Source organism: Callithrix jacchus, chromosome 1 (genome assembly GCF_049354715.1).
Source record: "Callithrix jacchus isolate 240 chromosome 1, calJac240_pri, whole genome shotgun sequence".
Taxonomy (NCBI): domain Eukaryota; kingdom Metazoa; phylum Chordata; class Mammalia; order Primates; family Cebidae; genus Callithrix; species Callithrix jacchus.
Window position 1 is genome coordinate 51,846,845 of NC_133502.1, and position 72,089 is coordinate 51,918,933.

Sequence of the window (72,089 nt, forward strand, 5' to 3'; positions counted from 1 at the left end):
GAACAGTATGACAGAGATGGTGAGAAGATTAAGATTCTATTTTCATTTTGAAGGTCAAGCCAACAGATTTACCAACAAAGTAGAGAGTGTAGAATAGAATCAGAAAAGTCTGTTTATCTAAGCTTTTTTTGCTCAAATAACTGAGAAGATATACTTGGAATTTTCTATTTTGGGATGTCAAGCAAAATAACAAACACAGAGAGGCTGTCTAAAAGAAAATGACGTTTATTTGGGAATACGACACTGCAATGGAATACGTGTGCCATAGTAAACTATGAGCATATTCAGGGAAGTAAAGGAAGACAAAGTGTTTTTAAAGGTAAAATGAAGATAATTGATAATTGTTTAGAGATAATTAAGCTGGACAGGTAGTTGCTTGGCACGTCTTTGCAGAAGTAATTTTCGTGTAAGGGTATGATGAAATTTGTGCAAGTTTGCGGTATTTGCTGAGTCTTGTGATACTTTCTGCTATCACAATATGTATGCATACGAAGCCTATACTTTTAGCCTTCCCTGACTCTGTCAATCTGGTTTTTTTTCTAACACAAATGACTCTGTGTTAATTCTGACTACTTTCACATTTCCCACTTTTGATCAAGATCTTTCTCTGAAAGCATAACTGATTCATCACTCTGTAGTTAGTTCTTCATGACTCTTGGTGCCAGGATGGACCTATCACAGGTTGCTTACCTGGTCCTGTTGGAGACAGTGAATGGTAGCTAGGAGTCAGTATTAAGACCGTTTTAGCCACAATTGACAAACAAGGGAGGTGTGAAAAAAATGGCTGTCAGAAAAATCTGACCAGAGTTTATTATTTTGTTTGATTTTTTTTCTGTTGTAGCCGTTTGTTATAATCTCAATGTGCTGGATCAATATTAGTTTGTCAGGAGTTACACTTCTGCAAAAAATTAACAAGTAACAGATGTAAAGTTTAAAAACAGAAAATATGAAGTAAAACTGATAGTAGTATGACAATCCTAATTTACACAATAGTTTTGAGCCATAAACCTAGACTTAAAAGCAACCAATTAAAAAAAAGAGAGGCATTAAGAGAAATAACCGTCTCAGTATAATATGGAGTCTCATTCTGACATTTTGGCAATAGCTGCTTTCAGCATGGAAATACCAACTTCTCATTCAGGGTTGAAGTTTGAATGTCCCTGGTGCTCTGCTAAAGGCTTGAGCAGTTTGGTGAATTTTTTGTGTAGCCCACACATCAAACATGAGACTTCTTTCCTAAAACGTATCTTGTTTCAACTTACAGATCTTGAGAAACAAAGAAGTTCCCATTTTTAGTAATTTTATAAAAGAAAATTGGGTTGCAGGAATCTAGAATAATTCATTATGTACTCTAGTCTATAGGTAAATAACAAGACATCAAAAACAATGCACAGAGCTTACTCTATATACAATCAGGCATATCATAGTTTCTCTTTTGAAAACTTACATTGATCACATAGAAATCTCATATTTAAAAACATCTGGGTGCTAGAAGGGCAAACCAAGTCTTTATAGTCTCAAGGTTCCTGGGCCTCTTGGAAAGTGCCAACTTTTACTCACTATAAGGCTGAGAGCCCTTGAAACCAGGCATTGTGTTCACAGTATCAAATATTATATTTCAGTCCAAGTTTTGGTAGCATAATCAATGTTTCCAATTGCATCCTGCTATAAAGAGAGAGTTAATTTTAGTGAACTTATACAAATAGCCACATTGCCAAATTAAAAAAAGAATACTCATAAATAATTTCTGCATTTTGTAGAAATCAAGCAGGAGGAAAAAACAATTATTTTTACCTTTGTTTACAAAATTATACTTTACCAAGTTGCATAAACTACAGGTAGTTGTGATAGAACACTTTCTTCAGTCTGGAAAACCAAACATTTAAGTAAAGAACCAACAATGCTTTAACTAAAACTCATAAAAAACATTAGAATCATCAATTATTTAATCTCTTAAAATGTTTTTCTACTTTACCTTGATTAGCAGTTTTATGAACCCTGTTTTTTCATTAGAATTTTGAAAATATTATTTAGTCAACTGATCTGAAAATTATGAGAAATCTGTATTAAAGAGTGCTCGTTAGCATCCTTTCAATGAAACTGATTGTAAACACCTTTAGAGAAGAACTCAGTGTAATAAGTATAAATGACAAAAACTTAAAATAATTACTGTAAAAAATATGATGAAAGTTTATTATCAGCAACTGACAAGAAAATTAGTTATTCTTGTGGCTACAATGATTGGCAGAGTTATGAGTGAATGAGTGATGACATATTTATCTAAGAGTTTCATATAAATTTGAAATATTTATATCAATATAAAATGTTGGTCAGGCTTGTCTCAACCTCCTGACCTCGTGATCCATGTATCTCAGCCTTCCAAAGTGCTGGGATTACAGGCCACCACACCTGGCCTGATTGGCTTTTATGCAAGATTCCAGTCTTAACAATTCTCCTTTGACTCAACAATCTCAGCTTAGTATTTGTGTTCATGCACAATAAATTCCAGCTGTTGTACCAATTTCATCTCTTAAATTCCCAACACACACCTTCTTTAAAGGAAGTATTCATAATCCATATTCACTTTAACACAATCCATATTCACTTTATGAAATAAACTTTACTCAAACTTTTTCCCGTGCTTTAATAATTTTTCTCTAATTTTGTTTGAATTTCAATACCTATTCATCTTAGAACTGAAAAGCTCCATGTCCGAATAAGATATTCTAAATTTCTTTCCTCTCTGAGCCTAAAATGACTGGACATCTGTGAAACATGTTTTGGCATGCCCAGATATACTTGAATTAATATTGATTTTTGATGTTTCCCATTTGTTTATCAAATAGTTCTCAGAGGCAAATCATGCATTTGTTTTGTGTCCTATTCTACCAGTTGTTACAGAAAAATAACCATGTGTAGCATGGTGGCGCACGCTTGCAGTTCCAGCTATTCAGGATCCTAAAGCATAAGGATCTCTTGAGTCTAGAAGTTCGAGGCTGCAGTGAGCTATAAACATGTCACTGCACTGCAGCCTGCTCAACAGAGTAAAACCCTGTCTCTGAAACAAATAACAGCAACAAAAAAGGAAAATGTTAAATGAATAATTTTTAGTAAAAATTAAATGAAAAAAAATATTGGCCAAATTCAATAATGAAAATAATGTATGGACCTACAAAATGTTTGTTTGTCTTACTCTATGTGTTAACTTATACATAAATATCACTAGAAAGTGATTTCTCAGTTCTTTTTCCTAGTCATCTTTTGTTTTTCTATGTTACTTCAGATTTAGACTCATGTTAAGTGAAGAAACTATGTACTATACAATTTTTGTATCACAGGCAGTAGAGTAAACCATTCTATAGATGTGAGTTCCTCATGAATATTTTATGATGTCTCTTCGATTACTCTCTTCCATCTTATGTTCCCCTAGGGGCCCGAATCAGGTTCCCAATCCAGTAGTTCCTACCAAAGAAAGAAGAACTCATGCTGATTTTGATAACTGCTACATCAGAAAGTGAATGTGCCTTTCTCACTGCTGGAGACATTGTCTGTGACCAAAGGTTTTCTCATTTTGCATGTAGAACTCTCATTAACACTGGGGAACTTATGAATGCTCTTTACCAAGGGTACGTACCCCTTAGTGTTGAAAGATGAACGTTTCTAAAATAAAATCCTTTTACATCTAAATTGCAACACACAGGAGGTCTCACTCCTGAGCTGTGCACAAATAAGGAAGAGGAAGACTCTCATGTGGATAATGAGTATATGCAAAATTCTTTAGTGAATAATCACAGACACTGGCTAAGACAAAAAGCAACTATGCATGCATAATAACGGTCTCAAAAGCTGTGCTGGTTGGAGCATGCTTTGTTGCGGTGTAAAAATAAATTAATCTCAGGATGAAAAGTTATTATGGCACTGGTTTCAAAAACTATAAAATAAACTTAATGTAATTACATTTGATATGAATTTAAGCATGTGGCATAATCACTGAGTTTGAAAAAGATGAATCTGAGAATATGAAATACCTGTAGTGACAATTATTTATTAATGCCTCAGCAAAACATCTATTTAAAAAGTTTGGTATGCCGAAAGTGTTATATGCAAACAATACATTATTCACATTTATGATAGGCAGGAACTGAAAGTTATTCCTTTGCTAAGTAAGACCACACTCATTTTGTATTGGCCAAAACTGGGGCTTGGGACGAAGTACTGATTTAAATAGATAGAAAAGGGGAAGAAAGCTCACTCCTGGACCCTTATCTTGGCTCTTCCTCTCCTTTTTTTTTCTTTCTCAACTTGTTCTCTCCTTTCTGTCTCTGAAATTCTGCTTATCCATGTTCTTATCTTCCTTTTTATGTGTGACTTCTCTCCACTCACCCTCATCTTTTCTCTTCTCAGCAGTGTCCCTCCTTTTTCCTTCATGCTTGCCCACAATAATAACGGAGCTAATTCTTCCACTGGGAGTAAAAATAGCAGGCTGAAAAAGCTGCATACCTTCTTCTCCCCATACCGTTTTCAAGTTAAACTGTGACTAGGAAAAGGAACCCCAGAATTATGCATAATTGATCATTGAATATTATGTGACCCATTGGGCCAGAGAGAGAAACTTGGTAAAAGACATAATGATGTCAAAACAGCATGTACTCAAGCAGAAATCAGGCCAAATATTATCTCTGATATTAACTTATGATTTATAATAAAAATAGATGATGATGTAAGCTTTAATGCACTCTACAGCCTATAGTCTAATATAATATTCTTACTTTTCATCATTTATATTAATTTTGGAATCACTTTTTTGTTGATAGATAATATTTGTATATATATATAGGTGACACTGATATTATCTCATTACTTGCTTAGAATGTGTAATAATTAAGTCAAGGTATTTGGGGTGCATATAATCTTAAGTATTTATCATTTCTATGTGTTGGCCACATTAGAAATTCTCTATTCTAGCTATTTTGAAATATTCAATATATTCTTCTTAATATAGTAACTCTACACTACTATTAAACATAATAACTTATTCTTTCTATCTAACTGTATCCATTAACCAACCTCTTTTTATCCCTCCCAACACACACCCTTCCCACCTCTGCTATCTATCATTCTGCTCTCTATCACCATGATATCAAATTATTTAATTCTCACTTATGACAACATGTAATATTTGTCTTTCTGTGCCTGGCTTGTTTCATTTAACATGATTACCTGTGATTCCATTCCTGTTGTTGAAACAACATGGTGTTAGTCTTTTATGGCTGAATGATATTCCACTGTGTTTATATACCATATTTTCTTTATCCATGTGTCCATTGATGGACACTGAGGTTTATTCTATATCTTGGCTATTGTGAATAATGTTACAATAAACACAGGAATGTATATACATTTTTAATATATTGATTTATTTTGCTATGGGTACATCCTAGATTTGAATCCCTGGATCTTCTGGTAGTTCTGTTTTTAAATTTCTGAGAAATCTCCTTATTATTTTCCATAGAGGCTATACTAATGCACGTTTCCATCAATAATATAAAAGGATTCTATTTTCTCCACATCATCACCAGCACCTGTCATTTTCTTTAAATCATTCTAACTGGGTAAGTAGTATCTTTTTGTAGTTTTGATTTAGTTTCCTGATGATAGTGCTGTTGAGCATTTTTTCATATACCTGTTTTCCACTTGTCTGTTTTCTTTTGAGAAATGTCTACTCAGGTTCTTTTCCCCACTTATTATTATTATTCTTACTACTACTGTTCAGGTGTTTGAGTTTCTTGTATATTCTGGATATTAGTTACTTGTCTGATGAATGGTTTGCAAATATTTTCTTCCATGCAACAGGTTGCCTCTTCACTCAATTTACTCTTCACTTTTTCTTTTTGCTTTGCAGAAGTTTTAAGTTTAATATAGTACCATTTGTCTATTTTTATTTTTGTTGCCAGTGCTGTTGAGGTCTTTCTCATAAAATGCCCAGATCAATGTCCTGAAATGTTTTCCCTGTGTATTCTTCTAGTAGTTTTATAGTTTCTCGTTTTATGCTTTACTCTTTAATCCATCTTGCATTCTTTTTTGCATATGGTGAGAGATAGGAGTCCAATTTCATCCTTGTGTATATGAATATCCAATTTTCCCAGTACCATTTATTGAAGATAAGTGTTCTTCCCCAATTTACCCAGTATCATTTATTGATTCCCCCAATTTATGTTCTGGCATCTTGGTTGAAAGTCATTAAACTGTAAATACATGGATTTCTTCCAAGGATCTCTATTCTGTTCCATTGTTCTATGTGACTGCTTTTAGGTCAGTAGTATGCAGTTTGGGTTTCTATAGCATTGCAATATATTTTGAAGTCAAGGGATGTGATGACTCCGGATTTTGCTAGATGTCATCACATTCCTTGACTTCAAAATATATTGCAATGCTATAAAGGAACGTGATGACTCCAGTTAGCACTGTTTTTGCTATATTCCATAGGTTTTGGTATGTTGTATTTTGATTTTTGTTTTAAGATATTTTCTTCTTTAATATCTTAATTGACCCAGTCATCATTCAGGAGCATTTTGTTTAATTGCTAGTAACTATACAATTTCCAAAGTCCTTGGTACTGATTTCTAGTTTTATACCGTTGAGGTCTGAAAAGACTCTTGTTATGATTTCCATTTTTAAAAATTTGTTGAGGTTTATTTTATGTCCTCTCATATGGTTTATCCTAGAGAGCGTTCCATGTGCTTTGGAGAACAATGTGTATTCTGTAGCAGTTAGATGAAATGTTCTATAAATGTCTATTAGGTCCTTTTATTTAAATGCAGCTTAAAATCAATGTTTGCTTATTAATTTTCTGCCTAGATAACCTGTCTAATGCTAAGAGTGAGATGTTGAAGATCCTATGTATTCTGTCTCTACCTCTAAATCTAATAACATTTGCTTTATATATCTGAGTGCTCTGGTGTTGGGTGAGTATATTCCTAAAATTTCTATATTCTCTGGCTGAATTGATCCCTTTATCATTATATAATGACCTTCTCTCTTTTCACTGTTATTGACTTATGATCTGTTTTATCTAATATAAGTATAGCTATTCCTGTTTGCTTTTCACTTCTGTTTGCATAGAATGTATTTTTCCATACTTTTACTTTCAGTCTATATACATATTTACAGGTGAGATGAATTTATTGCAGGCAGCATATGTTGGATCTTGTTTCTTACACATTCAGCTAGTTTGTATATTTTAAGTGGGAATTTTTATAATTTTACATTCAATGTTATTTTTTTATATATGAAGGCTTTTTCCTGTTATTTTATTATTTGGTTTCTGGTTGTTTTATATTTTTTTCACCCTTCTTATTATCTTTCATTGTTTATCATCATGGTTTGGTGGTTACTGTAGTAGCAACATTTGAGTGCTTCCTCTTTTTTATTTCTGCATTTACGCTACCAGTGAGTGTTATATTTTCATGTGTTTTCATAATGATGGGCAGTTTTCTTTCACTTCCAAGTGTACAAGTTCCTTGACCATTTCTTCTACAATCAGGCTAGTGGTGATCAGTCCCTTTAACTTTTGCTTATCTGGAAAAGATTTTATTTCTTTTTTGTTTATATAAGATAACTTAATTGGATATAGTAGCCTTAGCTAGCAGGTTTTTTTTATTTTTGTTTTTTCTTTCAGCCCTTTGAATATATTATTCTGTTCTCTCCTGACCATTAAAGTTTCTGCTGAGTTTACTGTTTGTCCAATGATGCCTCTCTTATAAATGAACAGTTTCTTACCTCTTGCTTTTTCAGTAATTCTCTATTTCTCTTTAAATTTTGACAATTTGACTATGTCCTATAAAGAAAAAAAATTTGAATTGCGTATGTTGGAATTTTGTGAGCTTTCTGCATTTGAATGTCTAAATCTCTTGCTAGGTATGGGAAGTTTTCAGCTATTTTATATTTTTTTTCTATCACTTTTGTTTACTCTTCCCCTTCTAGGACAGTTAAAATCTGAATATTTGGTTGCATTATGGTGTCACATATGTCATGTAGGCATTATCCATTCTTTCTCATTCTTCTTTATTTTTGTCTATTTTGGTTTCAGAAATGTTGTTTGGGTCTTTTTAATAAATTCTATCTCTTTGGTAAGTTTCTCATTTATGCCCTGACTTGCTTTTCTGATTAATTTGTATTATTTTTCTGGGTTCTTTTGTATCTCACTGAACTTTGTTAATGTCATTACTTTAAATTTTTTTTTCTGGAATTTCATAAATTCCTTTGTCATTAGACTCTATTGTTAGATAAATATTGTATTCCTTTGAAGACATGACATTTCTTTAATACTTTTATGTTGTTTGTGTTCTTAAATTGATTTCTGTGTTTCTAGTGCAAGGGCCTCTCTTCCAGTTTTTTGAATTTGCTTTCATAGGGGAGGACTTTATTCTGAAGGTGTATCTATTATGTTAGTTGGTGTCTTAATCCATTTGTATTCCTATAAAGGAATACCTGAGACTGAGTAATTTATAAAGGAAAGATATTTGTCTCATGGTTTTATAGCTGTACAAGTAGCATGGCACTAGCGTCTGCTTCTGGTCAGTACCTCAGGAATCTTCCAACCATGACCAAAGGCAAGTGGTGGGGGGCATGTGTCACAAGGCACAAAAGGGAGCAAGAGATAGCAAGAGAATGGGTGAGATACTTTTTTGAACATCCAGCTCTTCTGTGAATAGAGTGAAATCTCACTCATCATGCAGGGAGGACACCAAGCTATTCATGAGGCATCTGTCCCCATGAGCCAAAAATCTCCACTAGGCACATATCTAACATTGAGTGTTAAATTTCCATGTGAGATTTAATAAGAACAAATATTCAAGACACATCAGCTGGGTCGGGTACGTTGGCTTTGATTGTGGATGCATGTTATAGTGTAGTCTCTCTGTGATTTCCTCAGCGTTAAACAGTATTATTGGTGCTGTGATTTTCTCAATGGCGTAGGGTACAGTTTTAATGCAGACTATTATAAAAGTTTTACTGGAAATTATTATGCCAGTTGGGCCCCTTGTCAAGCGACAGGGGTTTCAGTGGCAGGCTGCTTGTCACTGGGCCCTTGAGTGGGATACACTGCCACTGGTTTTACCTCATCAGGTGAGCTGATTCTGTGGCCAATTTCTTAGATGCTGGAAGTGGCAGCAATGGGAGAGGTAGATGGATGGGTGCTTGGGACCCTGAGCAAAATGCATGGCATAGGCAATGGCAATAATATGGTGGGACAACCCTCTGGCTGTCAAGTGGTCCATGCTGATTTTGGCGGTGGCTGTGATGGGCTGTGTGGGCCACTCCCCAGGTCTGCAGGTGACATGTGCAGGTAGGTTCCAGCTATTTTGGTAAGGGCAGGTCAAATGGTCCCAACCTCAGATTCTTGATAGGAATGCACCAGTACAAACCATGTAAACCAAGTTGCCTTGGCTGGGCTATCCCCAAGTCCCAGATAGCATGCTTTGGCACTTACGGGAAAAGGGAACAAGAGAGTGCAAGAGAAAGGCTGAGATACTCTTTTGAACATCCAGCTGTTTTCTCTCTCATGGACAGAACTGAGCCAGGTGCACCTGTCCTCAGGTCCCATGTTGGTGGTGCAGGTACTGGCTGTGGTAGACAGGTGCAGGGTTATTCCTAGGCCCTCAGTGTAATGCTCAAGTTGGGGTGACAGTGGCTGTGCTATGGCCCTGCTATTGAGGAGGCATAGCAACGTTTCTTCCAATGGCAGAAACCATAGGTAAGTTACTAAGGAGCATGTACTAAGATCCCAGGTGGTGACTACAGGTGAGGTAACTTATTCCCAGGTCCCTTGTTTATGCACCATGGCACTGTTGCTGCAGGAGTCACTGCAAGTGGCTCGTAATTCAGCCCTGGCAGCAGTAGCCAACAACAATGGTGGCTGCAGATAATTGATGTCAATGGGGCTCCAGGATGTGGAGACACAGAAATTTTTAGTTCCCAGAGTAAAATTAAATATGGTGGGGGCTGATATCTCAAAATGGTGTCTTGTTTTAGCTGCTTAGGATTATGGGAGATATGTGGGACCCAGTGTGAGCTCCTTCTCTGAAGTAATGTCATTGTATGGTTCCCAAGCACCTCCCTGTGTTAGTCTCAGGGCCCAGAAGAGTCAAGGGCTCGCCGATGGCAGAAATTGCAGGAGTTTTCTATGGTAACATAGACCACTGGGGTTCTTTCACTTACTATTTCCCAAATTGGGGAGCCTCTCTCGACTTCTAGGCAATCCTGGCCAGGCAGACTGCCTCACTTCTCTCTCCTTCTCTGCTTTAGGTTTTTTTATAGCACTTCTCAGTTGAATCCCTGTATTCTGTCTTAAATGAGATATTTGAAGTGTAACTATCTACTTGCTATTTTGTTTCTTCTTTATTGAGAAGGTAAGTGCCAGAGGCCTCTCGTCAGCCATCATGAAGTCTCTCCTCCATTTGATTATTAATATGTACTTTTTTTAACTTTTAGTTTTCTAAAGAAGAAGTAGATTGATGATCCTATATAATTTCTCTATAAGAAATAGTCTACCTGTAAACTAAGGTAACTAGTGATAGAAAGCTCTATTCTATAATCTTACTTGATAATTCATCCAAAACAAAGTTCTATTTTAAAAGTTCTTATTAATTATGACTCATTACTATTAGCCAGTGAGGTTAACTTCAGAAGACGGGATGTGCTACTCTTGTCACTGAAGCATAAAAACTTTCTTTCAATAAGTGGTTCCCAAAACTGTCTGCATATTTGAATTATTTGGAGAGAATGTTAAAAATACATGCTTTGGCCTTACCTCAAAATCATGGAGATTGGGGTCTGGACGTATATCTAAATAATGCTGCTGTATTTAAGAACCTCTACTACAGATAATTGGACTAAATTTACGTGTTGAAGTTCCAGGGAGGTAGAGCCATACCATTCAGCTTCCCATAGGTTGGCTGAAAGACAATCATTTAATGTCCATACTCCAAACTCTTAGTGTAAGATGTCAACTGTATACTTAATATTTTGCTAATCTCAGTCTTAACCATCAAAATTACATGAACACCAAGTCTATCTTCATAATCCTCCCAGAAACATATGAGCCTCCATAGTGCATTTGTAGTGTGTTTAAGAAAAGTCTCTCCAAAGTAGATTTAATAATTTCCTCTTATTTCTGTCAGTTTCATCTGTTTGCAAGGCCTGTACTATTCATCAAGGAAGCTCCATTTTTGAAACTTGAAAAAGATGATCATAAAAGAGACTAAGTATTATTATAATGCTTTTGTGTCATGTTCCTTCTAAAGTTACCAGAGTTACCTTCTGGAGCTGCTAACGTTCTTCATAAGCACTAAATACAAATGCTACTGTTCCCACCACCTGCACTGCTGCACCACTCAAAGACATTGTTGGTGCAATTGAATAAATCATTATCTCTTTCTTAAACTTGGATATACAATAGTATCAGTTTACTTTCATTGATTACATACATATTTAAACATGAATAGGTATCAGGCTCTATTAGACGCTGCTCAGTAACCCTGTTTTTGTAGAAGTCAACACTTGTAGCACAGCTCCTACTTTCTGTTAATATCACAGATATAACCTGGCAACATCACTGTCCTGCCCTGAATTCTTCCCACCCAAGGAGAGAGAGCTCCTATTTCCACTTTTGTGACACATTCTATTATTTTGGTACAAAGGCACCATTGGGCTGTTACTGGAGGCTTTTCACAGCTATTTGGTTTGAAAAATCGTTTTTCTGACTATTCTTTTTAACAATTCACTCCACTCATTCCCTAGAGAGTTAGAGGTGAAGAATGAGCATGTTTGTGTGTAAAATGCGTAGGAGACTTCTTATTCTAAATGATACACATCATGATCTGTTAATTATCTTTTATTTTCTTTCTCTTAAGCTTAAGACACCACATATAGAAAACAATTCTTCACTATCTTTTCCACTTTTTTGGGAGTTTCCTTAATTTCTTATGCAGACAGACTCCTAGAGAAATTGTATAGACCATAGAAAAAATGGAAGTGGGCTCATGATATTACACTTACTATGATTTATGCAATTATTCAATTTATCAATTTTACTCTATTTGCAATTTAAAATTTTTTCTATCATTATCAATTTCTAACAATATACATTTGTTTGTTCCTACAAGGAGCTATTTAAAATTGTTTTATAACTATATAACCCATGTCTTAAATATTGATTTTCTTTAGGAAATGATGCTCAAGTTTTTGACTGATTATATTCTATCTGCAGGCTAATCATAAGAATGTATCAGAGAGAGCTGAATTTCTCTGTTCATAGTACAACACACATGAATCTTTAAAAGTAAATGATAACTTATCAGTACATCTTATTCCATATTTTAGAAGGACCATTTGTAATCATTACCAACTCTATATTAGTGTTATCAAATGTGGGGATGCATTATGTATATAATCTCTACATTTCTATGATTAAAATTTATAATAATAAGAAACACTATGGACAGTGTAGTCTTTCATTTTGAAACCCAAGAAATGCAATGTATAAACAGTATAAGGCACTGGGAGAGCACCAGTCTCTCCATTGATACAATTCTTTTCATTTTCTCCTATGGTCTTGCTGATCATGGACTTGTATCAAATATTCTTAACAGCATGAAATAATCAACATCCTGAACTAGAAAAAGAGCAAGATCAGTAGGCAGAAAAATGTTATGTAACCATGAAAATAGTTAAGAAATTTGATGATAATCTCTCTTTTCTTAGAGTTTTATTAAATGCCTGTATATGTATAGCATAATAATGTAGATAACCACTTAAAAAGCCCCACCCTCTACTAAATTTCCTGGATGGGATTTATAATATGTAGTTTCTTAAGTTTAAAATTATAGAAAAATATTACCTTCAGAAAGAACAGAAATTTTAAGTAACCCTTTCACTTCCGCTTACATTTAGGTATCTCAAAAATTTGACTCGAAGATCCTGCCACCTGCAACAACAATTATTAAGTAAAATAATTCAGAAAAAGATAAACACTGCATGATCTCACTTTTATGTAGAATCAGAAGAAGTAGAACTCATAAAGGCAGAGAGTAAAAAAGGTGGTTGTCAGGGGCTGGTGGGGAAGTGTATTGGGAAAATGTTGGTCAACTTTTAGATGTAAGATAAAAAAGTTATGAGACCAACACAGACCATGAGGACCACAGTTGACAATATTGTATGTTTATTTGAAATTTGATAAGGAAAATTTTAAGTATCCTACACAAACACATACACACATATACACACACAAATGGTAACTGTGTATGGTGATAGATGTGTTAATATATACTATATATACAATTTGTATGCAATATATATATATGTATACATAATATAAATATAATTTTTATATAAAATAAATATTTTTAAATAAATTAACCTGATTAAATATACAATGCAAATTATAACAGATGGCGCACTTCTGAAAATTTTCTCCAATTCACTTCAGAGAAGCTCTTTCATTCCAACATCCTAAATTATAATCTTAGCACTCTTTCATATGAGTGCTTTCTGGAGGAATGTTCCACATAGTGATAAATGTAGATCTATTTTTACTTCATAGAGGTCTGCAGATTATCCTTGTCAACTTTTAGTTCTTAATGATTTATTAATTATATACTTCCATTTTAATAATTATTTATTGTTAAAACAGTGTCTATCACAGATAGACAAATTTTTTAAAAAGAAACACTACATGATTTTAAGGTCAAGTGATACTTTTTACCACTTAGAAAATACATGGTGATAAAAAATAGCATTACCCCTTGAGTTTACATAAAAATTTTAGTTAAATTACATTTTACCATTGCTTATGTCAATTTAATAATACTCTTTGCAGATAAAGTAGATTTTTACAATAATGGTCCTGAAAAAATCACCCTTCCTATGCCTACAACCCAGTAAGTTGATGGCTGCTGAGTAGCCATCTTCCTACTCCTAATCATTGAACTGGCCTTGTGACTCACACTGACCAATACAAAGTTACAAAGTGATATTGTGTTAATTTGAGGCCTTATGAGGTCTTACAGTTTCCATTATTGCTTCCTTGCCAAGATTCACCCTAAAGATTTTCTGTTAACTGCATGAGTCTGCCGAGACTGAATACTGGCACAACAAGTCAGGTGAAGTATATATATCATTCACAGACAGGCATCAAGGATAAACAAGCCCTAGGATCTATTGCAAGCTGAACCCTAAGGTTCAGAAAGACTGCCTAGGTTGAATAGAGTCTCGTCTGTGCATGCCCCACAGCACACTGCAGCTCAGGGACCTGAGAGCATTCCACTGCGGGTTTGATACCTTCTAAATAACTTGTCACACTGAGTGCATGTCTGCAGATCACCCTGCTCTGAGAGGAATAAGGACACGGTCCCGGCTGTTTGGGACATCTCCTCTTTATCTCAGGATGTTGCATTCTTGATAAATTCTGAGAACTGCAAGCAGGAGGGAGAACTGCTGAGGAAAACTTCAAAAAAAAAAATCTCTGAGACTTTTTGTATTCATAGAAACAGTAATTTAAACACACCTTAGTTCACCATAAGAATACATTTGGTGAAGAAGCATTCTTTTCTCACTTTTGTCTTTGCTTTTCGTGTTATGATATTTTTGCTTAATTGAATATAAACTCAATTATCTGTTCTTTCAGGGAATATTTTATACAGCTAGAAATAACTACATTTCTAAGAATTATAATCTAACAGTTTGAATTATCTTTCAGTAGAAATTTTTGATGATGGACATTATATTATAGTAGAAATCTCTCTTGCTATGCTCAAGGTAAAATATTAACCAGGCTGGATACCTAACTGGGAGGAAGAAGGATATCAAAAACATTCTCTTTTTTGGAGAAGTTTTCTGGATGATATAAATCAGGAACTCACAAGGAAGTGCCCCCTTCACGTAAAAGATTTGATTACGAGATATGGGGGCCCTGAAAACCAGCATCTGTCTTATAATAATTTCTTTTATTTTCAGAACTGTGTTTTGAGATGCCTTTTTTGTCTGATGCTTTATATATTCCATATTAGGAATGACAACCTTTTTATATATCCCAGATTAGTTATAGAACACTAAAAATAATCAGTGTAAATGAATATGACAAACTGTCACAAGTAGGAAGAAATACTTTTATAATACATTATGGGTTAAGTTCAGGTAAAGTAAATGTAAAACTTTGAGTTTAAGTTTCTTCATTAGCAAAATTTGGAAAGACATAGACATGATCTCATACAATAATATAAATGTAAAATTAAACTAATTATTTAGAAATAAAATCTTAAAAGTAAAATACAGGAATACAAAATATTAAGTTTAGAGTGCATTTTAAAGCTATATTAAAATCTGCCAGGGAAACAAAACTAAACTATGGAGTGCTTTCTCATCTTTGCCCTGGATCATTTTCATATTAAATAAGAAATAACTATGTTTTTAGATGCTATAATAAATATTGGCATGACATATAAGACATAAAGTCAGAGCATTTATTTATAAATATCTTAACAAATATCATTCTTATGTCTAATCTTTTTATTGTAATACACAACAGAACTGTCTCCTTTCTGAATTTTCAGAGCATGTAAATGATGCAATTATCACTTCAGGCAGACACATTTTATTTATTTATTTATTTTTAAAATTTTGTCATGGCAAAAGCAGAATAAAGCCAATGCTTCAGACAGTTTAATACTTAGCCATCTATAAGAAGTGGCACCTTTTGAATAAGCAAGACACCAAAAAGAAAGCCTCTGTAAGAAATGTCAGAATGAAATACAGCAAAACCGAATTTGTACTGAGAATCTTTATCAGAGGCCTAAGTCTTCTCACATGCGGCCTGTTATCCTAGTGTGAAGATCATGGGGGAAATAATTGCTAAAGGGTGCATCCAGCTGAATCTCTATTTTATCTTTGTATTTATGAGAAAGAAGATAAAGGGCAGTGCTCAATCTAGCAAGATCAGAGTTTATGGCTCCTGTTGGATGTTAGTCTTGAACTTGGGTAATACAGGTTGCTTTTTCTAATGAAGTGATAAAATATGAAGATGAACAATTTAAACCTTCTCTAATAAAAAAAAATCAGTGGAATATGAAGGCATCACAATTAATTAGTCTCTTTTTAAACTTTCCTCTTTGATTTACTCTCAGGTTATTATAACATAAAACTCTAGTCTATGTTTAGCAAATGGAAAAAAAGAACATTTAAATCTAATGAAGATTCAAGGTAATTAAAACAATTGAATATAACAGCAGAAACTCAGGGTGTCAAAACACCTTCAATGGAATCATTCAATTCACCTGATTCAGTAAAACCATTTAAAACAAGAGTTTACTCAAAAAATATTAGGTGCTTGACAGACTATGCCATTCTCTGTTTTGGCAGAGGTAATGTCAAACTTAGTATATAATGATAGATAGTAAAAAAATTAGAATGCATACCTATTTTTTTTTTAATGTTTAAAAAAAAACTTATCTTCCATTATACTTTCATGCATAGAAAAAAATAAATATGTTATTTATATTCATGTAGTCATTTACTTATTGCCTTCTCTCATATGGGAATATTCACAGGTAGCTAAATATTATTATTTTAAATTTTCAAAAATTTCTCAAAAATTAGGATATTAGTTATTTTAATAGTAATTATTTGTTATTCTTGATTATTAATGATTACACACCAATACAGTACAGATCAATATTCTAAGTTTCACATGCATTGATAGGCAAATAGTACTCCCCTTGCTAGATAAATTTACCCCATTCCACTTAGTTGAAATGTAAATGTACTTGTTTAAAATGCAACTATTTGAAAGTATTATATAAACAGATTTACATGTGGCTTAATTTACATTGATGGGCTATAATTGATATTAAAGTAAATTCAATAGGTTATTTATATGAATGGTTTGACATTTATATTAACTTTCCTTAAACTATAAGAAATATTTTCTTCTGTGTTAGAGATAAAAAATCTAAAATTTTACCTAAATTTTACTGAAAAATGTAGAGTTTCTCATAGCATGTGAATCCATCAATGACCACAATACTCTAAGGGGATCTTTATAAAGTGCTAACGGTCAACTATATTTTAATCATTGTAGCATAGCATCTTGACAAGGTCAATGAAAATGACTTTCAAAGTATTTAGAATTGATGGCATATGCACTAGTAATTAATTCTGGACAATTTTATATTTTAGGAGAGAACCCTGGATGATAGAAACATTACAGACTTTAGAGAAAAATTTTTAAAAGGAGATTCTCATCCCAGTTGAGCTCTTAGTTAGGAGTGAGTTCTACCGGCTGGTGACCTAACTTCATTGTCTCTGTTTCTTATTTTTAAAATAGCAATAAATGAGCATTACTATACTTGGCTGCTAGTAACGCTTAACACATTGATTCTTATTTAGAATATACGGAATTGGAAATAAAATAGCCATTTACCTATTTCTTTTTGTCTTTTTCTTTTAAATAAATTAGGTTTTCTTAAGTTTTTGTTGTAATTCAAAGGTAAGAGATAAAATAATCAAGCATAAAAACATTCATTATTTTACTTGTATCAATATAGTATCACATTTGTAAAGTTGGTAAAATGAAAGAATTTTAAGTCAGCATAAAGTGTATAACTGTCATTGTTAGCCAAAGTGTCTAAAGAAGAAGGTTAACTTGGAAACTAAGTGTCACTAATAATGTGCCATCAAGTTCGTGTTCATTGTATCATAGATACTTAGAAGTTAAGACTTGAGAAGGAAGCTTAGATACACTCACCACACATATTCTGTCTTCTGCTTAATCTTTTTATGATCTCACTTTCCTGAATTTTCACTCTGTAAATAAAGCAATTGCATATTTTCTTATAACCATGAAGTGTAGGGATGTACTAAAATTGAATAGATATAAACAGGTTTTAGAGACCTTATGAACAGGTGACACACGCTAAAACTACTAAAACTTCTATTTTATCTCTGAATCAGTTTATCTCAGTTTGTAACCTATAAAGTTAATAAGGTGTTTGTTTTACTTATTTTCTTTCTCTTTGTCCTTTTCTTCCTCCATGCATGCTTGTTTACACACAGTCATTTAGATAGAGGATAGTCACTAGTAATTGATTAACTTCATATTCTAACCCCCAGAGGTTGCCTACAAGATTAATGAACTTGTGTTTGTTTTAAAGAAAAATAATTTTAAGTTATGCAGACCTCCATGATGGCATCCAGAAGTCTGATCAGAGGAGGGATGCAAATAGCTCACCTCCCACATACTGGCCTTATTCATAAAAGCTCCTAGTTATGTTCAAAGGCAAGTCAGTTTGAGAATTTGCCTCTCCTACCCTCCCATTTTGGCCAAATCAAATAAAAGCTTTCTTTCTTCCTAAGTGCTGACGTATCACTGTTTGGCTTATTGTGCATTGGGTACTCAAACCTAAATTTGGGGAATTTATAACAATTTCATTCTTCTGCAATCAATTGAAATAATTTTTCTCCTTTGATTTCTGCTCGTTCTTTCACTTACCCACAATGTTTCTACCAGAAATGTTTTAATCAGTAAAGATACAGCTTGAATTTTTATACACAAGTCTCTAGTTTCAAACTCAAATTTACATGTCAAAATAAAAAATGAAAGCAATTAAAAAATCTATGCATGCCTTTCCATCTACACATTTATGGCAAAAGTACAAGATATGGAGAGTACGGCTTGTGTGCTGTGTGTGTACTGTTTATTTCACACATATGTATTCTTTAGAACATGTCAATGTAGAGAAATAAATTCTAAGATTAGTGCTGTTTCTTAAATCATAAAAGAGCTCAAGAACTGTTAATCATAGGAGTAAAAAAAATCCTTATATAGTATTTCATTAGTGACATTTTCAGCCCTAGTGCTTGTGTTAACTATCTTTTCTGGTAAATATCTTTTTAGATAGTTATTTTCAGAATATCTGATTACTATGATAATAAATTTGTGTTAACTAACAAAAAGTTTAAATACTGAATTCATTAAATAAAATCTATTTACTTGTCTAGGAAATTTTCAAAGCAAAACTTCCTCAAATATTAGTGAATATTGTGAAAACAGTTCTGAACATAATGTCTCAGGTGTAAGATAAAACTTTTTAAATGCAAGTGAGAATTTAATGTCTTACATGTAAATAAATTGTATCAGTATTAGAATAGTATTTTGATCTTCAACAGAAATAAATCTGTAATAATCATCATTATGTTGCCAAAATGAGAGAAAATAATACTATCTATTTAATCAAACAATGCTTTGATTACCTTTTCTTCTTAGAAGTTATCATTCTAAGAATTTATACATTATCATTATCTATTACTAGTCATATAAACATAATTGTAGTGGGAATTTTTGAGGGGTCATTTTATAACTTTTCAAAAATCCCCTGAGAATACTTCATTAGAATAAGTGCCACTTATTTTTAGAATCTTGATTTGGGAGCTATTTCAATATAAGTATTTCCAGTTGTTTAAAATGAATAATTTAAAAAAGAACAGCAGTAACACAAGAAATAACAGATTACAAATTTTCAGATTTTTATTTAAGACAGTTTAATGTACACTACAGTCATGCACCATGTAAGGAAGTTTCAGTCAATAATCCACTACTTATAGGATGGTGGTTCCATAAGATTGCAGTGGAGCTGTAAAATTCCTTCCCTCTAGTGATGTTGCCATCATAACTTCATAGAACAACACATTACTGGCATGTTTATGGTGATGCTGGCGTAAATGAACTACTTTCATAAAAGTATAGCACATATAATTATATATAGTCTATAATACTTAATAAACTACCACATTACTGGTTTATGTATTTACTATATTTTTTGAAGTTATTTTATGTACTCCTTGTACTTAAAAAATAAAATAAAACAAGTGTAAAAGAGCCTCAGGCTGTTCCTTTGGGAGAAATTCCAGAAGAAAGTGTTGTTATCATAGGAGATGGCAGCTCTATACATGTTGTCCCAGAAGAACCTTCAGTGGGACAAATGTGGAGGTTGAAGACAGTGACGCTGATGAGCCTGACTTTGTGTAGGCCTAGGCTAACATGTGCTTCTGTCTTCATTTGCAATAAAATGTTTTAAAAGTAAAGACAATCATGATTGAAAAGTAAACAAAACCATTTAAAAATTAGAAACAGAGAAAAGCTTATAGAAAAAGGATATAAAGAAAAAAATATTTTTATAGAAAATGGCAGACTGGAGGCATTGCTAGCATGTCTCTCCCACCTAGAAAGACAAAATAATGTGTAGAGACTCCCACTATAAACTTTTTTTCCAATAAGAAATGCAGGAACTTAGAAAACCTAAATGAAACCACAGACTCTTTGAAAGAAGCTGCAGGTTTCATGCTCTACTGTGAGCCAGCAGGAAAACTGTAAGTTCCCAGAGTATGAGAGGGGGATAAACTGCCTCCAGGATTTACACTTCCAGCAGGGAACCTGGCAACCCAGGCCACGCGGGAAGCCCTTAACCCTACCCAGCACTGGAACTGATTTACGGAGCAGTGGAGAATATAAAAGTATTGCATGCATTCCCAGTCTCCGATGCAGATAGGAGGGAGACCATTTCTGACCCTGCCTCATAGGGGACCTCAGGGAAGTCTGTCAGCTAAATCAGGCAGCAGTTGCAGGTTCAGAGAAGCTCCCAACTGAAATTCCCAATACAATGTCCGGTGGGCATGAACTCCCTTGGCCAGAACCGGGGACTGAGAGGGAAGAGTGCTGCAGCTACGAGTGATAGAGCTGGATGCCCTGGCTTAACAGTTGGTCAGGGAGGGGCATGATCTGAAAGCCAGGATTATGGCCTGGGGCAGTTTTGATTTCCAAGGGCAGACTGCCCAGAATTTAGCTAGCTGTGGCTAGCAGAACATTGCAGGTGTGAGACCTGCCTTGCCAAGTGCATGAGAGCTGGGTGGGGCTTAACATTGTCTGCTACTCCCTGCTCCCTATGTAACTCTTCTGTGCAACAAAGGCAGCCATGCTTCCCCCTAAAACATTATCCCAGCAGCCAGATCGCCATCCCCCAATCCCCACTGGGGCTACTGCTTGCCCCACACATGGAAAGACAGAACATGGACCCATCTGATCCAGCCTCCACCTGGCTTTGCCCCTGAGCCTGCTCTGGTAGCTTACCACAAAAGACAGAAACTTTTGGGAGCTCTATATCCCTGACCATTCCTTGAGAATCCAGAACAATTGCCTAGGTAACATAAGGCAAGCACAAATTCTACTGCTACTATCATAACTGGCACTGTTTTGCAAGTGCCACCAACTCGCACAGTTCATTACAGCATCTCCAGAAAGATTAACGCAGTGCTCAGGAAGGAGAAAATTTGTGCATAACCTCAGCTATCACCATTGTCTGCAACACCCTGGCTAACCAGGAGGTCCTGAGTCTGTCCACATGACCATTTCATTCCTATTACAACCAGCAATGGAGAAATCCAACACACTAAGGCTATTTATAACCCAGGAATCTCACAGAGTCCATGTCTCTACCCTGTCACCCCCATCAGAGCTGGTGTTGGTATCCACTGCTACAAGACTTAAGGATGGGTAGCATCACTAAATCCCTTGCAGACATTCCCAAGTATCAACCTGAAGTGTGGCAGCCCCATTGTATGTCTAGTCCCAGAGTAGCAGCAGCATACACAGTAGTACAGCTCTCAGGGCCTTCTACTCCTAGAGGAAGAAAGAATGCACCACATCAAAGGAACATTCCAGCAGACTAAACAATTCAGATGGCAGGCTTTGAGTCCCAAAATTTCTGCTGGTGGGAAGTTTCTTTTAATAGAGGCCCAGCTGCAGTGCTGGGCTCAGCAGGGAATACCTGCAGCTCTATCCAAATAGCCAGGCAGCCCTGATACTTGTGAGAGGTCTGGGAGAGGTTTGGGAGAAAGCCATAAATGTCTTTCCTTCTTATCCACCATTACAGACAGAGCTGGAACTTCTCTCATAGGACCTCAGCATGAGTGTACCTATAGACAGTCTTTCTGGAACACTTCAGGGTGACTGCATCACCACCAAAGGAGTGGTCTTCAGGCTCAGGCTTGCATGAGGGGTAGGGTAACAATTCCTCTCTACTTGAAGCATCAACACCTACAGGTGAAAAGAGGTGCCTATCTGATCTGAATAGCCAGAATACTGGGCCAAGAGAATGGCTGTGATATGGATTGGCTCTGTGTTCCCATCCATACCTCATCTCAAATTGTAATCTTCACATATTGGGGAAGGAGACTGGTGAGAGGTGATTGAATCATATGGGAGGACTTCCCCCTTGCCGTTCTGACAGTGAGTGAGTTCTCATGAGACCTGGTTATTTGAAAGTGTGTGGCACTTTGCCATTTGCGCTCTCTCTCCCTCTCTCTCTCTGTCTCTGTCTCTCTCTCTCTCTCTCTCTCTCTCTCCTGCTGCCATTGTGAAGAAGGTCTTTGCTTCTCTTCCACCTTCTGCCATGGTTTTAAGTTTCCTAAGACCTTACAGTCATGCTTCCTTTTAAGCCTGTGGAACTGTGAGTCGATGAAACCTTTTTTCTTCATGATCATGAATTACCCATCTCAGGGAGCTCTTTATAGCACTGTGAGGATGGATTAATACAACTAGAAGATGAATCACTTTCTTGCTGGCCTGGCAGGGGAGCTGAGGTGGTTCCCAGTCTTCCCTCTGATAAGACCACAGTGTGTTTTGATGGGAGATCCTTCAGCCACTCTGTGAAGGCTGTGACCTCTGCCTATCATTGCATATTGCATTTACCCACCTGTTTTAGCGACAACTTATTTCTGCCCAGGGACATCTTCCCTACTGGCTGGAAGCCTGAACTATTCAACCCAATAAATAAAGTACTGGGGAAAAGTAAATAACGTGAAAAACACAAGGGAATGACATAGGCTTCAACAGACCTCTGCCATTCTAACTTCATAGGACACAGTAAACTTGCCCATACACTGAGCACCTTGCTACTACAACCAGCATCTGAGAAATCCATCATATATGGGCCTTCTATAACCAAGAAGCTAATACAGAGTCTTCATCCCGAAAGCATCAAAAGCTGAATTAGGCTGCAATAAACTATAAACATTGAAGTCATATCCATAAGGGGAAACAGAAATTTAAAAAAACACAGTGAAATCAAAAATAAATTCAAAAAATAATTTGAAGAATAGGGTACTCAAATGAGAAGGAGCCAGAAAAATAATTTTGTCAATATGACAATATGTATATAACACCTGCAAAAGATTACATTATCTGTCAAGCTATGAATCTATATCATTGTGAAATCTTTGACATATCAGATAAAGAATGCAAAAGGTTGATTATTAAACTATTCAATGAGATAAAAGATAAAGGTGAAAACCAACAAGAAAAAATTTAAAATAATAATTTAGAATATAAATAAAAAATTTCCTAAAGATATATTTAAGAAATCAGAAGTTCTGGAAATGGAAGACACATTTAGGGAATTACAGAAGGCAGTAAAATTTCTAACAATAGACTATGAAGTAAAATAAAGAATTTCAGAGCTCAAAGACAAGGCTTTGGAATTAATGTATTGGGAAGAAAATAAAGAAAAAATATAAAGAAATGAAAAAAATATAAAGAAAAGAAATATCTCCAAGAAATATATAAAATTGTTCCTGAGGTTAAAAAAAAAAGGCAAAAAGTTTGAAAAATTTATTTGGGGGAATAATTAAAGAAAAATTATCTGGCCTTGCTAGCGATTTAGATATTCAGCTACAAAGGCTCAAAGAACTTTTGGGAGATTTATTGCAAAAAAGTCATTGCCAAAGCATATACCTATCAGGTGTCTAAAGTCAACCTGAAGAAAAAAAGTTCTTTTTTTACCAAGGTTTCAGAATTCATATTAATATATAACATTAAAATCATTTTATATAATAGTAATACTATTAAATTGAATTTTTTAAATGGCACTTATAATAGGCAAAAAAAAAAAAATGTTTCCAGATGAATCTGACAAAATATGTGAAAGTTTCACACAGTTAAAATTAGAAAACACTAAGAAAAAATTAGTAATTACCTGAATAAATGCAGAAAGATACTTTTTGGTAATATAATAGAATGATACTTGTTTGTTTGTTTGTTTTTTAATTTTACTTTAAGTTCTGGGATTCACATACAGAAGGTATAGGTTTGTTGCATAGGTATACATGTGCTATAGTGCTTTGCTGCACCCATCAACCCTTAATCTATGTTTAAGCCCCAAATGCATTAGGTATTTGACCTAATGCTATCCCTGCCCTCACCCCATACCCTCCGACAGGCCTGGTGGGTGATGTTCCCCTCTCTGTGTCCATGTGTTCTCACTGTTCAACTCCCACTTATGAGTGAGAACATGAGGTGTTCAGTTTTCTCTTCCTCTGTTAGTTTGCCAAGCATGATAGTTTCCAGCTTCATCCATGTCCTGCAAAAAACATGAACTCAATCTTTTTTTTGGCTGTATGGTATTCCATGGTGTATATGTGCCACATTTTTGTTTTTATCCAGTCTATCACTGATGGGGATTTGGGTTGGTTCCAAGTGTTTGCTATTGCGAATAGTGCTGCAGTAAACATATATTTGGGTATATACCTGCTAATGGGATTGCTGGGTCAAATGGCATTTCTATTTCTAGATCCTTGAGGGATGGCCACACTGTCTTCCACAATGTTTGAACTAATTTACACTCCCATCAACAGTGTAAAGGCATTCCTATTTCTCCACATCCTCTCCAGCATCTGTTGTCTCCTGATTTTTTAATGTTTGCCATTCTAACTCGCATGAGATGGTATCTCATTGTGGATTTGATTTGCATTCCTCTAACGATAATTTGCGTTTCTCTAATAACGCATTTCTCAGTGATGATAAGCTTTGTTCATGTGTTTGTTGGCTGCATAAATGTCTTTTGAGAATTGTCTGTTTATATCCTTTAACCACTTTAGGATAGAGTTTTCTTTCTTGTAAATTCGTTTAAGTCCCTTGTAGATTCTGGATATTAGCGCTTTGTCAGATGGATAATTTGCAGAAATGTTCCCCAATTCTGTAGAAAATTTCTAAGAGCAGTGAGATAAAACATCAGTTAACCTGTAAAGATAAACCTATCAAACTAACAGCAGACTTCTAAGCAAAAACCTTATGAGCCATAAGGGATTGAGGTCCTATCTTTAGCCTCCTTAAAAAAGAATAATTGTCACCCAAGAATTTTGGATCCAGCAAAACCAAGTTTTATAAATGAAAAATAAATAAAGTTATTTTTAGTAGAACAAATGCTGAGGGAATTTGCACTACCAAATCAGCCCTATAATAAATGCTAAAAGGAGTTCCAAACCTGCAAACAAAGCTTGATACGCACCAAAATAAAGCCTCTTAAAAACATAAAACTCACATGGCCTATAAAACGTAATGCAGAAAACAAAGTATTGAGGTAACAATCAACTTGTTGACTGGAATGGTACCTCATATCTCAATATGAATGCTGAACATAAATGGCCTGAATGCTCCACTTAAGACATACAGACTAACAGAATGTATGAAACATCACAAGCCAGATATCTGCTGTCTTTAAGAGACTCACCTAACATGGAAGGATTCATATGAACTCAAAATAAAGGAGTGGAAAAAGATATTCCATGCAAATGGAAACCAAAAGCAATCTGGAGTAGCTATTCTTTTATTAGATTAAACAGACATTAAAACAACAAAAGTAAAAAAAGACAAAGTCATTAGATGATGATTAAAAGGATCAGTCCTATAAGAAGATATTACAATCCTAAATTTACATGCACCTAACACTGGCACTTTCAGATTCATAAAACAATTACTACTACACCTAAGAAATGAGATAGATAGGAACATAGTAATAGTGGGGACCCTCAACACTCCACTGATAGCACTAGGCAGATTGTCAAGACACAAAGTTAACAAATAAACAATGGACTTAAACTACAGTCTGCAACAAATGGACTTGACAGATATTTACAGAAAATTCTGTCCAAGATCTGCAGAACATGTATTCTTCTCATCAGTACATGGAACATACTCCAAGATAGACCATATGATAGGTCATAAAACAAATCTCAATACATTTTAAAAATTAAAATGATATCAAGTGTCTTCCTAGACCACAGTGGGATAAAACTAGAAATCAACTTCCAAAAGAACCCTCAAAATTATAGCAAACACAGAGAAATTAAACAGTGTTGTAATACAAAAGAATAAAAAAGATAAAAAAATAGTTGATAAAGTTAAAAATTTTCAGTAAGCTAAATATAATGTATCATTGAACAAATAAAATTTATTTTAAAAATTTACCCTAATGCCTAATGTTTAAGATTTCAAATGTCCCAGGTCCTCATATTCACTTGCTAATTACTCACTGATCCACCCAGAACAATTTTCAGCCCTATAAACTCAATTTGTTGTAAGTGGTCTATATAGGTACTGTTTTTTTTTTTTTAATTATTATTTATTCTGTATTTTACTGTATCTTTTCTAGATTTCAATATGTTTATATATACAAATATTTATTATTAACATTATTAATAATTATTAATATTATTAGAGTAACATGATGTGCAGGTTTGTAGTCTGGGAGTAATAGGCTGTACCTTATAACGTAGGTGTGTTGTAGGCTATACTATATAGGCTTGTGTAAGTACACTGTGATATCTGTATCACAAACATCATTGCCTTATGATACAGTTTTCAAATTTTCAGAATATATCCCTGTTGTTTAGCAGCACACGACTGTATTTGATTTACTGTCTCGATGTCACTTTCCTTTCCTCATGCGTTACCATCAACAGCCTAATGAAACAGCCTGGGATTGCATAATGACTACTCAGCGCTTTGAGTTTATTTCTTTTTCAGGCACTGTGGTAATTTGATTACTATATTAATAATATGTCTCCTTCACGTATTTTTAAATAGTTACTTGGTCAGGAACTATTTATAAGCTTTGGAAACATTTCATTTATTCTGCAGGATAACTTTAAGAAATGGGTATTAATTCTCATTTTATAAATGAAGACATTAAGTATCAATGTTTAAGTAGCTTGGTAAGTGTTAATTCCAGTAACTAAATAGGCAGAAATAGAATACAACTTTCTCATTGCTATCTACAGCTTCTCCCTGTGTGTGGGTTTATTTCTATTAGCCAGGATACACCTTGGTTTCGGCAATCAGTTATTGACTTTCTTTGAAGAAGGGAGAGCAAAAGGAAAAAGGGAAGAAAAATAAACCATAAGCTTCTTTTACTATCAGACACCACGTTTTTTTCTTCCACATTATCTTCTTTAAAGAGTTGCATGTTTCAGAGTCTATGAGTGCAATTGCTAGAAAGGCCAAGTGGGACTATTTAAAGTGGTGCAGTTCAATACTGACAGTGATGAAATAGAGAGAGCATGGACCCTATAATCTCAAGGAGGGGTGGCAACTCAGTTGAATATTGTTTCAAGCAAATATAGGCAAAGATTGATAAAGTTTCCAATTTTTCAAAAAGACCCATAATCTAAATTTTATACAAAATCTAGCTTTTAATTTCACGAGTTGGAAATTAAAATCAATGACTTAACCATGTTATGATTTCTACTCTTAGTTCTGCCAGATTATTACTTGTTTAACTCTCTGTGATCTGAATTCTGCCTCCAACAAGCCATTTTAAAGGATACTATGAATAACTCACATAGTGTCTTTTTAATACATATTAATTGACATCTTAATTGACCTGCAAGCAGTTTAAAACTATTCATGTGTGTTTATCGAAAGATTCCTTCATGTGGCTATCTTTCTCTACTCTCTCTTTTGTCAATCTCGTTTATTACCATATTTTGCTTATTATCTGTCATGCCAGTAACCGCCAACTCTAAACATTTATCACAGTTTCTTATGCAAGCTTTATAGAAATATTAATATACCTCATATATACATATTCAGTATACATCTTAAGTATAAATTCCCCAAACATATGACTGTCATTCAGGAGACTTTTTTTGAACCTCACTAAATGTCATTAATTTTGTAGCACCCTATTTTTGTTTTACATAACTTTACTGTTTTATTAATTATTTCTTTGGATATTTTCATATATCTCCTACAACAGTATAATTTCTATGGGAAAGATAATTTGATTTTTTTATTTTTACAAAGACATTTTAGTATTTACTATGCTGGACAGCATGCCACATATTTGTCAATAAATAATGTATTGCCTCTCAGCTTCAAATTTATCCTTCAATCAATACTCTGCCAGAATGTGTGGAATTTCTCCTGTATTTACTTCATAGTGAGCACAATATTTAAGCCTTTTCTGCAGAGGGCACTGCAGAGATGTTGTAGAGGAAAGGGCTCTCCTACGGTGCCTGGCTCTTTATAGTGAGTGAGAGGTGTGAGTGAGAGAACATCTGGTAGTGCTATAACTCAGAATCTGAGGTCCCTGACTTCCTGCAGTCTTTTCAGCATGGACAGCACAATTTCCAGGCTTCCTACCGCCACAGGTTTTTGATTCCTTCTGCCTACCTGTGTACCTGGACTCTTGCAACGTGACGACTGTGACCTGCTTGCACCTACAATTTGTCATTAGCTCATTCCTTCTGTATACTTTTACCTAGATCCACTGAAAGAGATTCCATGGTGTGGCACCTATGCCATGGAAAGTTGCTTTTTACCATTGTTGTTGTCTAGCAATTGCCGAATAGCTCTGACCTGAGCAAACCAATGAAACACTGTGCTATTCAGTGGGTTGCAACTTCACCTTTTCCAACTACTTTAGTCTCGTGGAGGAAATGCTCCTTCCAAATATTTTTGTCATTGAATACTCTCTCTCAGCTCTAGGATACCACATAGAGTTTTCTTGTATTTTATAGTTACTTTTTTATCAGTTTACCAGTCTTTTGTATTACATTTTTCCTGTCTAAATCAACTGTGTGGTTTCTGCTCATTATGATATAAACTCAATAAATAATTTTGAGTGAATAACTACACAGTCCAAGTTATTTTAATCACCATATAAAATATCTAGAGTTTCTTCCATATATCTGAACATGCTCACTATGTATCAAAAGACAAAACAAAAATTAAGGGAAGGTGTGGTCAAATTTTATAACTGTTTTTAAGTGTTTATAACACTTTTAAATGTTTGGCATCTAGAATACACATATAATACGAACAAATAAATCAGAAAAAAAAAGAAATAACTCAGTAGAATATTTGACAAAATACTGAAACTAAAGTGTCATAAAAGAGGAAATATTACTTTCTAATACACCTGGAAAAAGCGTGCCTTCCTCAGCCGTCACATAATGCAAACGAAAGTTAAAAACAAAGTACAACAAGGTAACCAAAACTGCCTTGCTTAAGCTTAATGTAAACAAACACGAAATCTTCATCAAAAGACTATCAGCTTCTATACAGTCAGGGATACGCCCAAAATCTGGAACACAGAACTGATTCAGTGAAGAGCCACACTCACCACCATTAAAGATAAGTTTCTATAATTTACATGGGGGTGTCACTGGTGTTCCAATAACTTGATCTTGCTCCTACTGCTGTTGCTACCAGTGAGAATTTTCCAGTGCTTCATTGTATCATTAGATCGTAATTAAAATTCTGGGGAGGAGTTTATCTGATTGGTAGAGCTTAAGTCATTGGGCAGTCCCTAGCTGCAACAGAGACTGAGATAATGATTATCTGTTATCTTCAGCTTTTATAGTAGGTGGCAAGCTCTGTACTGCAACAACAATCACAACATAAAAGGTTTCTCAGTAATGGGATTGCTGGGTCAAATGGAATTTCTATTTCTAAGGCCTTGAGGAATCGCCACACTGTCTTCCACAATGGTTGAACTAATTTACACTCCCACCAACAGTTAAAAGTGTTCCTTTTTCTCCACATCCTCTCCAGCATCTGAAAACGTGGCACATATACACCATGGAATATTATGCAGCAATCAGAAATGATGAGTTTGTGTCGTTTGTAGGGACATGGATGAATCTGGAGAACATCATCCTCAGCAAACTGACACAAGAACAGAAAATGAAACACCACATATTCTCACTCATAGGCGGGTGATGAAAAATGAGAACACATGGACACAGAAAGGGGAGTACTAAACACTGGGGTCTATTGGGGGGAAAAGGGGAGGGCCAGTGGGAGGGGGAGGTGGGGAGGGATAGCCTGGGGAGAAATGCCAAACGTGGGTAAAGGGGAAAAGGAAAGCAAAGCACACTGCCATGTGTGTACCTACGCAACTGTCTTGCATGCTCTGCTCATGTACCCCAAAACCTAAAATCCAATAAAAAACTAAAAAAAAAAAAAAAAAGGTTTCTCAATCATATAAATGTGATTAAGATACTGAGCTGCCAAAATGCATATATGCACATAAAAAGACACTCTCACTACACATATGACCAAACAGATTTATTTCAGTATTCCAAATAATAGTAAAAACTTGAAGAAACCCAAATGTTGGCCAATACAAAAATGCTTCAGTAAATTACACCATAATATTGTCTAGTGACTGATTCTATGTCCAAATTTTTATTATTTGAGAAAATAGTCCCTAAATTTAAATGAAAGATTGTTGGGAATTTCCATTAAGTAAAACTAAATGTATCCTTAATTTCAACGTTTATTTCACAGAATATTAAACGGCACTTGATTTAGCAGGACCCAAATGCATCAATGTGAATAAATCTTAAAAGTATAATGTTGAGTAACAAATCACTATGTTTGGAATAAGTATAATATGATGAAATGTATAAATTAAGAAAAATTATAAAACATTTCTCCATATTGTTCAAGAGAACACATTTAATGATTATGTGAAATATGAATAAGAAAGTTACACAGTGAGATGAGGGAAAATAAAATAGAAATCATTCAGGAGAGAAAAATTTTGACTCTCTCTTTAATACTTAGAAATAATATAAAGCAAGTTTGATTAAATTGTTGAATATGGAAAATACATACATGGATGTCTATTATATTATGCTATTTTTTGTATCTTTGACATAATCAAACTTAAAAACTTTTAGAGTGCTTTCCAAAGTAATGTGCAATTAAATTCTTAGAGAAACACTGTAAAGAAAGTAGTATGTTCTTCATATAGAGTAAACTACTGAGGTTCACTGACATGAAGTAATGTGTACAGTTGTCTCTACTCCAAATGAAGTATTTTTCAAATTCTTAATGTTACAACATAGGATTTTTCTTTTGCATTATCACCATAGAAGATGTTAATAGGAAATATCTACTCATATATTCATAAAATTGTCTTAAAATGTTTTATTACCAAAGAGACAAAAGTTTTCATAGCCTTCATTCTTTGAAAAAGCATCTATAACTTGAAACTCATGATTATGTGTTTCAAGAGATAGCTAAAATATGAAATTTGCCCACAGATTAAGTGGTAGAGATGAGAGTTCAGTGGTAGATAAAGGACAATAATAAATACCTATTTTTATGTTTCTACTTTTTACACATTGCTTTTCTTCATTATAAATCAAACATACATTAAGCATTTTATTAAAAGAAGTGAAACACTAGAATCTATCAACAAAAATTAAGTGAAGAAATATATCAGAACCATTGTAAGTTGAGCATCCTGAATCTGAAAATCTGAAATGGAAAATGCTTCAAAATCTGAAACTTTTTAAGCGCTAATTAAAAAGATGCCAAAAGTAGAGAATTCCACACTTCACTTCATGTGATGGGTTGCAGTCAAAAGGCACAATCCACAGTTTATTCAGCATCTCCAAGGAAAAATGACCATCTTAGCCCACTTCAGCTATGATATATCTTTTCCCTGCCCTCCTACAAAAAGTAGTAAAGTGGCATATGAACAGGCTGGATGTGTGTTCCCACCAGTGTCCTACATGGGGCCAAGACCTACGTGCATTACTTACTCTGCTTTTTCTTGCTTATTCTCTGCTCTTTGGTGTAAAGATATTACCGAAAATGTCAAAGAGGTCTGCGAATACCTCTATGGGTAATGATAATAAGAAAAAGTAAAAGCATTTATGTTTATCTATATAACAGAAAGTCAAGTTGTTAGAGAAACTGGAAAGCAGTGTATGTGTGAAACATCTTACAGAAGAATTTGGTGGTGGAATAAATATATACCCATGGAGAAACACAAGAATAGACTGTTGAAGATCTGTGTTAAAAGTAATGAATAGAAGACATTGAAAAACACAAAAACACTGCATAACACTAAAAATAAATATGTAAGTTGTGTAACCAAAGTGGATATGTTAGCATCCCCGAAGAAACACATATAACCCTGAAGAAACATAAGGATAAACTGTTGAAGTTCTGTGCTGAAAGGGATGAGAAGAAGATAATGAAAAATACAGAAACACTGCATAAACCTAAAAATAAATATGTAAATTGTGTAACCAAAATGTATATGATAGCATCACAGTGGACGCATGACCCTTAATGGTGTGTGGATCATGACAGTAGCAAAGATCTATTACGATGAACTAGAAAATTGAAGAGAGCATGAATATTAAACAGACTGGTTGCAAAAAAATTAAGAAAAGTCATGGCATTTAATTTTTGAAGACTTGTGGTGATAAAGTGTCTGCTGATCATAAGGCAGCAGATAATTTATTTATGAGTGTACCAAGGTTATCATTGATAAAAATCTGATACCAGAACAAGTCTATAATGTTGATGAAACATTCATTACTGTTTGGGTGTTCTTGCTCTAGAAAAACATCGACTAGAGCTGATAAGACATCCCCTATAGGAATTAAGTATGCCAAGGACAGAATAAATGTGCTGGGATGTAATAATGCAACAGGCAATCCTAAGTATAAACTTCCAGTGATAGGAAAGAGCTTGCATCCTCACTCTTTTCAAGGAGAAAATTTCTTACTCCATTATTAAACAAACAAAAAAAGCATGAATCATCAAGGCAATTTCTTTGGCTGGATTCACAAACATTTTGTACCAGCAGCTCGAGCTCACTGCAGTGACTCTGGTCTGGATGATGATTGCAAGATATTGTTATTCCTTAACAACTGTTCTGCTTATTGTCCAGCTGAAAGTCTCATCAAAAATCGTGCTTATGCCAAGTGTTTTCCCCTAAATTTGACTTCATTAATTCTGTCATATCACCAAGGTAGGTTTTCAAAAGGAGTTTAGCATGAAGGATGTCACAGATGTTGTTGCCAATGCTTAGAACAAAGTGACTAAAGACACAGTTGTGCATGCCTAGAACAGCCTCTGGTCTGTAACCACGTCTTGTGATGAGAATAAAAAGGTGGTGACTTTGAAGGATTCCACATATTAAGTGAAAAAAATAATGATGTCTGATCTTTTTACATATGCAAAAAATACCTTCAGAGTCCCTCAGTAAGCTGGAAGAAGTGGAAATTGAGGAAGTTTTTAACAGTGATAATGAAAATGCAGTTTTTCATTCATTGACTGATGATCGAATAGCCAAAGTGGTTCTGAATTGATGTGATCATGAAAATAGTGATCATGAAGATGATGTTTACACTGCAGAAAGAGGGCCCATAACAACATGGTAAAAACATATGATGGGATTACTGAAGGACTAAAGCAGCGTGTATTCGTAACAGAAGCAGAAATAATGTCAGTTCATAAAATCAGAAAGCGACTTCTAAGACAAAGAGTGTTGTTAATGAGATAGATGATTTCTGCAGGAAGCATTTTAAAAAGCCATTTAGCTGAATGTCTGCTCCTCATCCCTAGCGGATCTGCTTCCTGGCTGGCAACTGTTTCTAGTGTTTTTTCTCACCTAAAAAAAAATGGATAAAATACTGTGTACAGTAACCTTTTAATCAAAACACAGCATCTTAGGTGCAGACTGAAGGGCTACTGTTGTTTATTGTTGCTGCTGTTTAACAGCTCTTAAAAGTATTTTGGTGAAGCTACTGTGCTGCTTATTACCTTAAACATATTATTTTTTCACTGTCAATATTATGTCATATTTATTATGGTTAAGTACTTATGTGTGAAGAAATGTAAGAAAATGTTTATCAGTAGTTGTAAAATCAGAGTCAAGAATGATGGTGATGCCAAAAAAATCTCAGATTGTTCACGTGGGTGGCTGAGACAGTAACACTTTCAATTTCTGATGGTTCACTGTATAAGAAATTTATTTTATGAATAAAACTTTTAAAATATGTAAAAATAGCTTCAGACTATCTTGGAAAATTATATATGAAAAATAAATTTTATGTGTAGATTTGTGTCTCAACCTCAAAATGTCTCATTATGTGTATGCAAATATTTCAAAATCCCAAACAACTGAAATTCTTATGTACTTCTGGTCCCAAGCATTTCAGATAAGGAATGGTTAATATATGTGAATAAATAACACTTAAGAGAGAAAATGAAATTAAAAGCTGAAAGAAGAATGAAGAAACTTTACTTCACTAAAGAAAATGTGAATAGCAAAGAAGAAACGTGATGTGTTTCTGTGCTAACCTAGAGTTATGCTAGCATTGCAATGAATTTCAGGAATATTTGATGATAACAACAAGGTATTGCTTCTGCAATACATGGAAAAGGCTATGGAGACACTTTCAGCTTAACTGAACAATGGAAGTGATATGTGTAATATTAGAATTATATAATTGTTCTGAAGATTTGTGTGTGCTTCATGGTTGCCAAAAGGTAAGGGCTGATTACTGTTAATCCTATCAAAAGGAACATACACACTGCATACATACATATCAGATAGAGAAGATTTAAAAGAAAAGTGACATTACGATCAATAGAATCTGTGCTAAATACTAGTTTACATAACGGACGTTGTAACAGACCTTGTATACAATTTGAAATTGTATACAATTTCAAATAATTTTCCTAATATCTATGAAATAGGTCACCATTATTATCCAAATCTTAGAGATAAGGAAACTGAGTTACGGTTTTATTTAGCACTGGAGAAATCATAGACACTAAGTAGTAGAGGTTTATTTGAAGCAATATTATATTTTCTCTAGAGCCCATGAATTTAATAAAATTAGGTTGGAAAAATTAAGAGCTATTGGAAGGTGATGACAGTCCTGGGATTTAATCACGAAATCCTGGGACCTGCAATAATTAATAATAAAGATTAATAAATATTAAGATTTATTAATTTTTCTTCCATATTTATGTGTATTTTCTGAATCTGTTTCCTTATCTTAAACCTGAAAGTGTTAATACTAGTCTTGTAAGAGTTATTCTATCTTTCCCACAATTTTATCATGGGCAGAACAAAAAAACTGATAGCTACATATAAACACATGAAAAGTGAAACAATATTCATTGTTCAAATGTTTTATCACATTTTTTTTTTAAATTTTTTATTGGATTATAGGTTTTGGGGTACATGAGCAGAGCATGCAAGACAGTTGCGTAGGTACACACATGGCAGTGTGCTTTGCTTTTCTTCTCCCCTTCACCCACATTTGGCATTTCTCCCCAGGCTATCCCTCCCCACCTCCCCCTCCCACTGGCCCTCCCCTTTTCCCCCCAATAGACCCCAGTGTTTAGTACTCCCCTTTCTGTGTCCATGTGTTCTCATTTTTCATCACCCACCTATGAGTGAGAATATGCGGTGTTTCATTTTCTGTTCTTGTGTCAGTTTGCTGAGGATGATGTTTGTTTTATCACATTTATGTATACCTCTTGCTTAAACAATAATTTTTTAACAGAAAATAATGAAAGTTAATATAAAAGTTTTTGCTTAATCAATGTCTTATAAGCTTACTTTCTAAATTTGCAGTTGGCCATTTTATTCTCTATTTTATGGAGAATTATTCACTAACCATGCAGTAGCATTGTTAGTACCTTTCCTTTTTAATCACATGAATGGTGTTTTAAAAAGTAAAGATAGAATTTTGTGGATTAAACATCATTCAAATTATGATTTATTGCTTTATTTTACTGATACTGCTAGAAATGTCGTAGGTTTAATTATATAAAGACTGTCCATGTTTTTAAATTTTAACTAAATATTATATTCAGTTTAACTATATAATACCCCAACATATTACCCACAAGCCAAGAATGAACATACTTTACATGGTAGTCAGTAAAAAAACAACTTTTACAAGTAGACTAAGATGCCAGCATGTAATTCCCAAAAGGCTAAAAGGTTAAGGACTTGGTCTTGATTACTGCTGTATCACTAATGGTTGGAAAAATGCCTGGGACTGAGTGAGCACTCAGTGAATATTTATTCTATGAGAGTGAGTGCGTGTGCATGTGTGTGTGTATGCGCACATGTCTGTGTGCGCATACACACACAACTTCTATCCCATTATTTCAGGCAAGATCCACAATAAACAATGTGTACTAAGTCATAAGAAGAAATGGAATTAGAGCTTTATTTTGGAATAAGTACTCACTGATATTAAATGATGTCAAACACATAGAAGATTAACGGAATGTTTAATATTTGAGTAAAAAGAAATCAGAAGAACTGGGAAAAGAATATATCTCCTTAAGTTTTGAAACCCTACAAAAACAGTGCAGCAGCTTACATATATCAAAGTTTGGCTGTTCAGCAACTATTTTCTACTTCTATTTATTTTGTGTGTGTGTGTGTGTGTTTGTGTGTGTGTGTGTGTGTAGTCTTAAATTTGCAGGATAACTTAGGACCATTTAAAATCATTATCAAATTAATGTCACAAACAAATGAGGGAAAATGTCAATATATCTAAATCAAAAAGCAAGGGTTATTTTTGACATTAATAGTAATGAAATGTTAAATTCACTGTTTAAAAATCAAAATAGAAGTGATTGACACGCATTTTTAATAAGAGGAGGCAAATGAACATTTAGGACTTTTCCAACAATTCCACAATTAAAGAATATATAAAAACTAGATATTTAAAATGTGTGCATCATCAGGGTGTTTGACAAATGACTAAAATGTATTGTCTATTTTGATGAACCAAAACAAGAAAGTGTTTCAGGAGTTCATCAATGTCGCGCAGTTGCTGAAAACTTAATTCTAATTTCTGAAAATAATTGTTTGATAAATTATGGGGTCCCTGATAAACAGCTTTAATTAGATTAGCATTAAGAAAGGAAAATTAAAAAGAATATACTCTTTAATTATATCAAGATCTCAGCTTACATTTATATTCAGTGAAAGGAATCTATTAATGAGCGAAACCTATTATTTTTCCCAAAAAATACAATTTAAAAAGTAGATGTCTATCTCTTATGGTCCACAATTTTCCTGGTTTTAATAGTAGGATGTGCTTCTAGTTTTAAACTCCTTTAGTACCTTTGATGGCAGAAATCTTTTTGGCGCCAACATTATCATTTCTTAGGACATTTATCAAAAGCTTAACATATAATTTCAGGCTGAAAATATATCAGTGCAAATGTAATTGCAATATCTGTAGCATCAAAATAGGAATGCCCTAGAGTTCATGATTATCCATGAATGTATCATAATAGGCTGATATGCCTTTCTCAGGAAACAAGTTTTCTTTTGGACATGGTCCTTCTGATTAAATAAGATCTTATCACAAAGAATGACACTAATAGTAGAAATTTCAGGCCTTGAACATTTCATCACTGATACAACCTGGTAAGTATATAACATTATTAAAGGTGAAAAAAGCTTGTAAGTTGCTTAGTAATCAATCCACTAGCATTTATAGCTATCATGTGATTATTACTCTGTATGGTGGTATAGCAGAAGGAAAACCTAAGCTGTCCCTCCGCTCCTGAAGGAGATTTGAATTAAGCATATTTGATATACCATAGCAATTTAATGAACTGAATTATTCAATTGAACACTTTCTGTTGAATATTCTCAAAGGGCATCTTTGGACACTATCAGTGTTATTTTTTAATGCTTCTTCCCAGAAAGCACTAGCCAATCTAATATTTAAATTATCATCTCTACTCACATCATTTCTAAATTATATTTATAAATTTAAAGTTTCTTTAATATTCCAGAAATCTATTTTCATATTTCATTTATTCAAAATACACATTTATTAGTCAACTATTTACATGTACCTCTCTAAGCTCTGTGACAATTTTACCTGTTTTTATAGCTCAGTGTCCTAATTCTTGATTCTTGATCATTGAAATGTTTGATAACATGGACTTCAAGTCAAACAATTATAGACATTTAAATTACTTATAAAGACACATAGACAATTAATTTTCACTTGCCAGTTCTTTTTTTCTAAAAATTTTGTCAGAATTTATTCTTTCTAGATTATTCAGATGGTACTTTTATGAAATTTAACACAAGTTTTTCTATTTTTCATAAATTATTCATCCAAAGTTGTATTTTCTAGCATACTTATCTGATTTTCATCTAGATTTTCAATTACTTAAAATTTTTACTTTATATTCTTTAAACCTGATTGTCATCAAGATAACTTTTATTTAGTAGAGTAAGCACACTCTTTTTCTTTTAAATATATATTCAATTCTGCCTTTCTACCTTTGAATCCATCACAGCAAAAAAAAAAAAAAAAAAAAATGTTTGGCATAACCTTCTTTTATTTTGGCTTCTTTTTTTTTTTTTTTTTTATAAACATTGGCTTGTAGCTTCAAGTTTATTTATTCATCTGTATCATTTACCTTTTCCAAGTATTGTTGTAAAAATGTATACATCTATCTACCTTTTCCTTTACTTCTTATTTTGCTACCAACTTCCTTTTTCTTCTTCTTTCTAATTGCCTTCAATAAGTATATAGGATCCCAGATTTCAGTGTGAAAGTTATTGCGGCTGAAAAAGAAGATGTTAAGAAATAAATACCTGTAAATGCATGTTAGGTAAGGAAATTGTTATCATGTGTAAATATTTCTGAATTATTTTGGTGGAATTTACTTTATTCTTGTTTATGAAACACAGGAATTATTAAGATAAATAGAGCTTTGTTGATTTCCTTCCCCTAGTGAATGGATTCCTCCCGGCAAATTTACAATTTTAGTACTAAAGGATACATTACCAAAAAGAAATAATAATAATAATTTTATTTTCTATTTTATGAACATTATGTGCAGGCAATCACAGTATGATTTTATGCTATCTTTGTCCCAGAATCAATGAAGTGTTAATTTTGTCTAATATGGCTTCTAGGGGCAATAGGGAGTGAGAGAGATTAAAGTGGATTATCTCAGGGGTGGGGCAAATTGAAATTCTGGTGCTTTGATGTGGGAGACAGGTGTAACAGGGCATTAGAAATAGTGCTGGAAATCCTCAACTGAGACCATTAGGAACTGGAATGTGGTTTGCATGAATAAATCCAAATAAATTGCCTACATATATTTTTGCAGAGGCTGAAAATGAACATGTAGCACTTCTGCCTTGAGATTCTAAGCAAAAGCTTCTTGGCTGAATGTGGCTTGTGGGAGAAAAGATCCTTCTAGAGAAGTTACTACTGAACTTTGAAGGGACCATGTGGGGCCAGGAAAGGTGCCATGTTGGCCCAGGAAAGGTGCATGTCAGCCATGACAACAACCGGAAGAAGGTCTTCGCATTTCCCTGAAGTGTATAAACTTCATGATGCTCAAATGCTTTCAAGGGGCAATCATCATAAACAATAAAAAGGTTAACTCTGGAGGGAGTGAGCAGAGCAGGACAGTTTTTTTTTTTTTTCCTCAGGAAAAAAGGGAATACAATATTCCTTTCACCTGGGGATACTTTAAAACTATATCTTGCCCTTGAATTTCAGTCAGCTGTGAACTGAGATTAAATCTTATGTAGAAGATTGGGCTACTTCAGGAAACAGGCGCTGTGATTCTCTAATGAGAAAAAGCAATATTGTGCTATGTGTTCTACAAAGATTATTAAATGCATGAAAGAAATAATATTTACTTAGCACAGTTAATGCAAACATTATGATAGGTGAGGATTGCTATCATACTGTTAAATTTGAAGGACTCCAAAGATTAATGAGCAAGTTGGAATATGTTTAGTTTTCAGGCATCTTGGTTACAGTCTTTTCTTCAGTTCTCAGTCAAGTCTTGGCCCCTGTGCATTTGCACGCGCACGTGCAGACACACACACACACACACACACACACACACACACAAAGAGAATTACTGAATTCTCTTAAACTATTAGGAAATAGTGACTTTTGTTATGGTGTGAGGTGAAACTTCAAGGTGTTTTTAAACACAATATTAATATCAAATTTCTTCAGCATTACTTATTAAAAACATAAGCTATGTATATATATATATATATATATATATATATATATATATAGAGAGAGAGAGAGAGAGAGAGAGAGAAAGAGACAGACAGATGGACAAAGAGAGCGAGAGAGAGAGGGGGATAATGAGCCTATAGAGGCGGGTCTCTTTCTCTACTTGCTTTTGTTCCATTAGTGTATATTCTACTTTAGTTTAATAATACACTCTCTTAATTATTGCAGTATAATAGGAAGTCTTGAAATATGGTAGTGCATAATTTCCATCTCTGCTCTTTTTCAAGATTGATTTGGCTTTTCTAGTTCCTTAGGATTTGCTTGAAAGTTCCACAAAGAATAAAAATATGAACAACCAAATAAGTTTGGTATAAAGAAACCCTTCTATAACATAAAATATTAGGGGATGTAGATAAAACGTTTTCATAATTATAAAGTCAATAATTAAATGTTCATTTGGGAAAAAATAAATTAATTAAGTATTCTACTTGGCTGAAGGAAAGGGGAATGACAGTGTTATAGGATGAAGAACAACAAGTAATTTAGAAAAAATTGAGTAATCACAGTGATTAATGCAAACACTTTAAAGAAAAGTAAACAGGCAAATATTTAGAAAATCTAAACATATTTTTAATAATCCAACTTTAAATAAGAGTATTAATTTGCACAGAGGCTACTTACAATATATGATATATTTCAAAGTATATTAATATAAAATATGTTTAAAAATATTTTTATTTTGGTGAATAAAATGGCAGATACAAAATGTCACAAAGCAAGAGTAATAATAGGGTAACAAAGCAAACAGAGAAGGAAGGTGAAAAATTTATTTCATATATTAGAGAGCTTTGAAGTTATAATACATATTATGAAGATATGAGAATCATCACTTTAAGCTCTAAAAACAAAATGTAAATTCAAACAATACTATCGTAATCATTCTCTTCAGTTTCTTTTAAAAATAAATAAACTGATGGTACATTCTTAAAGTATAAGTGAATTTGCAAGTTCAGAGAAATACAAGATTATGTATTTCTCATTAAATGTATGAACTATTCATCATTTAGAGAAACAAATTCTTAGCCAAACATTATGGAACCATCTGGAATCTAAAGTAAGAGGTTATGATGTGTACAATAGAATGAATAATTTGAATAAAGATATATTTTAAGAAAAAGTTAGGTACTAAGTTTAAACTTTTAAAAATGTATTTAAAGTATTAAAGCTAACTAAATCTGCACAGAAATATGTGTTTGTACAAGCAGTAAAAGGGCATAAATATTCATTAACAAAAAGTGTTGAGGCATCATTCTGTACTTAGATTATGCGTATTCAATTTTACCTGGCTTCTAATTATTCTTTGTTTAACCACTTGTGTCTCAAAGGTTTTCTGATATAAAGGAAAAATGTAGCTTGAAGCCAAAACCAAATGCTCAAATGCATTCAGATTTATACACCTGGATATGCTTTCTCAACTTATAGAGACACTTCTGTGAATTATCACTGCATCAGTGAAATGAAGTGAAAAACTAACATTGCTTTTACCTTAGGCAATCTCTTCAAAAAAACATTAGGACCTGGAAACTGAGATTCTTTAATTCTTCATTTATCATGTTCTCCAAAATCTTAAAATAATTGTATGTCACTTCGCATGTAAACACAACATGTCCACTTTTCCAAATATTCTAAAAGCAAAATTACAAACTATCTTTAAAAACTGTTATGTTAAAATGTGAATCAGAACAGCTCTTAGCATAGTTTTATTTGCTTTCTTAAAAATCTAGTGATATGAAAATTAATTATCCATAGAATATCATCATTATATACAAGAGATAATTTCTCAAATCACTTTTTCTCCAAACCAGTTATAGTCAAATAAAACCATGCTTCATGACTTCATGAGAAAAGTAGGGATATATTCAATGTGTAAGCTTAGAAGCCCTCCACAACTTGTAAGCTAATACTAAGATAAAAATAAACCTACTTTGACCTGTCTCTGTCCTTCTTGTCACTTCTTCAAGAATTTTCTGTAACTTTTCTAATCCTTTTTTGTCTCTCTATCTTATGCGCTCCCAATTCCACACATTTTTGTTTGATTCAGAAATTAGCTTAAGGAATCATGACTTATTTTTCTGCTTATACCTGTGACATAATAGAGATTGCTGATTTTAGCATGTTGGGATTTACCCATTTTCTAGAAGAGCATGGTTTCAAAAAGGTGTAACCATCACTTCTCTTTGAGAACATGGTAAATTAGATACTTTTATTCACAGACTGTGTCAATAATAGTGGAGGAGGATTGTTTTTGAAACCATGGAAAATATTGTTTTAATTCATTAATTCTACTTATATATAAGTGACATTAAAAAGAATGTCACTACATAACTCATTAAATTTTATTTTTAATGAAGATTTCAAGCTGAGTTTGAAAACAATTCATTTTCTCATAAAAGAAACTGAGAAAATGACAGACTTTAAAACATACACATAAATGTATTCATATATATGATTATACCTAGAGTTATGGAATAAATATTTTAACAATATTAAGATAAAGTCATAAAAATTTCCCATAATTAAAATATTATATTTTAATGTAGAATATAATGAGTTTGTTTTGGGAGCACTCATATAATAGGGAAAAATGATTCATTAAAATATAGAAGATGGAAACATTATGGTCAATACCTTATAAATCTCATGGATTTTCAATTGCCTTGCAGAATAAATGAGGAGAATAAAAGTGTTGACACAGCTTGATGAGTTGATATTTTTTGATGGAAGCTATTTGGCAATTTTGCCAAATTTCTAATTTCGGAACTCTCATTTGAATTAAACTGTCTACCAACCTCTTGCTCCTTGCATGAGGAGACATAAAAACTGAATTCAGTTGATGGAAACACACTTTAACTAAACAGCTTTTTAAGTTTATTGTATGAAACTGAAAATAAATTTTTAGTGACTATAAAGACACCCTGCTATTCAAAGGTAAATAATAGCTAAACATATAAGTTTATAACTATAGTCACTAATTCTGTCTTAAAATATTTCCTCTCATAGTATATAATTATTCAATGCTAGCACCAAATGTTTAGAATCTAAAATGTAGTGTTTGTGAACTTAAAATAATAAAAGATGCTATTGATGGTGGCGGGAGGCAGGTATGTTCCTAGGCAGAGGAGGTTCCTGGTTAGACCCAACCGTCAAGTCAAAGAAGGCGTAAAGCCTCGGGGCTGGGCTTCTAGTAGCAAATGGAGTCCGCAACATAGAGTGGCAACTTCCTGATGCTTTTCACCCAGTCGGATGGTGCTTTTTCCATGCCCACCCATGGACCAATTGAGCACCACTTCCTCCTGGCCATGGGTCAGTCAGCATGCACTTCCTTCCTTGTGAAACTAAAAAAGCCCCAGACTCAGCCAGACACACACCTCACAGGCTACCTGACTTTGGTTTGGCTGCCCCCTCTCTGCTGAAAACTGTGCTGTCACTCAACAAAAGCCTCCACCCTGCTCACCCTTCAGTTGTTAAGAGTAACTACACCTTTCTTGGAAATGAGACTAGAACTTGGGACCTGCCAAATGTGGGTACCAAAAGGCGGAAAATCATTACGCTAGTCCTCTGCTGGTGTCAGGCAGCTGCACTACACAACAGAAAGCAGCGGTTAAGCTGGATCAGCCCAGAGGCCACAGGCTGGAGTGAGGCAACAGGACTGAAAGAGCTGTTAACACGACATCTACTGAGCTGCAGAGGATGGGAATAACGGAGCTCCAGGGTTGCTGGCATCTCTGAATTTCTTGGGAGCCACTGCATTCGTCTTATCCAGATGCACATGCCCAAGGTGGAAGCACGTCGCCGTATGCCCGGCCTAGCCGCAAGCTAAGTGCGGATCCCCCAGTGAGCACTGAGTTCAAACTGGAGCACAGGCCAATGGCAGTCTGCTGAACCAAGTGGGTGGGGTGCCTCCTTTGGCAATACAAGGGCAATCCCAGAGAAGAAGGAGGTCTTGGGTAGGGCTGTCACCAGCCTCAGACACTAGTTGGCCAAACTTCACTGAAAAAAAAATCCTGTGTCAGTAGTCTATTTTCTTAATTTAAGATATTGGGAAAAGCCACAGTTCTTTGCTCTGCTGATACTAATTTTAAAAAGTACCTTTTGAATGTTAAGCCTCCGTCTTACTTATGTCTCCCCCATCAATTTGTTCTATGAATTCAGACAAATATTTCAGCATCATCGATGCATTTTTCATTAACTCAACCTATTTCTTAGTTCCTTCACTATCTGGCATATTTTTTCAAGGTGACCTACTACTGTATAAATTCTATTTAAGCAACACTTGAACAGAATACAATGCATCTCTAAGTAAATATTCATTGAAAAAAAAATGTATTTTCTAACAAAAGTAATTCTCTAAAGGTCACCATATAATGAACTAGAATTCTTAGAATTTGATGTACTTAACCTAAATTTTATATTAACTTAAATATTTCTGTCAAACACACAAAAAATATTGCAGGCATGAAAAAAGTACATTTCATGGAGAATTAATTGAATCAATAAAGATACATTTTTAAAATGTCAGGAAAATGAACAGAAGATCAAAAGTCAAAATTTTTTTTAAGAAAAGAAAGAAAAAAAGGAGTAAAGGAGAGGAAGAAAGAGGAAGAAAAAGAGAGAGAATGGGAACATTTCTTAATTCTAAAAATGGGTATTATTAATGGCCGATCAATATTTTGTGTATTTAAAGTGGAGAATGTATATTTTGTGTATTTAAAGTGGAGAGCTCTATAAATATTTATTAAGTTTACTTGTTCCGGATCTGAGTTCCAGTCCTGGATATCCTTATTAATTTTCTGTCTTGTTGAGTCTAAATCTCTTTATGGGTCTTATGTATCTGGGTGTTAGGATCGTTAGCTCTTATTGTTGCATTGATCCTTTTACCACTATATCTTTGTTGCTTTGAAATCTATTTTATCAGATGCGAGAATTGCAACTCCTGCTTTTTATTTATTTATTTATTTTTGCTCTCCATTTGGTTGGTAAATCTTTCTCCATCCCTTTGTTTTGAGTCTTTGTGTATCTTTGGATGTGAAATGGGTCTGGATGTAGCATACCATTAGGTTTTGGCTGTATCTTCTGATTGGGGGATTTAGTCGATTTAAATTTATGGTTACTGCCATTTGATGTTAACTGGCTATTTTATCCATTCGTTGATGTAAATTCTTCTTTATGTTGATGCTTTTTACTTTTTGGTATATTTTTAGTAAGGCTAATACCGGTTGTTCCTTTCTATGTATAATGCTTCTTTCAAAAGCTCTTGTAAAGCCGCCCTGGTGGTAATAAAAATCTCTGAGTACTTGCTTGTTCATAAAAGATTTTATTTTTCCTTCAATTGTGAAGCTTAGTTTGGCAGGATATGAAATTCTGGGCTGAAAGTTCTGTTCTTTAAGGATGTTGAATATTGGCCCCCACTCTCTTCTGGCTTGTAGGGTTTCTGCTGAGAGATCTGCCGTAAGTCTAATAGGCTTCCCTTTGTGGGTAACCTGACCTTTCTCTGGCTGCCCTTAGTATTTTCTCCTTCATTTCAACCCTGGTGAATCTAATGATTATGTGCCTTGGGGTTGCTCTTCTTGAGGAATATCTTTGTGGTGTTCTCTGTATTACCTGGGGTTGAATATTGTCCTGCTTTGCTAGATTGGAAAAGTTTTCCTGAATAATATTCTGAAGAGTATTTTCCAACTTGGATTCATTCTCTCCGTCACATTCAGGTACACCTATCAAACGTAAATTAGGTCTTTTCACATAGTCCCATATTTCTTGGAGACTTTGCTCATTCCTTTTTATCCTTTTTTCTCTATTCTTGTCTTCTCGTTTTATTTCACTAAGTTGGTCTTCGACCTCTGATATCCTTTCTTCCGCTTGATCAATTCAGCTATTCAAACTTGTGCATATTTTGCTAAGTTCTCGTGTTGTGTTTTTCAATTCCGTTAGTTCATTATATTTCTCTCTATATTGTCTATTCTTGTTAGCATTTCGTCAAACCTTTTTTCAAAGTTCTTAGTTTCTTTACATTGGGTTAGAGCAAGTTCTTTTAACTCCCAGGAGTTTCTTATCATCCACCTTCTGAAGCCTACTTCTGTTAATGGAACACAGTCCTTTTCCATCAGGGCTTGTTCTGTTGCTGATGAGGAACTGTAATCCACTGTATAGGGAGAGGGGTTATGATTTTTGGTATTCTCAGGCTTTTTAGGCTGGTTTCTTCCCTTTGTTATAAATTTATCCATCTGTCATTGTTACAATTACCACCTTTCTAATTAGGTTTCTGAGTGGACGTCTAATTTATTGATTCCCAGCGCTGGAATTTGAGCAACCCATTGCACCGGCCAAAACAGCGGTGTTAAGACTGATGGTGCTCTTCTGCCCAGGAATCTCTGGTCTGGCTTCCTTCTTGAGTCCATAATAAGCGGCTCTGCCTTCCCGGAGCTCCAAACATCGGTCAGAAGGGGAACCAGTCCCGTTTACTCTGCACCAAGAGCTGCTGTGCCAAGGCATAGTCTCAACGACTGCGCCGTCCACAAGTGTCACGCTGGCGACCCGTGGGGCTCCTCCACTGGGAATCTTCTGGTCCTTGAGCGGCGAAAATTCACCTGAAAGTGTGGTGTCCTCTCATTCTCTGCACTTTCACTGGGAGCTACAATCCCGAGCTGTTAGTGATCAGCCATCAAATATTTGTTTGAATATGTACAACCAGTTTTAGTGTCAAGATTGAAGATGAGTTTTTAAGATTTTAGAAGCTATAGGTATGTCCTGACATTGGCAAAAATATGCTATAGCACTGGGCCAACAGAGGTAGTCTAGAAACTGACTGATTTGGAGAACATATGAAATAATCAGCTTAATATGTATTATTATTTTCTTACCATAGCCAGTTTTGTAAATCAGGAAGGAATCTTTGGAATACTATATTCTGAAGGCATGTGGTGATTTTATGATTGAAGTAAAACAATAATAAAAATATTAAAATAAATAAGTACCACACACTTGTTACAGAAGGAATGAACACTGAAAGGAAGTAAACTATGATTCAGTTTTAAATCTCTTACATACATTAGTGTATCTTGACATCACAAGTATACTAAATAAATATAATTCTAACATGGTGTCAATCTGATTTAACTGATTATAAAATAATATAATAATGATTATTAATTTTTAAATAGCTTGTTTGATGCCAGACACCATTCCAAATTATTTCGCATACACTACTATGTTACTCCTTACAACTCACTGAGAAAGTTACTATTTTTTCTTTCATTTTTCAAAGGAGGAATGTGAAGCTATAGATGAATTTCCCAAATCACACTATTCTTTGACTTGACACCATATCTTAGTCCAAAATAAAAATAAAAGCTGTAATTTTATTGTGTTTTTAAAATTTGTGTAAGGACTGTTATATGTCATCTATTTGTCTCTTTCTATCAACTTTATTTCTTATAACATCCAAATTTCCAGATATCATGCCACTGTAAGTCACTGTATCCATTCTCAAAATTAAAGAGATTTAATAGTGCTGAGTACTATTTTGACAGTAACTGGAAAGTTTAATGACTGATAGTCAAGTATAAAGGCATCAGTCATCTGGCAGGCACCATTTTTTAAGAGAAAAATAATGCATTTTAAAATAAATTCATGATGAAAGAAGGAATTCCTGATTTGGACTCAATATATGATCAAAATCTAAAGACTGACACTGGTCCTGCTGATAACCATCTCAATGGCTCCTTGTGTAAAGGTACCCGATATTTTAGGTCTCATTCATCCTTATATTCAGAAAGAATTCAAAGAGGACTTATGATGTGCCAAAAACAAAAGCAGAACTGGGAATAAAGTGATATAACAGAGTTATCAAACATACGGATGACTTTTCCAGACTTTGGATTGAATGAAATAACTTAGTAACTGAGTGCCGAAATAATAAAGAAGAGGTTTGAAGTCTGAGTTCCTAAACACACAAGAGATTTCAGATCCAAAAAATGAGAAAGAATACGCAAAGGGCAGTGAGGACCAGCTGGAATGTGTTAGAATTTAAGCCAAAGTAAGATATCCCGAGAAGGCAAGCCCTCTTGGCTTCAGAGTCCCGGGGTCGTTCCCACACAAGAGCTCTTCTGGGCCTCACCCCGCGAGCCATGGATGAAGTGCCAGCAGCTAAGGGGTCAGTTCGGTGTTGGCTCTGGCTTTGGGGTCATAGTTTCCTGATGACCACTCCGGTAGCCATTTCCCAGACAGCAGATGAGGCCGCTTTATCCCTGAACGGGCTCCATGGCTGCCTGGCGAGTCTCTGCTACTGCCCTCTCCGCGAAACCCATGCCAAGCAGTGGCCCTGAGCCAAGAGCCTGAGAGCCCGACAATGGCAGCTTGGATGGCCTTGCCTGGGCCCATAATGGGGATACTGAAGAAGGAGACCTCTACAATTTTCTCTATGGTGGCATGGGCTGAACAGCTCAGTGGGAATGTGGACGAGAAGCTGAGCAAAAAATCCCAGAAGGGGGATGAAATGAACATCCTTTGTCTATATCATCCAGCAAAGACTATGGTATAATGAAAATAGATGAACCAAGCACTCCTTACTATCAAAAGATGGGGGATGATGACGATGCATGCACTGATACAGAGACCACCGAAGCCATAGCACCAGAAATCTTAGTTAAGAAATTAGCTGCTGCTGAAGAATTGGAGCCAAAGTAGTCTGGAACAAGAAAGCAGTGGAGAGGAGGATAGTGACCTATCACCTGAAGAATGAGAAAAAAAGTGACAAATGTGACCTTATTAAACTAAAGAGCTTCTGCACAGCAAAAGAAACTATCATCAGAATGAACAGGCAATCAACAGAATGGGGAAAAAAAATTTGCAATCTACAAATCTGACAAAGGGCTAATAATATCCAGGATCTACAAAGAACTTAAACAAATTTACAAGAAAAAAACACCCCTATCAAAAAGTGGGTGAAGGATATAAACAGACACTTCTCAAAAGAAGACATATATGTAGCCCAAAATCATATGGAAAAAAAAAGATCATCATCACTGGTTATTAGAGAAATGAAAATCAAAACCGCATTGAGATACCATTTCACACCAGGTATAATGATGATCAATAAAAAATCAGGAGACAACAGATGTTGGAAAGGATGTCGAGAAATAGGAACGCTTTACACATGAAATGATAATTGACCACTGGATTCAGGTGAGCAGAGATGACAGCAGCACGTGATATTTCTTAGAGTGGAGGAAGCAAAGTCTGAATGTGGTTTGCTGGAGAGAGGATGGGAAGAGGAGTTCAGACAGAAACTACAGTTACATTTTCAATGAGTTTTGTTTAATAGAACAGTCAAGTCGGGCATTAGAGGAAGAGGCAGAGTCAAGGGACTTTTATTTTTTTGTTGCTTTGTTTTTAAGCCAGGAGAAACTGCAGTATGTTTCTATACAAATGAAAATGACCAAATAATAAGGAAAATATTGATCATACAGGAACATGATAGGCAAGTTGCCGGAGTAATTCACTTTGTAAACAAGAGGTAATGGGATCCACTGCACAAGTGTAGAGCCAAGACTTACAAAAGAGCATATAGCTCATTTGTTGTGGGAAGAGGATAGGTATATAGGAAGGTTGATAGATTTGATGATGTATCCATGCAGTCATTTTCTTCATATACTTTCTACTTTCTCAGTGAAATAATAGCCATGAATATGTGTCTGGACAAAATCCTCTAGCTCCATAGAGAGGAGAATAATTGGGACAGTTAGGCAGAATAATGGGAGAGTAAATGGAATAAGGAGATGAAGTGGTGTCATCATACAGCCTTAAGGAAGCCTTTGAGTTCAGTGGTCAGGATATTAAAATGAGATCATTTTCCATTGTTGTGAGGTTTTCTCCTTTAAGTTCACTTATTTGATGATGACTTAGGAGAGCTGACCAGTGAAAACAGTAAATATTTTTCAGGAAAATAGAAAAGAGTGTTGACAATGGTATTGAGGTGTTATGAACAAAGGAAAGGGATTATGAGTGGTCATACAATGTTAAGTCAGATAGGTAAGAAAGACATGGTGAACAGTGAAAACACAGTAGTATCCGTGGACTGATTGGAAGGTGAGATGACCCTAGCAATAAGTGAGGAAGAGGGGTTAGCTGTTACTGGTAATTTTCAAAGTTCCTGAAGGAACTGCATGTGTAAGTGGATATTGAGAGCACAGTATATATGGATATGAAATTTACTGAAAAGTTGCAGGGATGGTTTGGAAGAGAAAGATACTAAGCTGAATTGCTAAATTTTCAGAGAATGAGGGAGACTAAATTACAGATCTGGAGAACTGTAAATAGCTGTGGCAAAATGGGGCAATGTGTGTCATAAACTGTTTTCATGAGCTTCAAAATAGATGAGAGTTTGGAGAAATGATAAGGAACATTGTTTGTTGTGAATAACACTACAGATCATTATGAACTGAGTATTAAACTTTTGAATGGATATGAAGAAACAGGTAAGCCAAAATCACACAAGCATAAATTGTGTTTCTTGATGCTAAATGCAATGGGCTCTTTGAGTTAGTGAGCTGGGTGGTCCTTGATGCTTCCCAAAAGTCTCTGCCTGGCACTTGGTCTGCCATGCCTTAGGATCAGACTTTTTGTTAATCACACCCTGATTATAAATACTTTGGGTTTATCTGTCTGTTTAATCACATTGCTCCCCTCCTAGTCAACAAGATTTGGATATTTAAGAAACCATTATCGTACTACAGTGGGAAATCAGTACCTTGTCGCATACTCCAAATAGAATTTCCTCATTCTTACAGAGTAGCACTTCCATTTTGATGCTATAAACAGGGTGCACAAACTCAAATATAGACAGGAAATTTAAATAAAGTAGTTAGAGGAAAGAAAAATCAACTACTAAAAATATAATAAAGCACTATTTTTACAGAATGATGTAGTAAATAACAAAATAAGGATGATTAATCCTAACAATTATATTTTAAATTAAAAAATAGAAATAAAAAATCAAAACAGCTATGCAATAAACTTTTAACTTATAATTCAGTTTTGATATACTAGAACTTTTTATGTCAACTTCAAAATAAGAATGTTTTTTTTTTTCTTGGAGGTTGTAATGTGAACTATATATAGCACATCAGAAACTTTTATTAAACTTATGTTTATTATAAACAGAGAGCCACATTAAGATTATTTTAAAATCAACTCTGTTACAGTTTTAAACTGTAGTTATACTGTAAGTTGTTAGTAAACTGAAAATATTTTAAGTAAATTGTTTTTATTTTTGAAGGTTAGTATCTATAATTATCAGTTATATTACTGATGTAAGAATTTTGTTGGGAATGAAGGGATTAAATTATAATGACATTATGAAGAATAATTTTATCTTCTATTAAAAATAAATCTACTCAAAGATCAGAAGATTGCAAGATTTATGAGGTCAGGAAATGTGTCTGTTATTGTTATATTCTTGGAACATGGAATAAGGCCTGGAACATAGCAGCCATTGAAGAAATATTTTTGAGTGAGATGATAAATATATCTTATACCTGTGAAAGATATTTTTTTCTATTAATGCCGCCTAAAGAGACATTGCTAGATAAATTTGAATAATTTTACGTCTTAATGAATGAACAAGTCATATTAATAACATAAAAGTAAATTATTTTGATATTTGAAATTAACTTCAAAACAAAACACACACAAAACAATTAACTTCAGTGCCTAAACTTTTGTAAATTAATGTTTCCTCTTTTATAGTTTGTTTCCAGAAAGTACACCACTATGTACTCACCCTGGAAAAACAAATGTGCTTTAAAATAGTGAATTGAATCCCATTCTTTAAGGATATGAACGCATTATTCTATAGAATTTACACTTGAAAAAAATCAGTTGGTAAAAGGGGCAGTACTTTTACCAGAAATATGATCATAGGATCATAGGCTATAGAATGTTCATCTTTACAGTGCTGCAATACACAAGCCCAAAGAGATAACAATGTATCTTAGAAATCCTACAGAGAAACACACCCCTGTCACCCACACTTTAATTCCAATCCTATGATAGGGTTTGAATATAGAAAAATATTCCCCCCTTTATCTCATTCCTGTCCCCGGCTACTCTGGCTAAGAAGAAACAGTGGAAGACCTTTAGGCTTACTAATCATTTTAGTGCATGCCTGGGCCTATATGTAGCTATCTCTCATAGACAATATTGTTTCTTTAACTTTTCATTGTTTCTGGTTGTTCTGTTTGTGAATGGTTTTATTGTTTATAATGAGGTTCTGTTTTGTCGTAGTTTTGTGCAATGTGAGTTTTTTCTTTGCCTTTTTTTTGTCCTATCCAGCTGCAATTGCCTCTGTTTCCTCATGGTATGTGTATGTGTGGGTGTGTATGTGTGCGTGCACCTGTGTGTGTGTATGTTTACAGAGTACTCTGTAGACAAATTTAGAACTGGAGATCTCATGAGGCTTCTGTTGCAACAGTAAGACTATCCAAAGTTGACCTCAGTCTAACTCAATGTGGGAAATTTACATGACATAAATTAAAACTCATTACGAAAATAGGAAGAGATCCAAGTTAACATAGTTTCTAATAGTCCCACAAGGTGTTACAGTTCATCTGACAAGATTACAAGCCTATTTCATTTATATGAATCATTATGCTTCGTATTACATTCTTCAAAATAAGACTGTTTACTTTAGCTCCTAGGAAGCAGTCACATTACCATCAGTGATAATTACTGTCATTAAAACAATACCTTAATAGAACACTAATTTGGGGACTCTTGCATTTCTTTCACAGGAAGCATTACATAATGAGTGGATGTTATACTTACTTTTACAGAAGTTCCTAACAATAATGAAACACAAGAGAGCCTCCTGTTGGGAAATTTCTCAACTCGCCAAACACTACAGAATTTCATGGGATGTGATTTTAATGCAGGTATAAAAGTATATTCATAAAAATTCCAACTTGTTTAACTACTTGTATTTTTATAAAGAATGAACAAATACATAATAATTATATTTCAAGTTTGGAGAAAGGGGTATCATCAATGATTTGATTTTAAATTATAGCTATACTCTTTGATCAGGGAAATGTGTGTTAAATATATCTATCTAACTATTGGCTGATTGGTTTTAAAATGATGATGGAGCTGTGTGGATACAATGGAGATATAAATGTAGGGTTTTAAGTTTTGATTATCATGAATGTGTCTAGTATTTACAGCAAAACTAGCCCTTAGATCAGTGGGACTCTCCTCAGGCTGCATTCTAATATTACCTTGAAGTCTTAAACACCTGAGTGCGCTGTATGCAACCCAGTCCAATTAAATCAGTATCTCTAGAGATGGGACCCAGGTACCTGTATTGTATAAAGCGTCAGGTGACTGTTCTAAGCAGACAATGAGGAGAATCATTGAGGATAATCTGAATACATGACTAGGCTTCAAGCTCACCTGGAAAACTCAACAAAAAGATGCTGTGAGTCAAATCAAAACACAAATTTTTTATGAGGCAATCAATAAAATCAATAACAATGTTTTTACTCAAGAAAATGTGCTATAGCAAGTTATCCCAACTAGCTAGATTTTGAGGAACTATAATCCATACTTTTCCCTGTTTTATTTGCTTTTTCATAAGACAAAGTTTATTACCACCAAAGGTTATTTATCACTTAAGTCAGATAAATAGTTTATCAGAATAAAATTATATTCTATGGGACACATATGCACACTACAGATACATGTGTATGTATATATATGTGTGTGCATATGTATATACATATATACATATTTTTAAAACTATTCTAGTATACCATTATTTTGGGAAAATATAAATACATATTGAGAAAATATTATAATGTTTGCTCTATATGCACAAATAAATGAGCTCCAAAACATAAGCTCGTTTATTTGCTAGATGATGTCAATTAGAAGACTTTAAGATAAGGTCAATTATTCATCAGTATTCAGATTTCTTCAAGAATTTTGAAAGAATAATATTTAAGAAAAATATGTTCATCAAAAATGCCCCCACCCATATATAAATCTTACAATAATTCCCACTCAATGCATTGTATTTTATTTAAGGTTTTAAAACTATAGGCCCCTAAGCAGATACATGCTCAGCAGATATGCTGCTTTTGTTAACATTTCACAACCTCCTTTGGACAGTAAACATATCATGCATGTTTTATGCAAATGATAGACAATTTTCCATATGTGAATACTTGTAGCCCTTAAAATAACTACTTTTGTGAGTTTACTATTGTCTTTTCAACATTTTAAAAATGACTTTATGCTAATTTTTCCTGTGATAATTTTTTTAGACAAGGCATTTTTCTGACCTAGAGAATTATCTCTACACAATTTGTTTGTCCAAAAGATCAATAAAACAAATATCATTATAATTTTACCGTATAAATTGCAAGGTGGCAAGGGTTTCATTATTGTTCTATATCTGAAATTTAACATGTAATTTATGTTATTACATATCCATTTGCATATAAAATTAGATAATATACTGTGCTCAGTGACATAAATGAAGATAATTAACCTCTGCAGGCTGAATGTCTTCTCAGCTCTCTAATCAATGATGTTTTAGAGTTATAGGATTAAATAAAATTATAAAATAATTTATTATATATCTCTTTATTGATTACAACAGAAGCATGTTTGTTCTATCAGCAATAAAATATATGTTATTCTAAATAAGAATTTTGATACCTTTTAGCTATTTGACACATTATCATTATGAGCTGCATATAAATGATCACGTGGGCTGTAGCAAATAAAATATGTCAAAATCATATCATGTATTTTTTATAAAAGTAAAGTCCTTTGAATGTTTACTTATCCTGCTTCACAACAGTATACAAAATAAAAAAGCAGTTTTGAAAATTTTTATAAATCCGCTTTTACAGCACAAGTTTTAAAAACTTGACTATTGTATATAGGTAATTGTCCTAATTACTAGTTTATCAGAATTCAAGCAACCTACTTAAATACTTACATTTATAATACGTTACCTATAATATAATTTTGTAATTCATGGTAATATAATCAGTCTTCCATTACACATATTATTAGGCACCCCTAAATACACTTTGATATTACCAAATAAACAAGAATTTATGCTTTCTTACAACTGAGTTCTGAAGGATGGATGTTTGTTAGTTGCTGCAGCAGTAGATAAAACATGGCCATGACTCCCCTGAAAGAGTCCAACATGCTGGGTGGCAAGCTTGCCACAGGTAAAGATGTGGTAGGCACAAAATTAAATGATGGCTTACGGGATAGAAAGTTAAGTTCAAACAAGTTGAGAAAGGTAGCATATGCAGCTTCTTGCTGCCTGCATGGCTGCATAAGAGTAGCCTTGGGCCTGTAATATTTCTTACTGGGAGATTAAAAAAAAAAAAACCCTCACAGCCTGGGCTGGGCTTGTCATGTTTCCAGTGAGAAAATACCTTTCCCTGTTTAGGCTTGATGTATGCTCCTTAAGTATTCTTAGGTACAAGCGTCCGTGATTCTCTAGGATACCCACAGCTTTCTGTATTTCAGACCCCATGGGGAAGAGGTCATGGTCCGTTTACTGCAGTACAAAATGAGGGGCCTGCAGCCACCTTGCCCACCCTGACTGTGGAGTGGATCCTCTGGCCATGGAGAGACAAAGTCTTGCACTCTTTTTCTTCTTCTGTAAATAAACAGCTGGACCATACCACTTGAGCTCAGTGTACTTGTTGTCGGTTCTCAGTGACCCCAAAGCATGTAGGTCTCTTCCCTGGGTGGCATTCAGCTGCTTGCTAACCTTGGCCACACTCATTTTATATTCTGTCCTGCAGCGCAGCTTGACCACCCAGTGAACAGTGAAACACAGGTATTTCTAAAAAGCATTTTGGTAGACTCTCTTGGAAGGAACAGGACTAGTTTTTGTTGGTCTTCTATATTAGCATGTGAAACTGGGAGTGTTACTGCACAGCTCTGGAAGATAGTTGCTACGTGATGTCAGGGAAACTTGGGCACCTCTTAAAAATGTGAACAACTCAAAGTTGGGCTGTATTCAAAGTTTAAAATCAAGCATACAGCTTCAAATATTTTGACACAAGGTTTTAAATAACAGTACAAATAGGCTACACATCAGAAAAATCTACAGGCTCAGAACATATCAGGCAAATTGAATTGTAAAAATTGTAACCGATGTAAAAGAAAATAAAATCTTCTGATTGAAAAAAATTACTGCATAACATTGGACATTTAATGGAGCCGAATTATTGGATTCACTCTACTAATCTGTACTAAGAAACTATTATATACAGGAACTGAAGTCATCATTTGGGATACACTAGAGTAAATAGAAAAGAAAAATATATAAAAATAAAAGAAAAATCAAACAAAATATCTAAAGGTCTCTATCTTTGTGTGTTTCATATTCTGGAAAAGAGAGACAGATTATAACCAAAAACATACAATCAATTAGAAAATGTTACTGAGGCTAAAACATGATGAATGTCGGTGAAAGACTAAACAAATAGATTAACAAAATAGAAAATAAACAGCAAGACTAGAATAGAAAGCCCAGGAATAAACCCAAATAAATACAATTTTCATAAATCAACTTATCTTAGTCAAAGGAGTAAAAGCCGTACATTGGAGGAAAGACAGTATTTCCAACATGTGGTGCTGGAGATTCTGGGTATTCACATGAAAAATAATGAAGTTTAGACACAGACCTTACATCTTTCACAAAATTTAATCCTAAATAAATCTTAGATCTAAATGTAAAACGCAAAAGTATACCAGAAGATAAATAACATAAGAGGAAACCTAGATGATCCGGAGTATAGTGATGACCTTTTAGATACAACACCAAGGTCATAATCCAAGAAAGAGAAAAGTTGGTAAGATGAATTTAAAACTTCTGTTCTAAAAAAGACAGTGCTAAGATAATTGGAAGACAAACCACAGGGTAGGAGAAAATATTTGCAAAAAGCACATCAGATAAAGGAATGTTACCCAAAATATACGATGAATTCTTTAAATTCAACAATAACAAAACAAATAATCTGATTGAAAATGCAAATTAAAATAAGAAGGAGATACCGTCATGCATATTTTAGAATGATCAAAATCTGAAATACTTGCAACACTATAAACTCTGGCAAGGATGTGGCGTAACAGGCATTCTCAATCATTGCTGGAGGGAATTAAACATGGTACAATCACTTTGGAAGACCATTGGAGCTTTCTAACAAAATAAACATAAAATCCAGCCATTGTCCACCACCCACCTGTATACTTACCAAGGAATTGAAAACATATTTCCAAACAAAAACTTGCACAGCTGATTTTTATAGCAGTCTTGTTTATCACTTAAAACGTTGGAAGCAACCAAAATATCCTTTAATAAGTGAATGGATCAATAAACTGTGACACATCCATACAATGAAATTTTAATCAGCACTAAGAAAAAAATGAATTATCAAGCCATAAACAGAGAGAAATCTTAAATTAATATGACTAAGTGAAATAAGGCACTGAAAAAAGATACATGCTGTGTAATTCTGTCAGTTTGTTATTTGGACATTTGCTCAAAGCCATACAGTGTAAATCCTAAAGTAAACTATGAACTTTCTGTTATTATGAAATGCCAGTTCAAGTTCATCAACTGTAACACAGGTATAATTGTGGTAGGCATTGTAGATAATGGGGCAGAAAATGTATGGGTGTGGGAGGTGGGTATATAGTACACTAGTCACATCTTATTCACAGGGTGTAAGTTCTAACACTTCCAGTGGTTGCCTGAAACCACCATAGGTAGTACCAAACCTTCTACTTATAGTTGACCCTTGAACAAGACAGGGTATTAGGGTGCCAGTCCCCCATGCAATAAAAAAATACATATAATATTGTCTCTTCAAAAACTTAACTAGTAGTAGCCTATTGTTGACCAGAAGCCTTATCAATAGCATAAGAGTCGACTGACACATATTTGTCTAGAAAAAGCCTTAAGAAAGAGAAAATATGTTTTACTAAGTCCTAAGAAAGAAAATACATTTTGCTATTCATTAAGTGGAAGTGGATCATTATAAAGGTCTTTATCATCCCTATCTTCACATTGAGTAGGCTAGGCTGAAGAGGAGGAGGTAGAAGAGAGGTTGGTCTTGTGGCCTCAGGGGTGACAGTGGTGGAAGAAAATCTGTATATAAAGTGGACCTGCTTAGTTCAAATCTATATTGCTCAAGGGTCAACTGAGTATTATGTTTTTTTTTTCTATACATATATAACTACCTACAATAAAGCACTTTATTAATTAGGTATACTAAGAAATTAACAATACTACTACTATATTAGTCAGTTTTCATGCTACGAATAAAGACATACCTGGGACTGGGGAAATTTACAAAGAAAGAGGTGCATAGGACTTCCAGTTCCACATGGCTGGGGAGGCCTCACAACCATGGTGGAAGGCAAGGAAGAACAAGTCACATCTTAAGTGAATAGAAGGAGGCAAAGAGAACTTGCGCAGCACAACTCCTTTTTAAAAAGATCAGATCTCGTGAGACTTATTTATTATCATGAGAACAGCATGGGAAAGAACCACCCCCATTATTCAATTACCTCCCGCTGGGTCTCTTCCACAACATGTGAAAATGCAAGATGATATCTGGGTGGGGATACAGCCAAACCATATCAACTACTAATAAAACATAACATATAACAATATCCTAGCATCATTGCTCTTGTACCTTGGGGCTATTATTAAGTAAAATAAAATAAGGGTTACATAAACACAAGCACTACAATTCCATGGCAGTCAATCTGATAACTGAGAGGTCTATTAAATGACTAATGGGTGGGATGATTCATGGTCCTGGTCCCTGGGCAGGACAGAGTGGGACAGCATGAGATTTCGTCATGCTATGCAAGACGATGTGTAATATTAAACTTATGAATTGTTTATTTCTGGAATTTTACATTTAATATTTTTGGACCATGAAAGTAACTGAAACTGAAAAGTCAAACCACAGATGATGAGGAACCACTGTGATTCCCTGTACTTTCTGCTCTATCGTTCTGTGAGCTTAAACTGCTCTAAATAAAGACCAAATCTTTAAAAGTAAAAAAAAAAAAAACAACAAGGTGGCTTATTTCCTCCACATATATAAAAATACATGTGCATACATGGTAAATGTTACATTTTTAAAAGTAGAATATGGTTTAAGAGTAGTTCCCAAGTCATGTCTCATGGTGCAGTATTGTGGGCATAATGCCACATAGCGAAGGTGAGATTTGAGCAGAGGTAAAGGAGGTAAAGGAGATGCCAAGCAAATACTCTGGATATGTGTGCTGCAGGCATGGGAGTGTTTAAGGAAGAACACTGTCGTCAGTGTGCCTGGATATTATTTGTTCTTACATGGAAGTTATTTTATTATTCCCCATGTTGTAGGTTTCAATGAAAATTCTATTTCTCTTTTTTAATCATAAGTTTTGTATGAAAACATATTTTCTGTTACTCATTTTTTTTATGTCTGCATATCCTGGTGGTTAGAAGCTGATCAAACCAAATTGATTATGGATATAAAGTCAGACAAAAACGATAAAGCTTTCATCAGCATCCAGTTCAGTTACTCAAGAGGTATAGAGGGAAATACAGAATTAATGAGAATGCAATATTTATATGATACTTGTAATGAGGTCAACTTTAATGTTATTTTTTTCTGTGTTTTAGGCCAGCCTTGCATGGGGGAGAGAATGATCTAGTCACTATGCTCAGTTGAAAGACATATATAACCACTAGAAATTTACAATGAAAATTTATATAAAACAACATTGCTTACTAAAGAGACAAGACTAAAAAGCAGTCAATAAACTGAAATACATAACAAGAAAATTTTGAGAAGACATATTAAAGTAATAAACATATAAAAATCAAGCAATAAAAAGACATGTCAGCAGAGTGAGATAGTATGATGTGCATCTAATTGAAGGTCTAGAAAGAAAAATATAATGAATGTGTAAATATATTTCAGAGGTAATGATTAAATTTATGGCAAGTGTTGATGCACAGATTTAAGAAGCTCCAAATTCAAATCATAATGCATAAAATATAACGTTCACTTCAATGCATCTTAGTAAAACTAGAGTTAATAAAAAAGAACTTAACATCAGCCAGAGAAGAGATAAATAATATCTGGAAGTCAGAGAATAAATGAATGTTTGCAGAGTACCAAGAGAAAATAATTAGCTGAGAATTCTAATAGACAGTAAATATATCTTTCAAAAATAATAGTGGAATAAAAATACCTTCTATCAACAAATGTTTTCTATAAAATATTCTTTCTAATGCAATATCTAACAGATGTGTTTTATACTGAAGAAAAATTATTTAAAACATAAAATATGAGATTAAAAATGTAATGATAAAGGAAATAATTGGTAAATGTGTAAGGTAGTAGAAACAAAGGCATAATTTTTAAAAATCCTTATTTCATTTAACATGAGGAAAGAAGCATTAACTAACTTTAACAATTACTTGGTTGACTGAATATTTTAAATTTAAAATTATGTAAATAATAAGCTGTATATTTCACTATATATACAAATATAACTCATACTTTCAACAATGCCCTGAATTAGATGACAAATCATATGCTAATATTGGCCCTAACATTGATAGGTGAGTTGCATAATAAAAAAATCTGTCAGATAATATAAGAAAAATAGAAATGAGATATTCAATTTACAAATATCTTGAGAAAAAAGAAAAAAATTTAAATCGATTAAAAAGTAACAAAATAGAAAATCTACATTAAGGGATGGTAGAAACAAAAATTATATTAGATATTTGAGAATTAACAGTAGTTCAGTAAATATAATAATTATTAATAAAAAGACCTAGAAAAATACAAAGATTCCTGCATTACACTACAAAATTTATCTATATATATTTTAAATAAACATACTTAAAAGCAAAGGACAAATTTTTGGAATAAAAGAGTGATAAGAGATTGGAAGATGGCACAGTAGGAGCAAATCAGGATTGCAGCTCTCAGTGAAGATGCAGAAGGTGAGCACAATCCGCATTTCCAGACGGATCCTTGTTGCCCACAAAACGGGGAAATTCCCAGGTGTAGGAGAGACACGGGATGCCAGCGCAGCTTGTGGCCGTTTTGGCCGCTGCCGCAGTGCAGTGGCACTCCGCACAGAACTCACTGGTCTGGGTGCCCTGTTAAATCGGCAATCTGAGATTTGGGAAGGCAGATTAGCATATCCATCTGATTAAACAGGACTTGGACAGTGAGCCAGACCAGGAGTTTTCCAGGAAGAGATGTTTGAGCTGACACAGTGGGTCGCTGCACAGGAAATCACACAGATCCCGGTGCCCTATCAGCAGGCAAATGCAACACGTGGGAGAGAGTCAACGGTTCAACTTAAAAAAAAAGGGCCCTGAGGCAGGGAGCCAGGTGATCAGTCTCAGTGGGTCCGACCCCCACAGGGACAAACAAAATGATGATTTGAAACGCTCGGGGTTGAGAGTTTCACTGCAGGCACAGCTGAACACAGAACGGTGCAGCTCAGTGGGGGAGGGGTGTCCACCATTACCGAGGCATTCCGCCCCTACTGAGGTAGACTTCCATTTCTGATGCAGCCTGCCATTGCCGAGGCAACCCGCCATAACAGAGAGACTCCACCAACAGGGTGGAGCTCACAACAACAGGGCAAAGCCCACAGCAGTAGAGCGGTACCCACGGCCGCATGGTGGACCCCAGGGCAGCAGGGTGAACCCCATGGAAGCAGGGAGGAGCCTCGGCAGGCAAATAGTGACTAGACTGCCTCCTAGCTGGGAAGGACAGTGCAATGGGTACTCATAAAGAAAGCCCTAACTCCCCGAGACAGAGCATCTGAGGAAAAAAAGGGGTTTTATGAGTTCTGCTGCAGTAGACTTAAATGTACCAGCCTAACAGCCCTGAATGATCAATGGAGCTCACAGCTCAGCACTTGAGCTCCTATAAAGTACAGACTGCCTCCTCAAGCAGTCTCTGACCCCTGTATATCCAGAGTCATCTCAGAAAGGACTGATCAGACTGACATTTGGTGGGTATGATTCTGAAACAAAGATAGCAGAATAAGAAACTGGTAGCATCCCTCACTGTTCTGCAGCTGCTACAGGTGCACCCCAGACAAGCAGGGCCTGGAGTGGACCTCAGCAGTCATACAGCAGAGGGGCTAGACTGTGAGAAGGAAAACTAAGTAACAGAAACACTTCATCATCAACAATCTGGGTGCCCACTCAGAGACCCAATCGAAAAGTCATCAACTACTCAGATTACAGGTGGATAAACCCACAAAGATGGGAAGAAAACAGCACAAAAAGGAGGAAAACACTCGACACCAAAACACCTCACATCCTACAAAGGACCAAAACTCCTCACCAGCAAGGGAACAAATATGGACGGAGAATGAGTGTGATGAAATGACGGAATCAGACTTCAGAAGGTGGATAATGAGAAACTTCCATGAGCTAAAAGAACATGTTCTAAATCAATGCAAAGAAACTAAGAACCTTGAAAAAAGATTTGAGGAAATGATAACAAGAATGGACAACTTAGAGAGGAATATGAATGAATTGAAGGAGCTGAAAAACACAACACGAGAACTTCGTGAGGCATGCACAAGTTTCAACAGCCAAATTGACAAAGCAGAAGAAAGAATATCAGAAGTCGAAGACCAACTCAATGAAATAAAATGAGAAACCAAGATTAGCGAAAAAAAGTGCAAAAAGGAATGAACAAAGTTTCAAAGAAATGTGGGACTATGTGAAGAGATCTAACCTACGTTTGATAGGTGTACCAGAATGTGACAAAGAGAATAAATCCAAGCTGGAAAATATCTTCAGGATATTATTCAGGAAAATTTCCCCAACCTAGCAAGGCAGGCCAATATTCAAGTCCAGGAAATACAGAGAACACCTCAAAGATATTCCACAAGAAGAGCAACCCCAAGGCACATAATCGTCAGATTCACCAGGGTTGAAATGAAGGAGAGAATACTAAGGGCAGCCAGAGAGAAAGGTCAGGTCACCCACAAAGGGAAGCCCATCAGACTCACAGCAGTTCTCTCGGCAGAAACGCTACAAGCCAGAAGAGAGTGGGGGCCAATATTCAACATCCTTAAAGAAAAGAAGTTTCAACCCAGAATTTCATATCCAGCCAAACTGAGCTTCATAAGTGAAGGAAAAGTAAAATCCTTTGCAAACAAGCAAGTACTCAGAGATTTTGTCACCACCAGGCCTGCTTTACAAGAGCTCCTGTAAGAGGCACTACACATAGAAAGGAACAACCAGTACCAGCCATTCCAAAAACATACCAAATGCTAAAGAGCATCAACAAAATGAAGAATCTGCATCAACTAACTGGCAAAACAGCCACTTAGCATCAAAATGGCAGTATCAAATTCACATATAACAATATTAACCCTAAATGTAAATGGACTAAATGCACCAATCAAAAGACACAGACTGGCAAATTGGATAAAAAGCCAAAACCCATCCGTGTGTTGTATCCAGGAACCCCATCTCACATGCAAGGATACACAAAGGCTCAAAATAAAGGGATGGAGGAAGATTTACCAAGAAAATGGAGAGCGAAAAAAAAAAAAAAAAAAAGCAGGTGTCGCAATTCTCACATTTGATAAAATAGACTTTAAAGCAACAAAGATCAAAAGAAACAAAGAAGGTCATTACATAATGGTAAAAGGATCGATACAACAAGAAGAACTAATGATCCTAAATATATATGGACCCAATATATGAGCACCCAGATATAAAAGGCAAGTTCTTAATGACTTACAAAGAGACTTAGACTCCCACAGAATAATAGGGGGAGACTTTAACACTCCACTCTCAATATTAGACAGATCAACCAGACAGAAAATTAACAAGGATGTCCAGGGCTTGAACTCAGACCTGGAACAAGCTAACCTTATAGACATTTACAGAACTCTCCACCCCAAATCCACAGAATATACATTCTTCTCAGCACCACATCACACCTACTCTAAAATTGACCACATAATTGGAAGTAAAGCACTCCTCAGCAAATGCAAAACAACGGAAATCATAACAAACAGTCTCTCAGACCAATCAAGTTAGAACTCAGAATTCAGAAACTAACTCAGAACCGCACAGCTTCATGGAAACTGAACAACTGGCTCTTGAATGTTAACTGGATAAACAATGAAATGAAGACAGAAAGAAAGAAGTTCTTTGAAACCCACGAGAATGAAGACACAACATACAAGAATCTCTGGGACACATTTAAAGCAGTCTCCAGAGGAAAGTATATAGCAATAAGTGCCCATATGAGAAGAGTGGAGAGATCCAAAATCGACACCTAATCGTCAAAACTGAAAGAGCTAGAGGAGCAAGATAAAAAAAAAAAAAAAAAAAACTCAAAACCTAGCAGAAGACAAGAAATAACTAAGATCAGAGCAGAACTGAAGGAGATAGAGACACGAAAATCCCTTCAAAAAATCAATAAATCCAAGAGCTGGTTTTTTGAAAAGATCAACAAAATAGACCACTAGCCAGACTGATAAAAAAGAAAAGAGAGAACAACCAAATAGACACAACAAAAAACGATAAAGGGGAAATCACCACAGATTCCACAGAAATTCAAACCATCATTAGAGAATATTACAGACAACTCTATGCACATAAACTAGTAAACCATGAAGAAATGGATAAATTCCTGGACACCTGTGTCCTCCCAAGCCTAAACCAGGAGGAAGCCAAAACTATGAATAGACCAATAACAAGGTCTGAAGTCAAGGCATCAGTTAAGAGCCTACCACTCGAAAAAAGCCCAGGTCCAGATGGGTTCACAGCCGAATTCTACCAGACACACAAAGAGGAGATGGTACTATTCCTTCTGAAACTATTCCAAATAATCCAAAAAGAGGGAATCCTTCCCATATCATTTTATGAGAGCAACATCATCCTGATACCAAAACCTGGCAGAGACTCAACAAGAAAAGAAAACTTCAGGCCAATATCCATGATGAACATAGATGCAAAAATCTTCAATAAAATACTGGGAAGCCGATTGCAACAGCACATCAAAAAACTTACACATCATGGACAAGTAGGATTCATCCCAAGGATGCAAGGCTGGTTCAATACATGCAAGTTTATAAACGTAATTCACCACATAAACAGAACCCAAAACAAAGACCACATGATTATCTCAATTGATGCAGAGAAGGCATTTGACAATATTCAACAGCCTTTTATGCTAAAAACCCTCAATAAACTCGTTATTGATGGAATGTATCTCAAAGTAATAAAAGCTATTTACAACAAACCAATAGCCAATGTCATACTGAATGGGCAAAAACTGGAAGCATTCCCTTTGAAATCCAGCACTAGACAAGGATGCCCTCTTTCACCACTCCTATTTAATATAATACTGGAAGTTATAGCCAGAGCAATCAGGCAAGAAAAAGAAATAAAGGGTATTCAAATAGGAAAGGTGGAAGCCAAACTGTCTCTATTTGCAGACGACATGATAGTATATCTAGAAGACCCCATCGCCTCAGCCCAAATACTCCTGAAACTGATCAGCAACTTCAGCAAGGTCTCAGGATATAAAATCAATGTGCAAAAATCACAAGCATTCTTATACACCAATAACATACTTAAAGAGAGCAAAATCAAGGACAAATTGTCATTCACAATTGCTACAAAAAGAATAAAATACCTAGGAATACAACTCAAAAGGAATGTTAGGGCCCTCTTCAAGGAAAACTACAAACCACTGCTCAACAAAATAAGAGAGGACACAAATAGATGGAGAAACATTTCATGTTCATAGTTAGGAAGAATCAATAATTGTGAAAATGGCTATTCTGCCGGAAGTAATTTACAGAATCAACGCTATCCCCATCAAGCTACCATTGACTTTCTTCACAGAACTGGAAAAACCACCATGAACTTCATATGAAACCAAAAGAGAGCCCACATAGCCATGTCAATTCTAGGCAAAAAGAACACAGTGGAAGGCATCCCACTACCAGACTTCAAACTATACTACAAGGCTATAGTAATCAAAACAGCATGGTACTGGTACCAAAACAGAGATATAGACCAATGGAACAGAACAGAGGCATTGGAGGCAACACATATCTACTACCATACAATCTTTTATAAACCTGACAAAAACAAGTAATGGGGAAAGGATTCCCTGTTTAATAAATGGTGTTGGGAAAACTGGCTAGCCATGTGCAGAAAGCAGAAACTGGACCCCTTCCTGACACCTTACACTAACATTAACTCCAGATGGATTAAAGACTTAAACATAAGACCTGGCACCATAAAAACCCTAGAAGAAAATCTAGGCAAAACCATTCAGGACATAGGAGTAGGCAAGGACTTCATGACCAAAACACCAAAAGCATTGGCAACAAAAGCCAAAATAGACAAATGGGACCTAATCAAACTCCACAGCTTCTGCACGGCAAAAGAAACAGTCACTAGAGTGAATTGGCAACCACTAGAATGGGAAAAAATTTTGCAGTTTACCCATCCAACAAAGGGCTGATATCCAGAATTTACAAAGAACTCCAACAGATTTACAGAAAAAAAATACAAACAAGCCCATTCAAAAATGGGCAAAGGATATGAACAGACGCTTTACAAAAGAAGACATACATGAGGCCAAGAAACGTATGAAAAAATGCTCATCATCATTGGTCATTAGAGAGATGCAAATCAAAACCACATTGAGACACCATCTCACGCTATTTAGAATGGCGATCATTAAAAAATCTGGAGACAACAGATGCTGGAGAGGATGTGGAGAAATAGGAACACTTTTACACTGTTGGTGGGAGTGTAAATTAGTTCAATCATTGTGGAAGACAGTGTGGCGATTCCTCAAGGCCTTAGAAATAGAAATTCCATTTGACCCAGCCATCCCATTATTGGGTATATATCCAAAGGACTATAAATCGTTCTACCGTAAGGACACATGCACACAAATGTTCATTGCAGCACTGTTTACAATAGCAAAGACCTGGAACCAACCCAAATGCCCATTGATGATAGACTGGACTGGGAAAATGTGGCACATATACATCATGGAATATTATGCATCAGTCAGAAATTATGAGTTTGTGTCGTTTGTAGGGACATGGATGAATCTGGAGAACATCATTCTCGGCAAACTGACACAAGAACAGAAAATGAAATACCGCATATTCTCACTCACAGGCGGGTGATGAAAAATGAGAACACATGGACACAGGGAAAGGAGTACTACATACTGGCGTCTATTGGGGGGAATAGGGGAGGGACAGCAGGGGGAGGAGCTGGGGAGGGATAGCCTGGGGAGAAATGCCAAATGTGGGTGAAGGGGAGGAAGGCAGCAAAACACACTGCCATGTGTATACCTATGCAACTATCTTGCATGTTCTGCACATGTACCCCAAAACCTAAAATGCAATTAAAAAAAAGAAGAAAAAAAAATAAAATAAAAAATAAATTTCAAAAAAAAAAGAGTGTTAAAACATGACCTAACCAAATATGTAGTAACTAGAAATAGCTGAGTTAGCACACTTATATCTGACAATATAGGTTTTAATAATTTTTTTACTAGAAAATAAGAATCCAAGTTACCCATAAATATCTAAATCTTTTAAAATGTATGAACATAAATATTTCTAATAGCACATCTTCAGGATATACAAATTAAAAATTGATGTTCTGGTTAGAGGCTGGGTAGCAGCAGAAATCCAGCTGTATTCATTTTGTATTTGATGGTTCTACCATCAGAAAAATACATGAATTTCAGTTCTGATTATCAAGTTGATTTTAGGGGTTGTACAGCTTGCCAGTTGTTCTCTGAGAGGGTGATTTTCTTCAGAGTTATTTGGTTTGGTAATAGACTAAGAACAGAGAAGTTCTCCTTTATAGAAATCTCTAGGGATCACTCATGGAACTGCTCTGTTGAATTTCAAGTTGGGCTGATTCTAGAATCTCTTGTTGAAGACAATTCCATTCAGAGTGTGCTGATTTGTGAGTTATGGCATAAATTAGGCTAAGAAATATTTTAAAATAGGAATATATTACCTTCAGAAGCCTCAAAGCCTTAAAAGAAATTGAGGTTCTTTCAACATTCTTGGTGCTGATACTATAGTTTTGTTTTGTCTTATTGTTTGTTTGTTTCTCTGACAGTGTTGGGGTGAAACAGTTTTTAACAAACTAAACAATTTTCAAAAATGTAACTGAAGTCATGGGACCTTGCTGTCAACTCAGAGTTATAACCTGTTTCCATCCCTACTTTTTGTAAACTTTTTTTGTGATTATTTTTATTTCCTGAATGTGTGTGTGACAAATCAATCTCCTTGGAGGAGAAACCCTCTCCAGACCTGTGCCCCTGGAAAAAGCCAGATGCAACTAATATCTTTCCTACAAAGACTGTAAAAGATGACAAGGCTATTGAACCACCCCATCAGTAGCCACGAAAATGTATGTCCTTTCAAAGATGAAGACACTGCAGCTGAAATAGCACTAAACAGAATATGTTCACTTAACCAATCACTGACCAGAGCATATTCATCAAATCTCCTACTGTAAAGTATTTACTAGTCGATGATTGGATGGAATCAATGATTTCAATAATACTGTATGTGTGCGTTTTAATGGGTAAAGTCACGTTGAGTTCATGGTCATGCACTACCACTGCAAGATGTCCATTGTTGTTTTCAGTTTTAAGAACCAATTGAATTGGGCTATTTAATGGAAAAATAGTAAAGATAATCATCCTTTTCTATATAGGCCTATAAAGTAGATTTCAAACATTGAAGCCCACATTTTAATTTATATTAGGCTGCATCAACCCTTTTAATTAAAAAAGTAGAAGATCCATAGCGTTTTATGTCAAGTCAATTTTAAATGCCAAAGACTTAATTTTATTTTAATTATTTACTTGTGTTAAATGCCAAAGGCTTAATTTTATTTTAATTATTTACTTATGTCAAGGGGCCACTATAGGATATTTTAAGGGCAATGAATACTATGGCCATGAGAAATTTTGGCAAAGCAATAGTTTTCATGGTTAAGGTGAGACATATCTGTTAGTTTTCTGTTTTATGCCTGGTAACTTTCTTAAGAAAATAGCAGGTTCCTGTTAATTTAGTGGGGTATTCAGGTATAATAGCAATTTTGTCACCATTTAGCCATGAATAGGTACATTTGTCAATAGGTACATTTTAGCAGATTTTAAAATTAATTTAGAACCTATGATGTAGAGATGTAAATGCCAAACAGCACCTGTTTAATATTTCTATGGGGCAAATTCTTTAGTAAGTAAACTGATTTTTATGTATATCTGACTGTCGGCCTCTGTCTCAGTTTCTGGTTTGTCATCATGTATCTAGGTGTCTGTTTTGGTTTCTGTGCTGATGGTGGCTCATTTTGTGTGTTTGTCCTTGTCAATCCCCATGTTTCCAGAGTCCTTCACTACACACCTAATATTTGTAAGTTTATTCCTCCAGAAGTTCCCAAATTGCTGTCATCAGGGTTAAAAGGCTCCCCACAGTACTTATTCCATTATTGGCTTTAGAGACCCTAGGCAAAAGCCAGGTTTGAATGATCTTTTTGGTATGCTGATAAACCACAGCATTCATCAGACTCAGAGTCCAACCATTTTATTCTTGTCCAATAGAGTGACGATGCCCTGGCTTTTTAAGAGGGGAGAGTAGGTGGAAGATAAGGCAGTATAAAGAATTCAAGACAACTTTTCACAAGATCTGTGCCAAGATTCCTTGGATGTTTTCTTCCATAAGCTTGAGGATCAGAATCTCTTTTGTGATAGAAGTATAGATGGCAGAAGCGGCATTTAGATTCCTAGTGAGCCACCTGATATTAAGAGTATTGGACACTGGCATGCAAAAATGGTGACTATAGTTACTTAGGCAACCACCTAATGGGTCCACATATTGTACGTTATATAGGTGTTTTTCCAAGCACTCAGTAGAATGTGAATCAATGTTTTACTGATGTCTAGATTTAATCAAAGCTTATGGTTAGATCAAAACAAATGACTTAATTTGACACACAGGTATGGGCTGAGACACACAACCTGGGCCATGTTAAGGAAGATCCCTAATCTCGTGCTGGTATTCTTCAGCACCAACTACTGAAATTTTCAAATGATACCAGTTACATGTGCAGCAGAACCTTAATATGAGTAACATATGTGGCACAAAGAAGTAAAGCTCAAAGCACATGGAAGTCAGCTGGCAACAGCTCAAAGTGCACACTGTCCAGCAGAGAGCAGAGTCAATCAGCAAGCTAGGGGTAAAGGACCACAGGTGGTGGTGGTCATTACCTAGACTATTATGCTCACACACCAATTGTTTTTTGGTTCCCTGTGGGATCCATTTCCCCAAACCAAAACTGCTTTGGATGTGGAGACTGATTATACCACAAATACATCAAAGTATGAAAAGATTTATTACTCACTTAATGAGACTTTTGATTTAGTGTTTAAGATGGAGGAGCATGGAGAGAGTTTCCACAATGGACCTTGGGTTTGCGGTTTTTGATCTTTCCTGTCCATCAAAGAAAGGTGTCTGTGGACTCTATCTGTTTTTCCAGAAATCGCACAAGAACAGAAGGGGATAATTTAGACCTCAAAGCTATCCAACAGCCAAATATCAAAAACAAAGTCATTTGAAAAGATTATCTTTTTAATTTGTATAAATATAACTGGTGTATAAAAATTTCACAATGTATATAAAATCATCACATTGTATACTTAAATACATATAATTTTGCCAATATATATTAATAAACCTAAAAGAAGATTTTATTTTAAAAATGGAAACCTATAACAACAATACAACTAAGCAAACATAAAGAGAAACCAGGAAAAACCTATACCTCTATCACAACAGAGATTCTGACCCTCAAACTTGTGGAAGAAAACATCCAAGGAATCTTGGCACAGATCTTGTGAAAAGTTGTCCTGACTCCTTTATACTGCCTTATCTTCCACCCACTGCCCCCCTTAAAAAGCCAGGGGCATCATCACTCTATTGGACAAGGATAAAATTGTGTTTGGAAATGAAAACATATTTCTGAATAAACCAATGTCAAAAAAAAGAGAGAAAATAAAATAAAAGCAGGAAATTTTGCTAACAGATGTCATTATTAAAGCTGTAAACTAAGACTACAAAATTGCTGCAGAAATAAATGAATTGACAAATGGAACATTAAAGCAGTTTAAAATATCTATTATTTCAGTTAGCCTTAGTTGCATGTGATGGGCTGAATTGTGGCAAAATTCAATGTTGAAGCCCTAACTCCCAGTGGATTTTATTTGCATACAGGGACTATAAGAAAGTGTTAATTGTTAAATGAAGTCATTATTGTGAGAATAGAGCCAATGATGTTATAAGAACTGGAAGAAACACCCATCTCTATCTCTGTGCACATACAGAGGAAAGACCATGTGAAACTACTGTGAGACAGGCCATCGGCAAACCAGGAAGACAGACCTCACCAGGAACCAACCCTGACATTACCTTGATCTGGAGGTATAGACTCCAGAATGGTAGGAAAATAAATTTCTGACATTTAAGACAGTCTGTGGTATTTTGTTATGGCAGCCCAAGAAGGTTACTACATACCATAACTCAATAGTAGCTTAAAAACAGTTAATTACTTCTCATGGTTCTGTGCATTGGCAACCATGGTGGTTCTTCTATATGTTTACCTAAGTCAATTATATGGCAGTCATCTGATATCTAGGTTGGAGCTAGAGATTGTCTTAGAGACTCTCAGCCTG

At 34.9% G+C, this 72,089-nt stretch overlaps 1 long non-coding RNA gene across 1 annotated transcript; it reads left to right on the forward strand.

The window, feature by feature from the left end:
* The first annotated feature begins 27,016 nt into the window (after window positions 1–27,016).
* On the forward strand, window positions 27,017–28,954 carry LOC128928315 (uncharacterized). Its single transcript, XR_008473197.1, has 2 exons — window positions 27,017–27,096; window positions 28,648–28,954. It is a non-coding gene; the product is annotated as an uncharacterized LOC128928315 (long non-coding RNA).
* Window positions 28,955–72,089: the final 43,135 nt, after the last annotated feature.